Source organism: Phragmites australis, chromosome 3 (genome assembly GCF_958298935.1).
Source record: "Phragmites australis chromosome 3, lpPhrAust1.1, whole genome shotgun sequence".
Lineage (NCBI taxonomy): Eukaryota > Viridiplantae > Streptophyta > Magnoliopsida > Poales > Poaceae > Phragmites > Phragmites australis.
The window spans coordinates 1512140-1581051 of NC_084923.1; the positions used below are offsets into that span (position 1 = coordinate 1512140).

At 44.3% G+C, this 68912-nt stretch overlaps 6 protein-coding genes across 6 annotated transcripts; 5 read left to right on the top strand and 1 right to left on the bottom strand.

Annotated features, from left to right (window-relative positions):
• The first annotated feature begins 11881 nt into the window (after positions 1 to 11881).
• LOC133911452 (SUMO-conjugating enzyme SCE1) lies at positions 11882 to 14566 on the top strand. Its single transcript, XM_062353696.1, has 5 exons — positions 11882 to 12047; positions 12152 to 12235; positions 13753 to 13905; positions 13988 to 14101; positions 14246 to 14566. The coding sequence occupies exons 1-5, from the start codon at positions 11979 to 11981 to the stop codon at positions 14306 to 14308; spliced, it is 483 nt and encodes a 160-aa protein (XP_062209680.1). The 5' UTR covers positions 11882 to 11978; the 3' UTR covers positions 14309 to 14566.
• A 1044-nt stretch (positions 14567 to 15610) lies between these two features.
• Positions 15611 to 17388, top strand: LOC133911453 (phragmoplastin interacting protein 1-like). Its single transcript, XM_062353697.1, has 3 exons — positions 15611 to 16094; positions 16702 to 16748; positions 16842 to 17388. Exons 1-3 carry the CDS (start codon positions 15732 to 15734, stop codon positions 17185 to 17187), a joined length of 756 nt encoding a protein of 251 aa, XP_062209681.1. The 5' UTR covers positions 15611 to 15731; the 3' UTR covers positions 17188 to 17388.
• A 5262-nt stretch (positions 17389 to 22650) lies between these two features.
• On the top strand, positions 22651 to 26789 carry LOC133911454 (protein FIZZY-RELATED 2-like). Its single transcript, XM_062353698.1, has 10 exons — positions 22651 to 23440; positions 23697 to 23819; positions 23899 to 24003; positions 24502 to 24681; positions 24803 to 24865; positions 24970 to 25164; positions 25840 to 25941; positions 26029 to 26091; positions 26178 to 26246; positions 26340 to 26789. The coding sequence occupies exons 1-10, from the start codon at positions 22835 to 22837 to the stop codon at positions 26397 to 26399; spliced, it is 1566 nt and encodes a 521-aa protein (XP_062209682.1). The 5' UTR covers positions 22651 to 22834; the 3' UTR covers positions 26400 to 26789.
• A 15225-nt stretch (positions 26790 to 42014) lies between these two features.
• LOC133911456 (homeobox protein knotted-1-like 3) lies at positions 42015 to 47166 on the top strand. Its single transcript, XM_062353699.1, has 6 exons — positions 42015 to 42718; positions 42819 to 42939; positions 45924 to 46114; positions 46240 to 46371; positions 46591 to 46724; positions 46833 to 47166. Exons 1-6 carry the CDS (start codon positions 42374 to 42376, stop codon positions 46834 to 46836), a joined length of 927 nt encoding a protein of 308 aa, XP_062209683.1. The 5' UTR covers positions 42015 to 42373; the 3' UTR covers positions 46837 to 47166.
• A 671-nt stretch (positions 47167 to 47837) lies between these two features.
• Positions 47838 to 51453, bottom strand: LOC133911457 (uncharacterized). The gene is made up of 8 exons (XM_062353700.1): positions 51201 to 51453; positions 51064 to 51085; positions 49690 to 49746; positions 49507 to 49588; positions 48952 to 49047; positions 48716 to 48840; positions 48615 to 48633; positions 47838 to 48526 (listed from the first exon to the last, which is right to left on the bottom strand). The coding sequence occupies exons 1-8, from the start codon at positions 51301 to 51303 to the stop codon at positions 48215 to 48217; spliced, it is 816 nt and encodes a 271-aa protein (XP_062209684.1). The 5' UTR covers positions 51304 to 51453; the 3' UTR covers positions 47838 to 48214.
• Positions 51454 to 56051: 4598 nt separating this feature from the next.
• Positions 56052 to 58414, top strand: LOC133911458 (uncharacterized). Its single transcript, XM_062353701.1, has 2 exons — positions 56052 to 56896; positions 57945 to 58414. The coding sequence occupies exons 1-2, from the start codon at positions 56294 to 56296 to the stop codon at positions 57996 to 57998; spliced, it is 657 nt and encodes a 218-aa protein (XP_062209685.1). The 5' UTR covers positions 56052 to 56293; the 3' UTR covers positions 57999 to 58414.
• Positions 58415 to 68912: the final 10498 nt, after the last annotated feature.

Genomic DNA, 68912 nt, shown 5'->3' on the forward strand with positions numbered 1-68912 from the left:
GTGAAGGCAAGTCCAATCTTCTTGATCATATTGAACCTATGTTTTCATATAATCTACACGATCAACTACAACTTGATTTATTATCGCATGTGCTTTGTATTGTGTTTTTACAAACTACTTATGGTAGTTACTCCTATCAAACACTTGTCATGCCTTAATTATCATCATCCAGTATACATATCACCTTAGAATTTACCTGTCGTTATATATATTAACATTGGATGACACCTTGATATCTAGCATGCTTAGGATTAAATACGTCTCCTCGAAGACATTGCTTTTAAAATATATCTCTTATGAGACAACTATTTATTGTTATGAATGTCAACTCATATATCGTGAATCCTTGATGGTTGTGAATTCTGTGATTGTTGTGAAATCCTTGATGTCGTGAGATATGGAGGGTGATGTGAAATGAGTGAAAATTGTTTTGCCACAGGCGGGTAGAGTAGTCCTCCGGGGAGGATGCTCTTAGGGGCTTGAGTTACTGGTGATATTCATTGTCAATGAAGATGTCTGGCTCGACCGCTTAAGCACCAACTCTTGCACCGTCATGCTTAGCTACCCCGTGCAGCCATGCGTCATATATGGGTAGGACTTGACTTTTTCTTTCACTAGACTAGGTTGTGCATCATACTAGGAGGCTGGGGAGCAGTGAGGAGTGAAGTGACCATTTATCCCTCTGTTTGAATGTTTCAAGAACCGGCTAATGGCTTAAAAAGGAGGCTGGCATTCAGTACATGACCTCTAGTACTTAGGGTATCATGTAGAAAAGTCTGGCAAGAAAGGCGATTGAAGTTTCTTGTATGATTCACTCCTCCGTTCGTAATGGATGGAGACTGAGCATATTGCATGGGTATAGTATACAACCTCTGCAGAGTGTAAATCTATTCGAATAGTCATATCCACGGTCATGAACATATGAAAGCATGGTCACACTTGATTAGACTCTGAATGCGTGTATCTTGATAAGTGAGTGTGTGGACTAGATATCTGTGTAATGAGGTTACTAGCTCATTCCATCAGGAGTTGTGTGATACTAGAGGTATACTAGATGTGATGATAGGGACTGCGGAGTGTGATGTAGCCCCTTCTAGGACCGAAAAACTCCTAGATATACCTCATTACCTTGTTTTAAACTGTTAACAAACTTTGTTACCAGGATACATTGTTTAAAATTGTTTAAAAAGCTTTGTTACTAGGTTACCTTGTTTAAAACTATTTCAAAAACTTTGCTACCAAGTTACCTTGTTTTAAATTGTTTCCCAAAAGTTATCAATGGATAATACATACCGAATACCTGCATAAAACTGTTTTACGCTTAAAACTAAACCGTAAAGCCTTATCCTTACATTATCCTTTATGCATATATCAACCCTCTGAAGTAGTATAGGACTTGTTGAGTACCTTCTGTACTCAGTCTTGTTATTTTCAGATTGTTGAGATGGAGATCAACCACAACTTAGATAAAGTTAAAGAGAAGAAGTCTAAGATCGTGTCTGCACCCGAGTTGTCTATGGCATTGGGTTGTTACGCTTGTTTCGCTCCGCTCCGTTGTAGGCTCTTCTGCCTGGCTAGTCTGTCGTGGATCTTTGTCCACAAGACCATCTTTTTCCCCTTTTAGATAATTATTTTTATTCGAAGTATGTATTTGATATTATTCTAGAAAATTATGTGTGTATCAGCTACTTGATTCAAGACTGATATAGGAGGCACAGAGGAACCCGAGGTCAGAGTCTTAACAGCCTAACCGGGAGGATATTGATCTTTTTTTGCTATATCCTTTGGTACATTTGGAAAGCTAGGAATGATCATAGATTTAAAAACAATATCATCTCTACTCATCTAGTCATTTTACTGGCTAAAGCTGCTCAAAAAGCTCAATATGAAGCATTCTGTATTGAGCAGCTGAATGACAATGTTGATCCTAACCCCTCCATCTATTTGCGTCTTTATGAACAACAAGATTTCTATCCAAAAATTTACTGCAGGATAGATGCATCATTCATACAAAGACAGGAGGCTGGCCTTGGTTTTCTAATCACTAACCTGAATGAATCTATTCCACGGTCTTTACAATTTCAAGCAAGATGTAATGTAGATAGCCTTCTACAGGCGGAGTCCAAATGTCTTCTCATGGCAATACATGTTCTCAAAGCTTGCAAGTAGCTGATTGTAAAGTCTTCACAGATAGCCTTCCCATGGTGAATAATTGTAACACTCTGGTTTTTAATTTCTCAATCTCCTAAAAAAATTTAGAATTTAAATAAGGTTTAAACAAATATAATAGAGTGAAACATATTTTCTAAATTAAAATTCAATTCTGACATAGGTTATATTTTCTTGAAGTGCATCCATGCTGTTACTAGGCATGTAGGGTTTTATTGGCTTTTGTTTGAAGTGATTTTGCTTAGTTTAGAATAGAATAGAAATAGAAAAGGGAAACAAATAAATTAGAAAAGGAAAAGACCTAAAACCCTAGCCGGCCCAACCTTTTTCCCTTCCCCCAGCCCGCTCTCTCTGTCCGGCCTGCCATCCCCCTCTCCCTCTCGCTCACCCACTTGGGCTAGCACGCGCCAGCTGGCCCAGCCAGTGTAGGCACCTGAGCAAGCCAGCGCCGCCTTTCGCCTCTCGCCACTCAAAACACTTGCACCCAACCCGCATTCGTCTGAGCCGTTGACTAGTGGACCCCACCTGTTGGGTGCTTCTCTTACCTCAAGTCGGATTCCGACTTCACCTCGAGCCATGCTGGTCATCGAATCCCATCGAATCCCATGCCAAAATCGAGCCAAAGATCATATAGAAGCTTTCCCAATCAAATCCCTATGATCCCCTCTATCTCTTGCGCCTTATACCCAAGGGAATCATATTTAAATGAATAGTTCTACTCGAATTTGTGTACACCGCAGCCCAAAACCCTACTTGAGCTCGCCCCGGCCTTCCCGAGCCTCCCAGCCTATATATGTGCACCCTATGCCCTCCCTAAAACACCACACAACTTTTCCTAAAGTTTTTGACAAGTTTCCGATGCCGTAGTGCCCTCTCAGCGACACTTCACCATCCGAAGTTGCTGTCGTGCGACCCAGAGCCGCTCCAATGCTCCACCGCCCTTGCTAACACCCTAGGTGAGTTCCCCAAGCTCCCCTCACTATGATCTATCGCTCGCCAGAGTCCCTAGGTTGCCGGAGCACCGTTCCGATGAAATCCCACCCGTGCACTGCCACACCCAAAGCCCCTCCATCGTCTCTGCCTTGCCGCCAACCGCCAACCCCTCTGCCCTCTCTCTAATCCATCGGATTTAGATCCAATGGCCCAAATAGATTCATACCCCTTCGGGTTATGGGCGGTCCACCGTAGACCATGGACCAGGGTCAAAGGTCTGTTCCATAAGTCCATAGACCCAGTTCTCCAAATAGTAGATGTTCTAACATCATCAAATGCACAATAAATATGATTTCCAATATAAAAATAATTCTGATAATTTGGATAATTAATGTAGTTTTTGCAGAAAAACCCTCGTTTAGTAAAACTATCATAACTTTTTCGTCGTAGCTCCTTTTTCAACGATTCTTGCGCCGTTACATTCGTTTTTCTGAGCTCTATCTTTCTAGATAGGATTTGTATTGTTGTTATTTTGTTTTGTGATATATTATTAGTGTGTATTGTTTGTGTTCTTTATCGATTATCATGCGATTAGACAACAACGCTCTAAATTAGTTTGAGAAACATCAAGACCAAGAGCTAGAGTTCACTAAGCAACTGCAAGGAGAAAGAAAGTGTTCTTGATAATCTTGAACCAATGTTTTTAAATATTTTTGTTTTTACAAAACTGCATACAATGTTTGTCAACTTGATGGGTAGTCATTAATATTAGGGTTTACCTAGTTCTTCCTTCATATTCTTTGAAGCTTAAGTAGTAGTTAGTGTGAGTCTTTTGAGGTAGAAATGCTTAGCCATGCTGCGCTGTCAAAATATTAAGAAGTGTGTATACTTGATTAATGAACATATAACAATGATGGTTAATATGATGATGAATTTAGTATAGCAACATGAAACCTTAGGCCTTGGGAAAAAGAGTGTTGGTGATGATGATCATGGTTATGTTGTCTTTGCTCAAGTAACCTAAGTAAGGACCGATTCATGGAGCGATAACCCAAAAAGTAATATACCAACCATGAGTCTTATATGGGTAAAGCTTGTCATACTAGTTAGAGTACTATCCAATGTGTATTGTGCCATCACAAAAGGGGGCTTATTGGTAGATAGGGATGCGTTTGTTCTTGCAAACCCTTGCGATGAAACCTAGTGGGCAGATGCATGCTGGTGTAGGCTCTTATTAGTGGTAATGTCATATAGTGATCTCCAAGCGGTACACCATTAGCGTGTGTTAAGTGTTTGAGCGACACGGCAACAAGGAATCCACTGACTCATGAGGAAAGCTGGACAACCTCTGCAGAGTGTAAGAACTGTTATAACAGCCATGCCCACGATCATAGGAGACTTGGATCCTTACATGATTAGTATGGTTGTGGCTATGGTTGTGGTTATGGTTCAATGAGTACTAGATGGTTAAGGTTTACAAGATAGGTAGCCTTGGGTGTTGGTTTAAGGTTGGATCAATTGGGTTGCATTCACTTAACATTTGTTTAATTCTTTTCAATACTGTTTCTTTACTTGTATTTACTCAAAAATACCATGTGTCAGCCTATTCTTGCTATAAGATTTCATGTAATTATTTTTTCACACTTGTTGAGTGTCACGCCCGGTTTTAAGACCAAAACCAGATGTAAACTATATGTATGCCAGGATCAGTTTAATCAAACATATAGCGACTTCATTAGTGTAACAGACACAGTGCTTCTTATTACAACATTAAATTATTACAAAATGATGACACACGGGTCTAAAGAAAAGAACACCACAGCGGAAAAAGAAACGGCGTAGCTCCAAGCCAACAGGCAGCCGACCGAGAGTTCCACAAGCCTAGAACTCATCATCATCCTCGGGAAAGTCATCTTCAGGAAATTCTTCAAAAGTTTCGCCTTCTGAAACAGCAAGCGTGAGTATTTCTAATACTCAACAAGTGGGGGAAAACATTTAATTTGATATGGTGGCTTGAATCAAGGTTTCCTATTCTAGGGTTTCATTTGCATAAAAGCCGATTTTTAGCCCTGAACTATGGAAAACAAATTTTTATTTTAACTGGGAAAGATGTACCAAAGATTTTCTTTAACCTCCGGTAATTCAACCCAATTCTCAAACCAAGAAAAACAACCACCCGACTAATCATGTGAGGGTCCATGCTGCTCATAACCGTGAGCACGGCTGAATATTCAGTTTGACACTCTGCAGAGTTTCACACTTTACCCACGAGTCGTGATCTTCTCTGTTGCCGGCACCTGATGGTACCTTACACACTTCCGGGGTGTGTGCCAAGAGATCACTACGAGGCTTTTCCAAAGAGTCTCCCAGTATGCATTTGCCCACTGAGGTTTTACCGCCGTACATAAGTGGAGTAACCCTCCACCCCAGAAGCCCCCTCTTTTACCGGGTAGAATCGGAAGTAACCCTTCCTTATCTACACATCTGATTGGCTCATACAACACTGGAAAAACATCTAATTACTAGGCCAAGCTGTACCATTTGTGTCTCGTGGTTGCTCTGTTTGCCATGAATGTTCGCTCCACGAACCGGTCTTTAAAATGATCTCGGCAAGACCTCCTATAATCCCATAAGGGTATATTTTCAAACATTTCCAGACAACCAACCATGCTGGGAAAAGTAGCCATTTCTTGCCAAAACCTCAATTATCTTTGTTGTTAACTCCCTTAACAACATCAGTTTCCATGATATTATTCCTATATCAATTTTTAGTTCATAACTCAAGATTCATCACCTACACGCTACATGTTCATCTAAAGCATGGCTAAGCATAAACATGATGATCTTGTATGGATAAGACATCTATATCTAACACTAGTATTTGCTACCCATTTTTGTAAAACAGCATGCATATTTGACAAAGACTCGCTTTATGTAAAAAAAAAACTGGGTTTGCAACATGGTCAAGACACTTGCCTTCGTCGAAGTGTTGCACAGGTCCTTCAAAATCTTCCTCCTGAAAGTTGCCGAACTCTTGGACTGAATCGTCTACACGAGCACACAATCTAACATAAGAACAGTACACCAAACATTCCTAAAACTAGATAAAAACCCTATAAACAGATTCTACGCGACGCTACGATCGTTTGAGCGTAAAAATCGCCTAAATCGGATCTACGAACAAAAAGTTATGATTATTTGAAGTTCCAGGGGTGTTTCTGCAAAATTTCCTTATTATCAGAGAAAATCCGAATTGTTTTTATACTGGAAATTGGATTTATGACATCATAAACATTATTGGTTTGTTCTTCTATTAGAAAGGAAATGGAATAGGTTCATGAGCCCATGGACCAGGGCCGGTTGGCCGGTCCATGAGTCCACGGTGGACCGAAGTTCAAATAATGAAGAGGTTTTAATCCTGGCCGTAGAAAGGAGATCGGACGGCCGAGATTGATCTGGGCTCGGTCAGGCGGCGCGAACAGAGGTGGGAGAAGGGGAGCCGTCGGCTCGGCTCGGTGCAGCCGGCTCGGCTAAACGGGCCCACCTGGCGGTCAGACAAGGCGGGGGAGGGGGATCGGCTCGGCGGGGAGCCGGCTCGGGCTGAGTGGGGCCCATGGGGCGGTGAGAGAGAGAGGGAGGGCCGGCTTAGCTGGCTTGGGCCGCGTGGGAAGATGATAGCCGGCCCATACGGGTGGGGAAAGAAGGGAGGGGAGGAGGTGAGCTGGGCCGGGAAAAAGAATTCGGCGCAAAAGCATTTTCTTGATTTTCTAAGCCTTTTCCAATTGAATTTCAACACATTTTCAAAAGAGGTTTTAAAGCGGCGAATCCTTGCGAAATTTTGCAAACTTTTTCCACACAATAAAACCTTATTGCATCTACAACGGTATGAATGCATTCAAACAATTCTCTTAGGCCAGGTTAATTTTAGAAATTAATTTCCTATTGAACTAAGTTGCAATACTTGATTTAAATTTCTAGCAAAATTTTAAATTATTGCAAAAGTTGAAATTTTGGGTGTTACATTGAGTACTCTATGTACTCACATTTCCTATCTCCCACAACATATATGCTACTCAGTGAAGGACTTTGAAGATATTCAAGACGATGATATGATGTTCTAGGAGCGTGTCTTCTGGTCGGTGCCTGTGGAGTTGCTTGGTCACTGATGCTTTCATTCTGCTATCGTCATTTAGCAGCTATAGTTTAGCTAATAAAGTTATTTAGGTGAAATATTTAATGTAAGAGTTAAATGGTTGTAAGTTAAAGTATTATTTTTGTTACTTTACTTGTGATGTCCTTATGTGTGTTAAACATTCTGGTTACACATAAGCTGTACTTGATTTTATCTGTTAAAATTAGGTGTGATAGAGGTGGTATCAGAGCCATACTGACTATAGGATCGTAAGCCTAGTTAGAATGATCACCATTAAGTTTTCTCCTAGTTCGTTTCAACCCATAGAAGCCTTTATTGGTTCTTTTTCTTGTCTCATGCTATCTTTTAAGATCTCTTATATCCTATCTTCTCCTTTATAGATGATTTATCAACTGAAGGTCATTCGCTTGTTCTTCAGCGTGTTCCAACCAAAGAGGAGATTGATGATCATACTTTCCGCAACATTGATCCTGTTTCCGATGTCTACGAGAGTGATGGTCTTCATGCTAGACACATTCCCCGCCTACTGTGGGGAATACCTTCTGTACTTGACATACAAAAAGCTAATCTACAGGGGAATGAAGAAGCAGCAAACTAGATATGTGGAATGGAAGGTAGAAGTCACCATCTACGACTATGAGCGAAGCGAAGATGAAGGTATGGATGTTTGTCGAGTTGTTACTCTGCAATGTTCCCAAGAGCAACCTTCATCACCGATGTTTGAGATGTAGCACATCAAGCCATATCCCGCGTTTGTGATCAATATAACAACAAGATGATCGACTCTCCTTATGCATATTGTCCCCAGAGAATTCATGGAAGTGATGAACCATTCGTGAAGCACACCTTTAGAGAAATCCCCAAGCGACGTGAACAAGTGGCGCTCACTATAGCCTTAGAGGATGAGCTAGACAGTGCCCTGTGGGAGCTGATAGTTGTTCGTCGTCACCTTGCTTTTGTCACTTCACTTCTCAAGGATGAACAACGTGCCAACCAAGAACAACCTGTAGAAGATGAAGATAAAGCCTTGTCTATCCACTCACCTTCGTGCAAGAGGATCTGCCTCAACGCTCCATAGAAGAAAAAGATCAGCTGAGTCTTTCTCAGGGTCTCATACTAGAGAGGAGTCCTAGTAGTAGAGTCTTTTAGTAGAATCGTCTATGTCACTAGGTCGAACGTCAATATAATCATTAAGAATAATAATGATAGTGTGAGAATTGTTATGGTGCTAAGTGTGTGATTTGGATCTTTTGTTTGAGTGTAGGTGTGAGCTGTGGAATGCTTTGGCACCGTGTCCACAATCGCATCTTTAATATAATACAATATAGTTGGGTTAGTTAAATCTTTTCTAGTCTCATTTATCTTCTCTTATATTTCTTTCCAACCCCAATCAGATGGTCAACACAAGAAGGAGCCTCGATGGTAACAATGAGGATGACAATGACAACAACCAAAATCCACTCCCACCTCCTCTAATGATCTTGGAATAACATATGGCTATGCAGACTCAGATCTTACAAACTTTAGCTCAAACTATGGTGCAGATGCAGCAGCAACAATCAATTCATGTTTCTTAACCCTATCAACCATCAAGACTTGGAGAATTCAATATAACTCAGCCCCTAGTCTTCAGTCATGCAGTGGAGCATATGGATGCAGATGATTGGTTGAAGGACAGAAAGAAAGCTACAAGTTGCATAGTGCATTAACAGAGAGATGGTTCTTTATGCTTTGCACCAACTCGCTGGTCAAGCTTTGGACTGGTGGAAAGCATACTGTGCTGCATATGATAACCCGTCAGCTATCACCTGGATGGAATTCAAAGCTAGTTTCTACACTCACCATGTGTCATCAGGAGATGTTTGCTTGAAGAAGAAGGAATTCATGAGCTTGAGATAAGGACACATGACTGTAAGAGAGTATGTGACCAAGTTCACTCAGTTATCCATGTATGCACCTAGTGAAGTGCACACTGATGAGAAGAAGTAGGAACACATTTTGGAAGGACTGGATGATGCTATAGAGTATACCCTACTTCATCAAGAGTTTACCAATTTTCAAGCTATGGTGAATAAAGCTTTAGTAGTTGAACACAAACGCCGTTAGATGGATGAGAAGAAAAGAAAGATGTCATTCAAGGGCAAGGAAACAACTCATGCCCCCTGGCAACTCAAGCACCTCAGCAAGGACCGATGTTCCGCTCCAGCAATTAGTACATGCCTCAATCTCAAGCCCCGGCTCAACGTTCTAATTTCCAGACACCTCGTTCAACTCCATTAGCTACTCTCAAGTTAAGAACAACCCTGCCACACATGGCCCTAGCAAATGATGTTTCTACTATTGAGAGGAAGGAAATTATGCTTTAAGAAGATGCAAGCTCAGGCCAACCCCAACAACACTCCAAAGACAGATCAAGTTCAAGCTCAACCACGCAATGGAAATCAGACCCTCGTTTAGAACAACCGCGGGCAACATAACTTCGTCTGTGGGAAGGTCAACCATGTCACCACGGAGGAAGCTCAGGACGCGGTATACAGTATGTTCCTCGTCAACTCTCATCCCGCATCAGTTTTATTTGATTCTAGAGCTTTGCATTCCTTCATAACTACTCAATATATTGCAAAGCATGGTTTGTATATGGTTATGATTAAGAGTAATATGCTTGTTAGTTCTCCTAGAGGATATATGAAAGCACAATATATGTGTCCTAGGATGAAACTTAAAATAAGGGGTAGACTTTTCCGCGAATCTTATAGTTTTGGAATTCAAAGACATAGATGTTATCATTGCAATGGATTGGTTAACCAAGTTCAATGGAGTAATAGAGTGTGCCAGAAGGACAATTCACCTAACCAATGAAGATGGAACTAAAGTTGAGTTCGTAGCTACTATTCTAGCAGTAGAAGAATGTTCTCTCAATTTACTTAAGGTACACCCATTGATCACATTGATCACATTAGAGTGGTTCGTGAGTTTCCCGATGCCTTCTCTGAAGAATTGTCAGGTATGCCACTAGATCAAGATATTAAGTTTGTTATTGATTTGATACTCAGTACGGTCCTCATAGCTAAAAGACCACATAGAATGTCTGTAAATGACCTAACTGAGTTAAATAAGCAAATCCAAGAGCAGTTAGGTAAAAGTTTTATTAGACCAATTGCGTCACCTTGGAGAGCCTCGGTTCTTACGTGTGTTAAACTTTCTAGTACATAGAAGTTATACTTGGTTTTGTCTGTTGAAACCGGACATGACATCAACTTAACCAATTTGCAGGCTGATCCTCAAAAATGGCAAATCACACATATCATCAGGGAAATCAACATGCACTCTGAAACTATTGCGACTAATTTCGCCTACATTCCAAGAAACTTGAATAACATAGCAGATGCTTTATCTAAAGATGCCCTTAACTTTGACGTTACATCTATTATATTTGACTGTGCTAATCCTAGCCATGTGGATAATTGTCCTATGAAGAATATATAACATTCCCTCATGGGCTACTCTTTGTAAAATGCATTGTGTTTAATGAAATATAAGCCCGTCTGGGCAGTTTGACCCTAAAAAAAATCTTGGGCCTGTAGAGCACTTGCCCTGTGACTGTAAGAACTTTTTTAAAAACATATTCTGTTAATCAAAATTACAAAAATAGTCAACCGTTTATAATTAATCATAAACTAGGCGCTTGGAAAATATATACTTTTTAAAAAAATTTGTGACCATGAGTGGCCAGCTCTGCGCTCTATCTTCAGGCCATGTGTTTTGGCCCAAGTATCGCGCAACTTGGATAAACATTTGAGCTCCAACCCCAACTTTACCACTCGCCTAACTTGAGTAAGCACATTCTCTTTAGAGAATATAGATTACCTTCCTCTAGAAAACGAGGAATAGAACAACTGCACTTTCCTCGAAGAAAAAGGAATTGTGCTACCAAGCAGGTAGAACAATGAAAAGATTCGTGTGATGTGGAGCACTCAATCGATTATTCTCACGTGGCAGCAAAAGAAGTTCAAGTTTGCCTCCTCATTGTCACATCTAATCCATACAATCTTTTTTCTAGAAACTCAATATAACCGGTAGAATTATAGATACACATATACATATATCATCTAGCGGAGATTAGATGTATAAAACTTAGAAATTAACAAAGTGATGTAGACTTTTAGCTGGTATATTATCTACCAATAAAAAAATCTAGCTTAGTAAAACAGTAAAATATAAATATAATACACAGCACCACTGCCAACCACCCAACCCCACGAGAAGGGCGTGGAAATCAGGAAATGGGATATGAACAGGAGGAGCACAGTGAGCTCCGGCTCCACCGAATGTTGAAGGGCGAGAAAGCGACGACTCATCGGAATCCGATGCTGCACTGCACATAAAATAAAAAAGAAATGACCGAAAAGGGATAATCGCATTCCCGTAACTGCCTCTGCATGGTGGGGTCCAGACTTAGCCTCGAAACCAGTGGTCCCCGCCGCGCAGTGTCATTGCCGACCATGCCTCGTCGGCCCCCACCGCCGTCACCCAATTTCTGACACGCTGGCCCCGCAAAAGGGTTGCTCTCCTGGAGCCCACTTGACAGGGAAAGCCGAAAAACAGTAGAAAAAGAAAAGGGAAAGGGGAAAAGAGGGGGCGCAGCGCAGCACACCACTCGCGCAATCACAACAAGTCCGAGCCGGAGGCGAGGAAGGGAAGGGGAGAAGCCACCGCCGCCGTCATGTCGGGGGGAATCGCGCGCGGCCGCCTCGCCGAGGAGCGCAAGGCGTGGCGCAAGAACCACCCGCACGTCCGTGCCTCTCGATTCATCGCTCCCCCCCCCCCCTCCTCCCTCACCTGCCATATCGCGTCGCTGGTTCGAGTGCCTGATCCGTCTTTGCTGTTGTGGCGCAGGGGTTCGTCGCGAAGCCGGAGACGCTGCCCGACGGGACGGTGAACCTGATGGTCTGGCACTGCACTATCCCCGGCAAGCAAGCGGTAAGCCACCACAGACAAGTAGTATCCACTACTAGGCACCGAAACCCTAGTTCCGTCTGTTCATCGTGCATAACTCTAGATCGGGGCTTTTTGACGGCTCTCCCATTGGCTATCCACTGTTTGATAGGATTCAGATCGATTGATTTTCTATCTCAGTGTCCCTCTTGTGGGGAGCATGCTAGATTCGTACATTAGGTTTGGGTTGGGCTGCCCTGCTTACATACATACCGGTGGTATTAACAGTCTGGTTCAAAATTCAGGGCGCATTTGTTGATGTGATCATGTAGATCATTGTTCGGAATCGCCTGAGTTGAGTTGTGGTTTCCTCATGGCCTCACCATGAGAACGAAATATGGCTCCTTTTCTGTGAGTTAAATGGTTCGTGCCTAACCGCCACCACAAATAAAGTTGAACGCTGGTTCTGTATGGAGAAATTTCTAGACGATTCGCTTAGATGCTTTGAATGGAGTGCTCATATAATTAATTATTCCTTACAACGGTTTGACTTGGACATGCTTGAAATAATCAATGAGAAGAAAATGGGGAAAAAAATCATTGTACCAGGTAGTTCCATTGAATACAGGGAGACTTGTGAATTATATTCTGTAACCGGAATAAATTATGCACCTCACAGTGGGTTAATAATAAAGAACATAAGGAAATTGTAGTTTGATTTTAATATTTAGAATCGTATCTTTTTTTCTCCAAAACATGTGGAGAAAACCTTAGGCCGGAGCGTAGACCCTAAAACTCTAAAGGAAAGTATTCTATAGAGGTTTTAAGACCCCCGGGGGTACTGTAAACGGAACAGAAAATATCATTTTGGTTTGTTGGATGCATGGTACTTATCGGATGGCATGAAGCATTTTGGATGGCGGGGGCACTCTTTATCAAAGATCAGCCAAGCTCTACTAAGTACAAATCGATGGAATATTGAAGTTGGATCCTATCCTATTCGAGTTACTAGCATGCTGTCTAAGAACAAAGAAGTACCTTCTTTTAGTTAAGCAAACATCCTGAGTTTTCTTATGTGCGTACTGCGTCTCTAGGAACTCTATCCTATTCAGTGTTTTTCAAATTCTTGTAACCCGGTGAGTTCCTGCTAGACAGCTCGTTGTGAAACCTGAAAATCAGGTGGCAGCCATTCCGATGTAGGCTCATTTACCCTTTCTACTTTCAAGTGACAACAATGAAGATAAAGCTGTTAGAATCCCTGGAACATGTCCTTGAGTCGGCGTGGTGCAGTAAATTTCATCAAAATAGGTTTCTTTTCTGTTCATGAGCTCAATTGTTTGCTTTACTTGATATCTGTTTTGGATGCTTTTAATTCTATGGTTGTGGTTATTGAATTCTTGTTCAAGGTTAGTTGTTTGACCAACCTTAATTTTCTCTATCCCAAGCCCGCCATAGTCATAACCTTACATCTGTTTTCTTATTTTGTTGCTAATGCGTATATGCATACTTTCAAACAAGACAATGCAGTTTTAACTCAATTCTCATCTTAATTTCTTTGGCAGACTGATTGGGAAGGTGGATACTACCCTCTTACCCTTCATTTTAGTGAGGATTACCCTAGCAAACCTCCCAAGTGCAAGTTCCCACAGGGTTTCTTCCACCCAAATGTCTATCCTTCAGGAACAGTCTGCCTTTCGATTCTTAATGAGGACAGCGTAAGCTTGGCAACCATTTTGTAGGTTTGTACAAAGGCAGACTTGATGTCATGATCATACTGATCCAACTGTATCCTGTCAGGGTTGGAGACCAGCTATTACTGTCAAGCAAATTCTCGTTGGGATTCAGGATCTGCTTGATCAGCCAAATCCTGCTGACCCTGCTCAGACTGATGGCTATCATCTTTTTATCCAGGTTAGTCAAAAGCGATCTACCAGCACTAAGCTATAGTTAATGACTTAATGGCAACTATTTGTCCAAAACTCTATTTCACTATCTTGCTGTTCACTATTTCAGGTATTTAGTCTTGTGATTGTAATATTCATTTTGGATTTGCAGGATCCAACAGAGTATAAGAGGCGTGTTAGGCTGCAGGCTAAGCAGTATCCTGCGTTGGTCTGAAAATGTTGGCCGTTTAGGGATCCATGCTGCACATCCGCATAGTTGTTGCTAGTATCTTGAATGAAAAGACCAAATGTAACCTGGGGAAAGGATGCTTTGAGAAGTACCTATCGTCATTGTGGACCAGTTGTGTCTGTAAACGGGTTTCTTAACCGTTTGAGTGTGTGTTTTCTGGGAGAATGTCAAAAACTTTGCTTTGTTTGAGTGCGTGTAGTTTGACAAATTTGAATGTGGAGAAAACATATCAGTTTGCCCGAAGTCTTGCCTCCTATGTTGTTTCAACAGTTATTCGTTGGAGTTTTCCTTCTAATTATAGATTTGCAAGGATGGCAGTTTTTAGCCTTGTTGGCACAAGAGTCCAGCAAAATGAACTGCTGTACTTCTTAAGAGCAGGTAGCCATTGGAATGTACTGGTATGCTCCTTGTGTCAACGCGCGGTAGCATTTTCATGAAATCATGATGGGGCTTCATAAGAGCTACATAGTCATGCAATCTACAGTTTCTAGGGAGCAATGGAGCTGGAGCATCAATACTCTGGCAACTTTGATATGATCCGTGGACCGTGGTTGACACCGGTCCTGTGGGACAATTTCAGGATGATACTTTTAATATTTGTCCCCTCAGGCCTCTGCACTTCTCTATGGAGTTTAATGTACAACCTTTCCGTACCTGTAAAACAAGATTTATATGTGTTTGAAGTTCAGAGTGCAGCAGCACTTGCCTGAAGAATCAGTGCATGTTTCCAGTGAAACGAACAAACCTAAGACATGATGGGCTATAAGATGGATGGTTGAAATGGTAGATAATGTAGTAGACCAGTAGCAAACTATGTTTGGTACTTGGCGTCGATGCTGAAGTTGCAAAAGGGTTTTTTTTTCCCTGTGAAATTGCCGGCCCTAGGGTTTTTAGATGGAAAGTAATTCCATTAACATGAGACCGACGCAATGTTTGCGGGCATGAGAGAACTAACATCATTTGAACCATGTTGGAGGGGACCGGTTGGGGACTTGAGCTTCTAGTTTCGCACTCCGTCAAATAACTTTCGAGAAGGCTCCGGAAAAGAGCTCTATCGAAAAAAGGTTAGTACCTGAACCCTAGTTTTTTTTTTGCATTAATTAGAGTAACAAATAGAGAATAGGTTTGTAGCCTGATGGTGTATCTTCATGAGTGGAGGGGATCGGTCGGGGGCTCGAGCGCTCGGTCTCGTACCCGTCAAATAGCTTTCGAGAAAGTTTTGAAAAACTGGTCCTGTTCTTAAAAAAGATTAGTACCTAAACCCTAGTTTTTATTTTTGCTCTAATTAGAGTAACAGATAGGGAACGGGGGCCTCCAAAGTCCAAACCGACACGCAGGGCTTCGTCAGGTGTAAACCTTGTGTTCGGCTGCGGCGCGAGGCGAAGGCCGAACGGTTTAGGGTTTAGCCATGGCGGCCGAGGACCAGGCTCCTCGTACCAAGCCCCACCCCGACAAGTCTAAGAAGCGGAAGAAGCCCAAGAAGGACAAGTGGGGCCAGCCTTTCTCCGTCGCCGCCGCCGAAGAACCGCTGGTGGAGCCGGAGCAAGAGCCCCCGGCGGAGGACGTCGAGGCGGCTGCAGAGGCGGAGGAGACCGCCGCGGCGGCGGAGGGCTATGAGCCAGGCAAGGTGGTGGCGAGCGGATTGCCGTACACGATGACAGAGGTGGAGATCCGGAAGTTGTTCGAGTGGTACGGCCCCCTCCGGTCGGTGCAGCTCTCTCGCTTCCCCGACTCCGGCAACTTCCGCGGCCTCGCCTTCGTCTGCTTCGAGGTCCATACCTACCACAATTCATTCTGTAGGCATTACGTTACATTTCTTCTCGCAGTATTGCTTTTCTTCTTTGATTTGAGGTGGTAATTTCAGTGGCCATACAAGCGAGAAATGGTGGGGGGCTTGCTGGTTTGCAACTGAACCATCAACTGAAAAATGTACTGCAATTGTTATATGCTGCCATGATTAACTATGACGTTGCTCTTATTGGGATTAATTTCTAGATGGCATGCTTGATTGTTTCATTTACTTCAATGGATAATTACCTGGGCACTATAAATTGTAGTTGTGTAATGTTCGTTTTTATTGCGTTCCTGACCCAGGGATCCTGTATTATAGTCCTTGAGTATCTATGCAGCATAGATCACTGTATAACATGACTATTTTGATGACTGTTGTTCTAAAACTTTTAACTCGGAACCTCCTTCATCCTATTCCTCATCTGCACCAGTACTTGTTTCTCTATGTATGTTTACTGTCCAGGCGATACTTACCTAATAGTCTCGATTGAGAAAGCCAAATAAATTTTAAAGGTTAGTTTTTGCAATTAGATGCCATTTCTAGTTCAATTTGACAAGCCTGATTTTGTTCCATTCTGTAATTGCAGTCAGACGAAGTTGCGATAAAGTCACTTGAGCTTGATGGATTCAAAATGTAAGCTTGAGTACATCTATTCATTTGTCTTTGACTCATGACAACACGCTGCCCAACGTTCCTTTCTTACTAATATATGCATTACCTGTACAGTGGTAACAGATTTATGAGGGTCGAAAGATGCAGGGTGACCGCAAGCTCAAATAGGAAAAGGAAGGCAGAGTTTCAAGCTGACCCTGATAAGTCTGAAGGCTGCCTCTCGGCATATGTCGGCAATCTCTCATGGAATGTCACGGAAAAGGACTTACAGGATTTCTTCAAATCATCGAAGATTGCATCCATAAGATTTGCCATCGATAAAAGAACCGGGGGTTTTCGTGGCTTCTGTCATGTTGATTTTCAAGACGACGAATCGCTTGAGAAAGCTATAGGGATGAATCAGTCTGAACTGCAGGGCAGACCTGTCAAAATAGCTTATTCGGTCAGTAACAGAGGCTGAAGACTACCCACCGTCGATGCTTAATCCTAGTGAGCTTTTAGTGTTACAGTTTTGCTCCATCAGTTTTGGCTAAGGGGTTTTTTTTTTTCATTTGAATGAAGATTTCAGGGACGGCTCCCATGTTGCTATTTCTTGTGCCAGATATTTGCGAAATGTATTTCTTATGTAACGAAGTAAACAACTTATTGGCCTTCCATTCTACCCCTCTCTGTGTGCTCACTGGCTTTCCACTCTACCGACTACCGAATGCTGACTGCTGAGATGATACGCCGACGGACTGAGATGATACCCACTCTATCTCTTGTTTTTGTTTGGACTCTGATCCATGGCAAACCTCCCACGGCGGACAACCTTGCTAAACGAGTATGGCCACACTAATTAAGTTTGGGGCCTCATCCTTTCTTGGCACAACCTCGGTGGTACAGAACACCATCATGGCTTCCTATTAAAGCATATACGAATGGTGGTCCAATACGTCAAGCTTATTCCACAAAGAAGAAAAGAGAATGTTCAACGGAATTGACATATACACAATGTGGAGCATTTGGAAGGAGTGATACCGGATCTTCTAGGCAGTTTCAATGATAGCTGATGAGATGGCAATTCTAGCAAAACAAGAGATAGATTAGTGGAGTTAGTTTTGTTTTGGGTAATCTTTTTTGTTATGTGTTTCTTCCTGTTTGTAGTATGTGGGTTTGTTTTATGGTGTGGCTGAACAGCTTCATGCTCTATATATTTATCTTTTATCTAATTTAAATTGAGCGGCAGAGCTCTTGCCTTATTTTAAAAAATATATACATCGATGTGCATCTCATAGTTGTTTCCCTTAATATGAATGAATGCTTTCCACATGTACTGTACTTGTTTGCAGGAGATGTTAGTTTCAGTCCATTTATACAGCCTACCCCTGACCCTTGAGCTATTCACTTGCTTGATATTTTTTTTGTTAATTCCTTATTCCTGGACCCATGGCCATCTTACGCGTTGCTCTGAGAAAGAGACCAAACAACGCAGATCAAGAAGACAACACAACTATTAAGTGTTTGTGGGCAGAGTTCCGTCTCACGATTGGTGTTTGGCCCCAGGGTGATTCCTAGGCGGCTTAGAACCGGACCTTCTCGTCTTCTCCCTGGTCTTCACTACTCTCTTTGTTTCGTAATATTTGTCTATGGTCTCGAGAGTACCTATCTCAAATTATTTGTCTATTGTGGTAAACAAGGATACTTTATGGTTCATTTTTCTGTTATGCCCTTGAATACATACATGCATTTACTCTAACGCTAGTGAGTTAGTTGCTCTTATCCTTATATTGATTATAGGTAGCATAGTCATCTCACTGTATTTTTTACTCGATTTCAGTATTCATTGGATTATACGTAATGGTAGGTGTGAATAAACATTGTGAAACGGAGGGAGTACCTCTTTTGCTTCTTGCATACTGCGGCCCAACTAGCTCGCTGCTCCGCTCCCAATGAGCGTTGCTGGCTAGCGGCCACCCACGACCTTCCGCTGTCCACGTCGGCGCCCTCGCTTCTGCACCGACGGTAAAGGGGCCTCCTTCCAGCACCCCCCCCCCCCCCCAAAAAAAAGAGGAGGAAAAATTAAGTCAACTGATCAAGTTTTCCAAGGGATTAAAAACAACTTTTAAGCCTGGTTGACAATTTTCCTGTTGTTTCCAGATGGGAGAGAAATCAAGAAAGGATGGGATGGCAAGCTTCGGTGGTCTGTTGGGCAGCCTCTGTCTCTCGGAAGCAGAACATAAGGAGATTAGGGTGGGGAAGAAGCCAGAGGGGAGCAAGAAGGCACCGGCCTTTCGAGTGTTGGGAAAACTATATGCAAGCAAACCAGGATATGCAGACGGGATCGCTCAAGGGTTTGCTGTTGGGCATGATGAACAAGGCCACGGGCGAGAATATCGGAGATCATGTAGGGAAAACCTTGGAAGTGGAAGCGGATGGGGATGACATGGCGGTTGGGTGCTTCCTCAAAATCAAGGTACGGCTAGATGTCCGAGTTCCCCTGCTACGAGGAGTTACCATGGTTGTTTGAGGGAGAGGATGGGGAAGAGAGTAGGAGTATCTGATGCCCCCTCATGTACGAGTTCCTCCCAAACTTCTGTCATGGCATCGGAATTCTCAGACACATTGATTGTGAATGCGAACTGGAAGATTGGAAGGACAAAGAAAAACAACAACAATGAGCTGCGAGTTACTTCTTCTCGCCGGTGAGCTGATGGTGGTTTCAATAGGCGAAGTGTACCAAGATCGAGGAGCAGTGAAGGAAAGATAAGCTGGAGCGAAGGGCGGAGATCTTTGGTTATAAGGGATAATGTTGACAGGAGTAAGGCAGAGGGTGTTTAGGGATGGAACCAAGTTAATAAGAACACTGATGGGAGAGTGGGAATGAGTTCCTTGCAACTCAAGATGGGGAGCGAGCATACAAAAAATCTGCCATTTGAGAGAGATGATGAGGAGAGGAGAAATGACGATGGTGACTCAAAACGTGGGACAGAGCATAAATCATGGGCCGATATGTGAGAAGAGGAGAAAGAAGAGGAGCTAAATGTATAAATGAGGATCAACATGACCGGGAAAACAAAAAAAATATGTAGCAGAGCAAGAACAAAACAAGGCAAATCTCGATATAAAGAATTATAATGTGCAGGTGGAACCAATGGAAATAGAGAAATGCAACATGGGGGAGAACGTTGATAGTACCTTGCAACTGATGGAGCAAGGCAGTTACCCAAAAGAAAATAACCCCTTGAAATTTGAAAAGAAAAAACATTCGGTAAGAACATATAGAAAAATAAAGAGAGAAATCGGTACATGCAGTCCTCCTCTATAGATTGAGGTAGGGGGAAAGAGGAGAATGGAGGCTGAATGGGGAGTAGGTGATGGTAATCAAAAAAGAAGAGGATGTGGTGTAGGTGGAAACAAGTATGAACATTGAAGCAAAACAGGCGGGACTGCTCCAAATGAGGCTCATCGCATGGAACTACTAGGGTTTGGGGAATGGGCTGGTAGTTTGAGGTCTTCTGGATGTCCAGAAGAAGGAGGCCTCGGATGTGCTATTCTTGTCTGAGACGAAAATGGATGAGAAAAGCATCGCAAGGTTCAAGTGGCAAGTGTACAAATATGGTGAGATGGAATTGTAAAGGAAAGAGTAGCTGTTTGGCTCTATTATGGAGAAATGAGATTAATCTTAAATCGAAGTACCATAGATGATGGCTTCATATGGCGGTTTACTGGCATCTATGGAGAGCCAAAAAGTGATGAAAAGGACAAAATATGGAGACTTTTGCGCCTATTACATAATCATCATAAGCGCTCGTGGATATGTGTGGGAGATTTCAACAAAATCCTATTTGGGTTCGAGAAGGAAGGAGGACAGATGAGATCACAGGCATATATGAATAAATTCAAACTGGCCATAGAAGACTGTCAAATGGAGGATTTGGGTTTTGTTGGGGACCTGTTCACATGGAGAAACCATCAACATAATGCGGATGGTTACATCAGAGAAATGCTTGACCGGGTTGTGGCGAACAGCGTGTGGAGACTGCGCTTCCCACTGCAACGGGTGATTGATGGTGATATGAGGCACTCTGACCACCACCCTATTATTGTTGATTATGGTGAATGGGATGATCAGCCAAGTAGATCGAGATCAAACAATCAAGTGAAGTTTGAGGCGAGGTGGCTTGAGGAGGGACAATGTGTTGATAGCTTATGAAATGACACATTATATGGGAAATAAAAGAAGAGAGGCTCAAGGTGTTACTGCAATCAAATTGGATATGAGTAAAGCATATGATCACATCAAATGGGTTTTCCTAGAAGGCATGATGAGGTAGGTTTCACAACAAGATGGATACAACTAATTATGAAATGCGTCGCCACATATGCTCTTCGCCAGGCAAGTGAATGGGGCATGACAAGGATCATCATAGAATCTGACGCTTTAAATTTAGTTGCTGCCTTATCTGAAAAGGCTTTTGATCTCTCTCCTCTTGGAGTGTTAGCAATGGAAGCTCGTAATCTGCTGTAGATGCACTTCATTGAGGCCGGGATTGTCCACTGTTCCTGCGATTGCCATACGGCTGCGGATGCACTAGCAAAGTATGGCACTACACTTGTAGGGGAAGCTGCTTAGCTATGGCCTGAGAATTTCCCGGTATTTGTAACAACTTGCGTGACCAGCAATTTAGCTATGCCCTTGGTTTAAGGGAATTGTTTCCAATAAAAAAAGAGAGAAGAAGACAATACTGTACATCTCATGATAGAACACTCTGGTCTCTGAATTCATTATTGCACATGTACGTGATGTAAGAAAGCTGGAGCTCAGCTTGCTCAGGATTGTTCCAGGATCCAGTTTTTGCACTCACTCGCCCAATGCCTCCCTGACGAGCATGTGGGCAGTAAGCAAGATGCACGTGATGTTTATTCACGCCTCCCTCCCTCACGATGCTTTCTACAAGGACTACGAGATCCACATACCCCATTGCACATGTACATCCCATGTTGCGAGCCGGTTCTGGAACCATGTGAAATCCTTAAAAATTGCTAAAACCACGGTAATTTGTTGGCTCGGTACTTGTGAAAATCGGGAATGTTTCTGAAAGCACTGAGCAGCGAGCACGGCATTTCGCCGGTCGCCGGCCCGAGAAAACAGACGAGCGCTTGGAATCAATCGAAAGCCATGTGGTGCGTGCATCTCGCTACAGCAACCTGATCATTTTTCTCATTGATTGCCGGCCGGTTGCTGGTAGATCTATTCCTCAACCTGATGCATGATTGATGAGCTCGACAGGGGGAGGAGGCACGGCCCGGCTGCGTCGCTGTCCACTCGATCGATCTCTCGTTTTCAGCGATCGACGGGCTCGGGCATAGGAATTCGACCAGAAAATGGCCAATGAATTGGATAAGCGCTGCTGGCTTGCACCCGGTTGTTCCTCGGGTTCCCTTTCCGGGTCCCCGTCGCTGCTGCGCAACACGTCCACGTCTGGACACGCTAGTCCAGCTCGCCAGGTGGTGCGAAACCCATCTGCTCGACTTGGTTCTCCACGAGCTCCTGACGCTCCAATTGGCACCGGGCTAGGGGACTGACAAAACACACACTTGCGACGATCAAGATCTGGTATGGGAGTGTGCCAATGGAAGCGATCAAGATGGCTGGGCAGATGATACTATTTTTTGTGTTCATGCATCTGCAAAGATGCCACTAAGCGATTTGATCTCTTTGTTTTTTGGAAGGAATTTCTCTGTTTCTTGATATGTGTGGAAAATGCAACAGCCAACAATGCTAGTACGAAGAGTTCGATAGTACCACCTGGTGCAGAGACCAGAAGATCTGAGACACGTCTAGGGCTGCCGATGCAAGGCAGCAGTTTATCATTGTGATCAGATTAAAATTAGTAAAAAATTTCCCAGCGACAACAGAACAAAAACGGAAGCGATGCTCGTCGCAAAAGCATGGTGGAGTAAATAAAGCAAGTAAAAGCTAACTCCCCGAGCGAGAGGCGAGAGGAGGAGAGAGAAAAAGCGCGGGGGCGCGAATCGCAACAGCAAGAGCAAGCGCCGCACCCGTCAGGCCGTCACCCTCCCATCCCGTCGCCTCCTCCCGATCCCCAAATCCCTCTTCGCCCATGGATCACCACCACCACCACCTGACCCCGCCGCCGTCGCCGATGGAGAACTCCTCGGCGGCGGGGGCGTCCTCCAAGCCACCCACCCCAGCATCCACGCTCAACTCGCGCCTCGCCTCCGCGCCCTCATCCCGCCCATCCGCCACGCAGTCGCACCCTTCCACGCCCGCATCTGCGCCCTCGCCGGCCTCCCGCACCGTCTACAGCGACAGATTCATCCCCAGCCGCACCGGATCCAACCTCGCGCTCTTCGACCTCGCGCCCTCGCCCTCCTCCCTCGACGCCGCCGCCAGCGGCCCGGTCACGTCCTCCGGATCTGCGCCAGCCATTTCGCCGTACTGCGCGCTCCTCCGCGCCGCGCTCTTCGGGCCCGACACGCCGGACCGGGTGGCGTCCTCGGCCACCGCGTGCTCATCCTCCTCGTCGGCGGGGGCGTCGTCGGTGGGGACCCCCGCGACCGGGAACATATTCAGATTTAAGGCGGAGGTACCCCGGAAAGCGAAGAGGGCGCTCTTCTCCGGCGGGGACGAGGAGGATGCGCTGTTCCCCGGGGTGTTCACGACGAGGGGCGCCGGGCCAAGGAAGATCCCAAGGTCGCCTTACAAGGTGAAAGGGGAATTGGATTTAGTGCTTTCTTGATTGGCTCTTCTCTGTTTCTTGATTTGGTTTCTTGGATGCCTTCTGTTTCTTGATCAAGCATCTGGTGCTTCTTGGGTGTGAAAGATTTTATCTTTCTTCGATTACTTTGCTCCAAGATTCTGTAATGTATAAATAATTGGATTTCAAGGGTGCCATGCGATTTTGAAGGCTTTGTACTTGAAATGTTTGACCTTCACTGTAATTTTATTGCTGTTGCTTGTAGGTGCTGGATGCGCCAGCGTTGCAGGACGACTTCTACTTGAACCTTGTGGATTGGTCGTCACATAATGTCCTTGCCGTTGGATTGGGCAATTGCGTCTATTTGTGGAATGCATGCAGCAGCAAGGTGAGCAACCGTGGTCATCTTTCCAAGATTTCTTTTCTAGACTTGAACACGGATTCTTAACAAGTTTATCACTGTGTAGGTCACCAAGCTATGCGACTTGGGGGTGGACGACAATGTTTGTTCTGTTGGGTGGGCTCAGCGTGGCACTCACCTAGCTGTAGGGACAAATCAAGGCAAAGTTCAGGTTACATTGCTTTCCTTCCTCAAATTATTAGATAACATGTTCATGATCTGTCAACATTTTCTCTCAGAAGAACAAAAATATACCCGTGAATTACACGATTAAAACTTGAACCTTTTAGTACAATGCAAACGAAGCATCAAGAAATACAATTTTTTTGCTATAGCAGCCAGAAGAAATTTGAAGATTTTGCACCAGCTCATCAGTAGGCAATGTATTTTTGGTGCCTCTATAGATTACTACATGGTCGTCTTTTCTTTTGACTGTTCACATGACTGTATTATGATTGACACAAACTTCTGTGGAAGACCTTGATTACTTCAAGTATCATCTTCCTTTATGTGTTCGAACTTCAAAGAACGAATTTTGTCTCTTTGAATCTAGAAGTTTGAAGAAGTGGTAAAAAATCTATCCTGCCAACCTTTCGTATTGGCATGTGCAGTCGTCACTCCCAGAGATTCTGGAAATCTGATTGTCATATTACATTTTTATCTTATGTAGATATGGGATGCAGCTCGCTGTAAAAGAATAAGAACGATGGAAAGCCATCGCATGCGTGTAGGTGCTCTTGCATGGAATTCTTCATTGCTTTCTTCTGGCAGTCGTGACAAGAGCATTCTTCACCATGATATCCGCGCTCAAGAAGATTATGTTAGCAAACTTACTGGGCATAAATCTGAGGTAATCTATTCTTGTCAGCATATAGTATTTGTTCAATATGTCAATAGTCATAGTGGTGCTTCATGTTACTATTTTGATATTTTTTAAAATGCACGTCTTCCTATTTCCATACATTTTCCAGGTATGTGGGCTCAAGTGGTCTTACGATAACCATCAACTCGCATCTGGTGGAAATGATAACAGAGTAAGATGCCTGTCCATATGTTTCTGTCATGTTGGAGTGCATTGTTATAAGGAGTTCGCAGTGTTATTTGTTCTGCTCGTACTAATGTTTTTTCCCTTGTCCAGCTTTTTGTTTGGAATTCGCATTCAGTACAACCAGTATTAAAGTATACTGAGCACACAGCAGCTGTCAAAGCTATTGCTTGGTCACCTCATCTGCATGGGCTTCTTGCATCTGGTGGAGGAACTGCAGATAGATGCATACGATTTTGGAATACGACCACAAATACACACTTGAGCTGCATGGACACAGGAAGTCAGGTAGTTTATAACTTGTCTTATTTTTCAACAGTTACCTGCAATCCTGGTTTAACTTTCTGCTCATCATTAAAAAATTGCAGTCATTGCTTAAAGAGTTTAGTCATGGCAACACATTAGTATTCCTGAAAACAAAAATTGGAAAAGATCTAGACTCCAGACTGTAGAGGTTTAACCTACCTACAGAAACTAAAGGCCCACATCTACAAGAAGCCACACTTTCATTCTCCGAAAAATCCGCACATAGAGGAAAAGAATGAAAAAAGAAGCCCTCCAAGACCCTGGACTTGGTCAGGAGATTTTTTTTTCGAAGAACCTTCGAAAAGGGCAGGGAATTCCTGCAATTCACTAAAGAAGAATGGAGTTGACCTAGTTTATAAGGGAAACTGGACCTGAAAACCTTACAATTGCACGGTTTATTAGAAGGAAAAACGACAAAAACCATGACAATGACAGAAAAAGGCCGGGACGACCACCTATGGTCAGGAGATTTGAGCAAAGTTTTCTGGGTATCTTAGTTGAACTGTTCATCTGCCTTCACTTTTGATTGTCTGTTTGAGATGTTCATAGACATCTCACTGTGAAAGCTGGGAATTTTTTTTGTACAAAACTGGGGATAGGATAGGGTTGTACATTTTGTTTGCTGACAAATACTGAGGATGTTAAATGACTTCACAGGTCTGCAATCTTGTGTGGTCAAAGAATGTAAATGAGCTTGTAAGCACCCACGGATACTCCCAGAACCAAATAATTGTTTGGAGATATCCAACAATGTCGAAGGTACAGTGCAAGCCTATTCTGAAGTTAAGTTATAACTTATACCATACCTGTCCTTGTATTAATTGCAATCCTTGTTGCTATTGGCAGCTTGTCACTTTGACAGGACATGCATACAGAGTATTGTATTTAGCTATTTCCCCTGATGGACAGGTGAGTCTTTGTGACTTGTTTCTGAGTTCTGTTTGAGGTACCTAGCATAATTTATCTCACTGTCTTTCCACCATTGATATCAACAGACTATAGTTACGGGCGCTGGTGACGAAACACTCCGGTTTTGGAACGTGTTCCCATCTCCGAAGTCCCAGGTACTTAAACCTCAAAATATGATTTCATTGTGTAATATAATCCAATTTCACACATGATTTCCAAACTTAGCTTGGTTCATGCTTGTCTTGCAGAGTTCTGACAGTTTAAGTTGCGTCGGAGGAACATCATTTGTTAGGAGCTACATCCGGTGACACTGAAATGCAGTTCCACCAAGCTCGTAAGATTATTGAAGCACAATGTTGATGATCATCGACATCATCCACTTGTAACACTCATGCCACCAGGTCGTCAATCATCAAAGCTAGCCAATTTTAGAGATAGCACGATGCAATGTGATGAACTGGCTTGCGAATCTGGGCATGGCTATTTTGCTCAAGAGTGTACATATTTATTTGATGGCGTTGTAGGAGTGGACACTGTGGATTTGCGGAAGCTGAGTACTAGCGTTGTTGCATTGATAAAAAACGCGCCCTCTTGTTTTGTTCCTTTTTCGAGTCAACCTCGACCTGGAACTTTTTTCTGTAATGTGTTAGCAGTTAACCTATTCAAAACATTTACTAACTAATGACACCCGTTTCATCCATGTTCGTGTGGTGGAATGTGAGAATATTCCTGGTTCAAATTCATTCCTTGTGCCTCGAAATGAAGGGCTGATTCGTCCTGACATCGAGTGTTCACTACCAACTGAACATGAAAATCGATCAAGTTAGTGACCTGAATATCAAGACGATGCTGAAATTTTTGCCTGTAACTTTTTATTGTAACTCATACTAAGCTTACTGTCTTGCACTTCACGAGCTCCCAGCATGCCAGCATTGGTAACACTTACGTCATGCTATTGTGGCATTGTCGTTGCATTGCCATCAATGACTGAAGACGATGAAGAGCTCAAATCATATAAAACTGACTTCGCTCCTGCACGAACAAGATAAAGCCTAGGCCATCCAGGTTGAAGTGTACCTGCTGAAAGTAAAAGTTTTCACACTAATCAACCGATCCTGAAAGTACCACCTGCTGAACGCAATCATCACTCTCTATGCTGTGATTTATTCAACTCTGCCTGGTTCTGGTCCAACGTCGTAATCGGGTAGCACGGCCTCCTCTTGAAAAGGCAACAAGGCAACACGGCGATGGAGTTAAGTAGTTAACTGGGTTAGTTGCTAGATTTCTTAGGTACACTGATGTCTGCGGCAAGCGCTGTACTTGCGTGGTGGAGCACAGTACGCAATTAACAATATTCCATCGCCCCCTTCCTTCAGAGATGGCGTCGGAATGGCTGGGCCATCAGGAAAACTACTCGAGCAAGCTTTGATCACCAACCAACTAATCTCAGGAGGAGAATCGATCGACCTGGCGTTAACAATCAATCATGTTCGAATCAATGATTGAATGATTTCTCAGAAACTCAGAACTGTAACTGCCTGGCGAGAAGCGCTGTCGTTTTCACTTTCTTTTAACTCTGCTGGCAAAGTGGTTCTTCAGATCCAGTATGTGACTGACCTCCTAGAGAGATAAGAAGTCAACTTTGGTTCTGTTGTTATGAAACATGCTTATCAGCGAACAGTACCGATCGGTCGGTGATCACACCAGCGAGCAGTCTATGTCCCATTGATCTCTTAACGATTCGTCTTGTCACCAAGCTGACAAACGAAGCAAGTTGCAGCAACGCATGCAGCCGTTGCAGGTGAACAGGCGAATCCTTGGAGAAAAGAGGAGGAATGCAGGAGAGTTTCTTCTGGGCCGACGGGACAAGGTGTTGAGGTTGAGGAGGCCCAGAGAAGTAGAAAGAGTAGCGTCGAAGCCCGGCAAGAAAGGGAGAAAGAAAAGGAATGGTTGGAGCATGGCAGGATGGATGGATAATGGCTGTAGGTGGACCAACCAACCGGTTGGGACCCTTGTACTCCCCAACAGACGCCTCTCACCAACCGAATTATTTCTCCACAATTTTTGGTGCTCCTGCTATCCCAAATACTTTCAGCAATCAGCACGCAGATAAGTCCACTCAGAAGACGCTAAATTTCTTATAAAGCGCTTGCAAAATGCAGTACACATTGAATTTTTCTATAGCAAGTGTGTTTCTTTACATGAAGTCTTCTCTACAAGATGTTGTGATTGTCAAAGCAAGCAAAGACATCGCTGGATGCTGTGTGCCTTTGTTTTCCATATTGAATGAACTATGACCCGATGAAGGAACTTGGAAGTAACCTACCAAAGGGAGGTGCAACACATGAAGCTACCAAGAAAACTCCTCGTGTCACGTCCATCTCTCTTGCTCTTCCTTTTCCCCTTGGCCGTTCACCTTTGAAAAACTTTGCTTTTCATAAAGTTTTTAGGTCCTACAGACCAATTCCGGAATATGTATTAGAAAAGAAGGCTGTAATGCTGCTTTTGCCTTCCACATACTGCCATGCAATCCAAAGTCCAGTGCTTTACTCTAAATTTCCCATTGCCTCGCTTTGTCTGCTTTGTATTTCGTTGCCTTTGTGACTCTTTTTGACATCGTGTGTGTGTACAGTGTAGAGATGTACACCCTAACTACTCCTTTGATGGGTTGCCCGATTGTGTCATTTACCTACCTGCAAAATGCATGCAGTAGTAGCACCGGTAGTTATCTCGGTTCAGAGAGGAAGTGTGGGTGGAAGCGCTGTAGTTTCTAAGATTGTTAATTTTAGATCGAACTTTACAGTTCTTGATTTGTTTTACTCAAATATCATGTAGTACAATTTCTTCAGTAGTCATGTTTAAATTCTAAAAATTATAATATAAAATTATATCAACACTCTACAACCTATTTCTCCTATTTAAAAAAAAGTAAGGCATGTTCCGTCCGCCTGAAATATTCCTTAGCCGATTCCTCTTCCCAACGCACCACTCATCTTCTCCATTTGCTCCCTCACTAGTGTGCGGGCTTGCTCCCTCCGGAACGCCTCTACCCTTCCGCTCCTCTATGGCTCCATCCGCATCACTCGATCCCCTCCCCACAGCTTCTCCGCCGCCTCTAGATCCCTCCTCGTAGCTCCACACACCGCTCCGTGCTCGCCTCTCACCCCACATCTCCTCCCTTCGCTCCACGCTCGCCTCCACCACCAAGGCCTCCGCACTCATCACCGTCGGCGAGGGCCACTTCTTCTCCAATGACCTCGACATCGGGTGGGGTGGGGATCTCCCGCACGCGCCTCTGGGAGCTCATCAACGTGCTCTGCCCACTCGTTGCCGACCTCCTCGCACTCCAGGTGAGGGGCTCCACGGTGGGCTCGATCTAGGCATAGGTGAGGGGATAACCGACGCAATAAAGAAGAGCACCAACGCAATAACCGCCGCCCCACATCTCCCCCCATCTTCTCCCTCCTGATCCACGTCGCCTCCTCTCTGCTCGCTGCACGACCACCGCTCTGCCCAACGACACCGAGCGCCTTGGCGGCTTGCTCAACAGGAGTTGACCTAGATTATACGAGGACAGAACCACATGCCCAACAATAACACGCAAACATAACCACAGTCCCATTCCAGCACTACCGCCACCACCACCTCCTTCGTCTCCTTCGAAATCGAGGCAAGGCATGGATTCTCTCGAGCCTAGATCGACTGCGGCGGCGGCGGTGATGATGGGGTCGGTGGCACAGAAGGAGGACTTGTGGGTGCTGGTGGTGCGGGCGGTGACAGACTCATTTTGGGTGGCTGTGTCGCAGTCCATAGCGCAGCCTAGAGGGTGGCCCGATTCGAGGAGTGCGTGAGGAGTCTTGAGGGCGAGAATGCCAAGATGGAGGTCTTCCACCGGGAGTGTGTGAGGAGCCTTGAGGGCGAGAAGGCAAAGATGGAGGTCTTCCACCAGGAGCTCCCTATCAGCGTCCACCTCATCGCCAGTGGTTCGTGCGCTCGCGAGCCGGCTCTCTTCATCCCTCCTGGTCTCCCACGGATAGAAAAAATCGGGCCTTTTAGCTTCGGCTTATTTTTGGTTGGTTCATTACATGTAGTGATCGAGTGGCTCAAGGACGAGCTGGGGCAGCACCAGCACCTGGTGCCAGAGCTGTTCGCGTTGGCGCCAGTGGTGAGGACGAAGGCAGCGCTAGCGGAGGGAGTCAAGGTGGACGTCGACGCAAACGACAAGTGGAGCTAGATGAGCTCAGCATAGCTCTGGAGCTGTGGGAGCCACGACGATAGCAAAGGCGGTAGCGCCAAGAAGCCGGTGCACAAGGTAGGAGAATGGAATAGAGGAGAATTAAGATGGCACTTTTTTGTGAAACGAGATTTTGCTGAACAAATCATTTGTTATTATAGTTTCTACTTATGTTCGTTTTAATTTGCGAGTAAAGATTTGAGAGAAATTATTTTAGAAAGCACGAGAATTTTAGTGACACTAGAGCGGAGTTGTTCCAAGGAATATTGCAAGTTTATTTGTGAGAGAGGTGACACTGAAAGAATAAGGAAAAAAATAGAAACCCTTACAGATTGTCTGTTCAACAAAAAGTGACCAATTTTATGGTATATATCTAGCAAAAAAGGAAATATTTTGTTTTTTAAACTCGTCTGTAAAAGAGAAATGGAAGTTTACAGCAGAAATTCCAAAAATGGTGTTGTCCTGACTCCTGAGGTCTTTTCAGCTCCTTTGTTTCACAAGATGTAAAAAAAAAATGCTCATGTTTATAAATCTTAGAGGTGCTCACATCCAGAAAAGGCCTGATCTAATAAGATTATCTGCCTAATACACACAATATATGTCTCCCTATGTTTCTTACCTTGTCTTTTTGACAATTCCAACCCAGCAGGTGTCCAATGCGTTCATGCCACCGACCGGCCTGCCAACCTTGGCAAGATCATCCGAGCACGCGGAGAAGTCCGCTCGCTCCACGGCCACCACTCTCCCTGACGGTACCGAGCGCCTCGGCAGCTTACCCGACCGGAGTTGATCTAGATTATACGAGTGCCTCGACGGCTTTCTCTATCTTAATTTTGCACACAATTGTTTTATTATCTGATGATCGTTTGTTTATTTTAGTTGAGACCGTAACCTGGATAGTTAGGTCTTGGAACCTCTGAAGACTCGGTGCTCCATAAAAGATTCAAGCTTTCGAGGTACAAGAATATTATTACTCTTTCCTAAGAAAAAGTCGATTCAACAATTTTTTCATATGATATAGAGTGGATCTAGACTATACGAGGAAGATTTTTGGGCCGCCTTACTGTTCTTCGATATTGATTCATGATTACTTTTTAAGCCAATTTGTTATGTGTAGGAACAGTTGTATGTAAAATCACAAATATGATTTGAAGCATTGGATGCCATAACTCAGTGCATATGTTTTGATTGAGACCCCAATACCAGCTGAATTGCTATTGTCATGAGATGTATCATAGATGTGATGTCACTATTTCCCATGTAACGGTGATGCAAACATCGGGCTTCACCTATTATTGTTGCTTCTGGGGGAGAACTGTCACCATTTGTCAATATCATGTGAAAATGATTGCTGCTGGTGCCGAACATACTGCTGCAGTAACTAAAGATTGTGACCTTTATGGATGATTCATGCCATTTTATTGTAAGGTGATGTTGAGCTTGGAGCTTGGAGGTGTATAGGCTCAAGTTTGGGCTTGACTAGGTTGCCTATGAACAAACTTGTATTATTTCACAAGATAACATGATGTCAATTTAAATCATCTATCATATTGTTTTATAAAAATATGCAAGGATCAGTTATAAGGATATGTCATGTTATTTTGCATTGACTTTACCTTTATTATCTTGTGAAAATTTGTGTCCCGTGTTAAATCTGGGCGGTAACTATTTTTTTTGACAAATGTTTGGTCCGGGTACATAGTTTGGCATTAGACCACATATTTCTTAGCATTTATCGGTTCGGTGTTTTGCATGTATTTCATCTAATAAATAATATTATCTTGTGTAAATTTTTAGAGCCTATTGCAACGTACATAAATTAAGCTAGTAATAGTTTAAATCGAGAAACCATGTGAAAAAGTGGTCTATCTGTCACCACTTCATACCTATAAGCATAGGTGTAAATAAAATAAATGATCATAAAGTAAGCGCTAAGCAGAGACAAATCGTAAAAGCCAACTCCACCGTATGGCACGTGATGAATTTTCCTAATCAAGAGATGTTTACTTGACGAACCAGTCCATCCCGGAACGAGCCAATATCAAAGGCAACCTGCCAACTGTGTTGCTTGAGTCCATTGTCTGTTTATCTGAACAATATACTGAACTGGAATCACAAATTCGGAGCAACATTCCACAGACAGACAACATACAAGGCTCTTTCTTGCCAACATACAAGGCTCTTACTTAGCATCCAAATATGGCTTGGGTGTGGAAATAGATACAGGGAAAAGTTACTCATAAGGGTGCCTGTCAACTGATCATTGGAGCGTTTATTAGCCGCAGCGTCCTCTTGTTGTTTGTTCTACGCTATTGGTCTCTCTCCGAAGTCCAAACAGCAGGATGCTTAAACATCACAGAAGCGATTTTTCAATCATTTTCTACAATTTGCGAATTGAGAGAAATGCTATTCTAATTGCGAAGCAAGTGTGTTCTTATTCTAACTTATGACACTGAGTTGGCCACGTACGTTCACATCGATGCATGGTTTGTAACGGCCAAAGACCCTCGGGCACCGGTAGGAGTCAAGCATCTGTTGCACGTACGGCTTTAATGTGTAGTGCGATTTGCCGAGAACCGTAGCACAGATCGATGCACCACGATTGCTTTTTGCTTCTTGCTATAAGACTATCTTTAAAGGATTTTTTTCGCGGATACAAATCCTTTTGTAAAAGGATTCTCGTTGATTTCTCTTTACGTTTTTCATAATGAAAGTATTTCCAAAGTTATTCTTTAAGATAAGATTTTCTTCTTTTTCTTTACGAATCTTTTTAATTTTTTTAATAAAGATAAAAGAAAATAAAAAAACGAAATAAAAAGAATATGATTGAAATAGTCTAAGTCTGCCGAACCCACGGAACGGGAGCGAGCGGCGGGCCGCGATGAGGTGGAGGCTGCTATGGGGACGTCCCCGCGCGTGCGGCGGCACCGACAGGGCGCGGGCGCGGGCGCGACAGGTGTGCGCGCGGGGCCGGAGCCGGGGCCGTGGCTGGCGCGCACCTGTCGCGGAACTCCATCCAACTCCCCAGCTCGCTCCGCGGCACCCTCCGCACTCCGTCTCGATTTACTCGGACGCGGCGCGGCCAAACCCAACCACCCGGCTGGGGTCGCGCTGCCCCTCCAGCCTGTGGCCGGTGGGTGCAAGAGTCTTGCCACTTTGCCAGCCCCACCCGGCACAGGGATTCAGGGAATATATAGCCTTGTACTTGTGGATTCGGTGGTTCGGTTGCGGTCATCGGATCGTATTGGCATTTGGACGAGCAGAGCAGCCTTGGTGACTCGCTTTAGATGAGCATTAACCTTAACCGGGAGCACCATTAATTCCAAACAGAAAGGAAGAACATGCCTGTGTTCTCGTACCTTGCAGGAGCTCTGTTTCTGCAACAAACAAATGCGGCAGTCTCTTGTTCTCATGTACTACCTTTTTATCAGTTCCTTTTTTATAATAACCTTTTTATAACAAATCTTCGAGCTGCAATCAGAGAGTGCACTAATATGAGAGCTTTACGTGGAACCTCCTCCGTGCCCAACCACACGCGCGGTTCTGCTCAACGCGCCCGTGATAACAGTTAAGGCCTACCTCTCCCCATTCTGCTGCTCAGTCACCATTCTACTGTTTGCCTGAGAAAACTCGATTCGCGTTGCACTATTATTCCCACCATATATCGAAGCTCTTTTTCAGGTTGCTCATACAATGTCTACACTATGGATGACATAAAAACAGAAAAAAGAAACGATATATATCAATTATTCTGAGCAGACATGGGTTGGCTAGACTGATCCAGGCCACCAAAAAGAAGCCTGGTTTGGTTGCATCAGGGTCTTGTTCAGCTGTCATTTTTTTCTCCACAAAAAAATGAGGAGGGGGAGGAGAGGAGACCTTTCTCGCCAAGTAAAATCGAGGGCCATCACCAGCTCGAGCTTAGTATGAGTGCAGGCGCTGAGAGGCCATCCATCAGAGGTTTGGCCTACCCATTAGCGAACACACGCGCGCCCAACAACCATCGGAATAATCCCGTGCGAAACGTGTGGGGCTTTTCAGTTCGCAGCAATCCATCCATCCACCCGGTGAGCGGCAGAGCAGAGCAGAGCCGAGGCGAGGCGAGCGATTCCCTGTGGTCCGTGCCGTGCGTGCTCTCGCGGCTCTGTTGGCCCGTCCTCTCGGCCGACGGGACCGCGTTCATGCGCGACGTCGAGGTGACCGCAAGTACACGTACAATCCGATCCGACATGACTGGCCACTGACTCGACCCGTCGGCCGGCCGGGCGCCCTAGCCGCCGGGCCAGCTGCCGTCGCCGTAGAATCTCTAGTAACTGATGATTGGATCGCGGATGCACCAATGCCCCTTGTATTGCGTCGCATGCAATGGTCGAGTACAGACGATCATCAGCTTCAGTTCAGCAGGGCACGTATAGCATTATTCGTCCATGTAGACGTCACTCTGACATGAAGGTTATGCTACTCCTAGTTCATGTTATGAAGGTGAATATTACAGCTAGAAGAGATTGAAGAAGTAGAAGGAAACCACTACGATTGGGTGGAGAACAGGCACCGGCAGAAGTTCAGACGCTGCGGTGGTGAGCTGGTATGGGCAGTAGGTGGTGGCCTCATTCTCATAGCCCTGCGGGTGACAATTAACAAAGCCATGGCTAGCTAGGGCATTGCTGCTTGTACGATTTTTCAGCTGTACATGGGTTCAGGGCCTTCTTTCCCGGTGCTTCTGTTTGTGGTGTTTTATGAGTAAAATATAAAATTAGATAATATATATGATCGTATTTACTAAAATAGATAACATATCGTCATATTTATAATTTTAACATCCATATTTAATACCTTATTTACCAAAAATTAATTTTTGGTACACCGTACGTTGAAAAAATACGGGTCCGACCATATTCGGCACATGAGGTGTCGAATATGACATATTCGGTACCTCATATACTAAAAATCAAGTGTATTCAACACATGAGGTGCCGAATATAGGCTACAGCGTCATATTCGGCACCTCATGTGCCAAATATGACCTATACCGGGTGTATGAATTTTGATGCTACCATTTTATACTGAAAACCTCATGTGCTTGTACAGGCCATATCCGGCACATGATGATCTAATTTTTGATATATGAGGTGTCAAATATAGGCTACAATACCATATTCAGACCTCATGTACCGAATATACTTGATTTTCGGTATATGATGTGTCGAATATATGCTACTGTGTCGAATATGGCCGAGCTCACGTTTTTTCGATGTACGGTATATCGAAAGTCAGTTTTCAGTAAATAAGGTGCCGAATACGAATGCTAAAATTGTAAATACGATGATATATTGCCTATTTCGATAAATATGGTCGTGTATATTGTTTAATTTTGAATTTTAGCCCTGCATGAAAGCAAATTAGAAATGTGTATCAGATAAATTTTAGCTATATATAATTCTCTACCCTGCCTGTCCCCTGCTTTGTGTACATATAAAAATTAATGTCTCTGGTTGCCATTGTCAAATATGACCTAGCTATCACACACAAATTAATCTCGTGACAAAGAGCATATTTTTTTAACAAAGATGATCAGAAGCTGTGCACTAACATATATACATGATTGACCAATAATAAGAAATGCATGCTAGATGCGTTCCAAAACAAATGAGCTAGTAAGAGCGCATGCAAATATATTGAAGTTACGAACCATAAACAGCAGGCGGCGTGTACGTCATTATCCGTCTGTTACGATATGATCAGACCTCCAGCAGCCAGGCCTACCATGGACGATTATACCTACGTACAGCTGTCAAACGCACGGCGCAACTAATACCAATATTATACCGTTCAATCCGATACGATTAACGCCGTTGATCCGTCTACTAATGCGTGCTTAAGTATAGCTAGATAGGTAGCCAGTACCAGCATTCAGCTGCAAGCAGTCTAAAGCCAATAATGGAGACGACGACCGATGCAACAGCAGACGCCCATTCCCGGCGCCAACCGCAAGGTTGGTAGAGGCAACCGAAGCTCCCAGACACCACCAAAAGTATTTCTTGAAACCAACTCCTGCTAATTACGAGTATTCAATTACCAAATAAGAAGAAAGGATTGGATTGTTTATTTTAGATGGATGAATCCTATATATGCGTGATTGGAACTATATTTGTATTTTAGAAAGGCGCCGTACATACCATGACTAAAAAAGTGTCTCGATTTCATGTCAACTTCGAAACACTAAAACAAAGCGTCTATATACCACTATGCATTTTCTATAAAAAAACATTTTGCATCCGAGAAAGAAAAGTTTAGCCGCCTTAGTGTACTACATGAACAAACATGAAAGGGTGATAAACAGTTATTGAGATATTTCGTGCGTGCACCTACCTAAATTTCCTGCTTAACTTACAGAGGGTAGCACACGTACTGATCGTGGTCAGGCGTGTTTCGTACACTTATTGATTGTGGTTAGGCGCACGTGTGATCCTGAGGCAAAAGCCAATATCTGGTATCAGAGCTTGAAAACAAATTCGGCACTAACTCATGAAGATGTCGATCATTACTCAGGGTGAGGCGATGCGGGAGAGTAGCGGTGTGTCGTTCTTGTACCCGTAGCTGACGGCAACGAATTGCACGAGCTGGGTAATTCGGGTGCAGGCGATGATGGAAGATCAAGGTGTCTGGGATGCAGTCGAGTTGGCGGCCAGAGCGGCTATCGACGAGAAGAAGGATAAGAAGGCAAGATCGCATCTTTTCCAAGCGCTCCCGTAGGATCTCTTGATGCATGTGGCAAGGAAGAAAACTGTAAAGGAGGTCTGTGACTGTCTCAAGACAAGGTTCGTTGGCTCAGATCACATTAAGAACGCGCGACTACAGACGTTGAAGGGTGACTTCAATGCCATGTGCATACAGGACGGACCAGTACACCGAAAAGCTCAACGCCATGTCCGTGAGGTACGCCAATCTGGAGGAGATGCTAGATGATGTTGTGTTGGTCAAGAAGTTGTTTGACACCGTGCCGGATCGATTCTTGAGTGTGATCGTTGGGATCGAGTAGTTTTATGACCTCGACAAGATGCCACTCGAGGAAGTCGTGGGTGGGTAAAGGCTTTTGAAGAACGTGCTCGCCCGCATGCATATGGTAGTAACATCACTAGTAACGGCCAACTTCTGCTCACTCAGACCGAGTGGCAGGCATGACAGAAGAAGGACGGCAACAACTCCTCATCAAGCAACAAGGGAAAATACCACCCTCTTGCATATAGCAACCACGGTCGGGGTGTTCGTGGACACGACAGAGGCCGTGGCAGAGGTGGTCGTGGCCGTACATCGCGTAATGATGAGGAGAGTGGCTCAAGAGGCAGTTGCCACAACAAGAGTCACATCAAATTCTATAATTGCTATAAGATGGGGTACTACGCGAATGAATGCAAGGCACCAAAGAAGAAGAAGGAAGAGAAAGGTGAGACACATCTCACACGTACCGATAACACCGAGCTAGCCTTACTGCTCGCAGTATTAGATGAGACGGTATCAGGACTGTGGTAGAGGCGGGATGCCATGTTGCTAAATGAGGAGAAGTTGAAGCCGGAGCTATGCGACACCACAGAGGTTGGTTCCAGCTCTGAGGTTTGGTACCTTGACAATAGAGCTAGTAATCACATGATCGGTGACAAAGAGAAGTTCAAAGTACTTGATGAAAGTGTCACTGGCAGGATGAAGTTCGATGATGGCTCTATGATGCAGATCATGGGCTTAGGATATGTCCTACTCAGTTGCAGGAATGACAACTAGTGGCTGTTGTAGGATGTCTACTACATTCCAAGACTGTGCAGCAACATCATCAGCCTAAGACAACTTACTGAGGACACAAGGTGATCATGAAGGTTGAACATCAACACATATATGGTATCAGTCCTACGTGATTGTTGATGAAAGTGAGGCAAACTCCAAATGACCTCTACAAGATCGAGCTGCATCAAGCGACATCGGTGTGTCTCTTAGCCAACCTTGAAGACCTAGTATGGCTATGTCATGTGAGGCTCGGTGACATCAACTTCACTATTATGAAGTTGCTCGTTGACAAGGAAATAGGGGTAGGAGGGTCGTCGATCACGCACCCAAACTAGCTATGTCAAAGATGTTTGGTGGTGAAGCAGGCGAGGTAGTTTTTCCCAACAACGGCAAATTTTAGGGCGTAGAAGCCACTCGAGCTACTACATGCTGATCTCTGCAGGTCGATCACACCTTCGACTCTCGCTGATAATATTTACTTTATGTTAATTGTTGATGATTACTCACGGTGGATGTGGGTGTACGTGATCAAGTTGAAGGACCAAGCCTGCTCCGTATTCAGAAGGTTCAAGCTGCAGGCCGAGAACATGAGTGGTAGAATGTTAAGACGTTAATGACTGATCCGATGGGGAGTTTCTCTCTGTCGAGTTAACCCGGCTATGCTAGGAGGCCGAGATCGAGTGGCACCTCACCACGCCATACACACCACAGCAAAATGGCATGGTGGAGCGGAGGAACAGGACCGTGATGGAGATGGCGAGGTCCCTTCTCAAGAGCATGAACGTGCTTGGAAGATTTTAGAGGAGCCAGTGTGACACGCGGTGTACCTGCTGAACCGCTTGCCGACGAAGGCGCTGGACGATACCACTCTGTTCAAGGTCTAGAGTGGAAGGAAGTCGCATCTAGCACACCTTCGTGTGTTCGGCTGCACGGCGCACGCAAAAGTGACGACACCACACTTGAAGAAACTCGATAACTGAAGCTAGCCGATGGTGTATCTTGGAGTCGAGGATGGCTGCAAGGCACACCGTCTCTTTGATCCATGGCGCAGGAAAATTCATGTAAGTCGTGATGTCAAATTTAAAGAAAATGTGGAGTGGAGTTGGAGTACAGGTGCAGGCGGCGGGGATCCATCAAATTTCACTATCGAGGTGGAGTTCAGCACCGAACCGGCAGTGGGCAGCTCTGCACCTCACGGGTGTGGCCCGACAGGCTTGCCAGCGCCCGCAGCACAAGTCGATGCTGCTAGTCGGCGAGGTGACACCGCGAGGACCAGTTACCAGGGTGTGCGCTGCAACACGCACGGCACTAACTGCTCTAATATATCCTTCCACATAGACGGTGACACCGACTCCTGAATCACCAACGGATGATCAGGCTACACCATTGCCGAGTGGCAACAGCTGCACATACAAAGGGTCTATTCGTTACAGGCACATCGATGACATCATGAGAGATTCTCAAAGAGTGGACCTTGATGAGGAGGGCATGGAAGAAGAGGCCATGCTTGTATAGACGGAGGAGCTGTCTTGCTACTGCGAGGCTGCTGGGCAGCAGGTCTGAGAGGACACCATGGCTAAGGAGATCGAGTCCATAGAGAAGAACGACACATGGACTCTCTCGGTGCTACCAGCTGGTCATAAGCCGATTGGACTCAAATGAGTTTACAAACTAAAGAAGAACACTAAAGGAGGCATGATCAAGCACAAGGCGAGGCTGGTCGTGAAAGGATATGTGCAGCGGCAAGGAATTGATTTTGAAGAAGTGTTTGCTCCGGTGACTAGGCTAGACACTGTGCGCATCATCCTTGTTGTTGCAGCCAATCGAGGTTGGTAGGTTCATCACCTGGATGCCAAGTTAGCATTCTTAAATGGTCAGCTCGAAGAGGAAGTATACGTGACCTAGACAAAGGGATTTGTAGTTAAGAACAAAGAGCACCTCATGCTCAAACTCAGCAAGGAGCTGTATGGACTCCGACAGGCGCCATGAGCATGGAATATTTAGCTTGATAGGAGCTTGAAACAAATTGGTTTTAGCAGATGTTCACAAGAGCAGGCCGTATACACAAGAGGATTAGGTCTTGCATGTATGATAGTCAGAGTATATGTTGATCTCATTGTGATAGGAGAAAGTCCAGAGCAGATTATGGGATTCAAGTAGCAGATGATGAGTGAGTTCAAGATGATCTATCTCGGATTACTCAATTACTATCTCGGGATTGAAGTAGCACAAGAAGATAGGAGAAATACAATCAAGCAAACAGCATATGCGAAGAAGGTCCTTGGTTAATTCGGTATGCTGGATTGCAATCCCATAAAATTTCCCATGGAACAGAGGACTCAATTGTATAAGGATCCAGATGGGCAGCTGGTGGATGCAATTGAATATCGTCGCATCATTGGTTGTCTAAGGTATTTACTCCATACAAGACATGACCTTTCATTTACTGTCGGGGTGGCAAGCAGATTCATGGAGAAGCCCACGGTGATGCATCGTAAGACATTGAAGCAGATTCTTCGGTATTTGAAGGGCACCGTCCATTATGGGCTTGTGTATTCGAGAGGAGGAAGAGAAGAAGTAATCACTGGGTACACTGATAGTGATCTGGCCAGTGACATGGATGACAGGAAGAGTATTGGAGGTATGGCTTTCTGTATCAATGATAGTTTGGTGTCATAGAATTCACAGAAGTAGAAAACGGTGGCTCTGTCTTCGTGCGATGTTGAATTCATGGCAGCAACAACGGCAACATGCCAAGCTTTGTGGCTTAGAAATCTTTTGGAAGAGCTAACAGGAGAAGAGTCCAAAGCAATGAAATTGTTAGTTGACAACAAATCTACAATTGCTTTGATGAAGAATTCAATGTTTCATGACCGCAACAAACACATTGATACTAAGTTTCATTTTATTCGTGAGTGTGTTGAAGGAGGCCAGATTGAAGTGGAGTTCAACTGCATAGAGGAGCAGCTAGCCGATGCTCTGACGAAGGCATTGCCAGCGGTGAAGCTGACGGTCACGCGACATCTACTGGGAATTCGTGATCTCAGCCCACGTCAAGATTAGGGGGGAGTATGTTAGACTAATCCCAACGTGGGTCTCAGGGACTCGTTTCATGCGGAGCGGAAGCAAGGAGCTGTGTTCAAGTCAGAAACTTTAGTTCATATATAGTTCGTATACGGGTCGGATGTCGTATGTGTGCAGGAGTACGTATAATTAGAGTTTGAGTTAGAATTAATTTAATTTAGAGTTCGGTTAGCAGTCACTTTAAATATTGAGTTATAACCCCTGGATTGTAGCGAGTTAAAAAATCTAAATTTTCCTCTAGAGAAGTTTCAATCTGCTCCCGAGTCTTGCTTGTTCTCGACAAGATTGTAGAAATACGTTCCCATCAAATTTGAGTTACGCGTGTTCGATCTGTATTTGCATTAGACCAAGTAGGTCACGACTCGTGTGTATCTACATGAGCATATACTCGATGGTCGTGTGCTTGAGCGCCTGCGTGGTCGAACGCCTGTATGGTCGAGAGATTACGTGGACGAGCACGCATTGCTGGTCGCTCACATTGTTGAGTAGTCGGGCGTAAGCTGATCGTAGTCGGGCACGAACTGATCTCACACGTACTGATCGTGATTAGACGTGTTCATGATCAGATACCAACTGGTTGCATACGTATTGATCGTGGTCAAACGTGTGTGTGATGGTGAGCTAGAAGCCAACATTCTATACCCCCTTGAAACGCATTGGTGCTTTCCACTCGATCGGTAGCTAGCTAGCTCGGCACCTTTCTGCTTTAGTTTCTCTTTGGGCATGCTTAGATTCCAAAGCTTCACCCTTCCCCACCTCACCATCTCTCTTACCGGCCTTGCAATTCAACCTCCGTTGTATTCCTCTGCGGCTATGCGTCAGACCTGATCTCAGCTAGCTATACACAGACACAGTTGGGTAGTTGCTCATCAGCAGCTCCCGGTCGTCCGCCTTTCTTTCCCCTCCCCGTTGCCCCCCGGCTTAGGAACCCTCGAATAGACGCCTCACCATCTCCTTTGTGTCCTTGCTAACTAACTCCTCATTAAAACCTTCTTCTTCCCCTCTCCTCTTCCGCCTCGTTGCTTAATTAGCTAGCTGGCTGGCTGGTTAGCCTCGCCATATATACATACCCAACGCCGCACACGCGCACGCAAACGAGAGCACCAACCGGGCCAAGAAAGCTAGCGAACTCCGGCTATTAGGTGCGTCGAATTGAAGAAGAAAGGCCGGGCATATATCGGCCGATATATGCAGGGTTGTGATCACGGAGGAGGGAGCCTGGGCATGGACATGGGCGTGGGGTTCGCTGGCGGCGCCCAGTGCTCGTCGTCTTCGGCGACGGCTGCCGCCGCCGCCGCTGCAGCGGCGGAGGCAGAGGAGCGGCAGCTGCTCAAGGGGGAGATCGCGGTGCACCCGCTGTGCGAGCAGCTGGTGGCGGCGCACGTGGGTTGCCTGCGCGTGGCGACGCCCATCGACCACCTCCCCCTCATCGACGCGCAGCTGGCGCAGTCGAGCGGCCTAATCCACTCCTACGCCGTACACCACCGCCCCTTCCTCTCCCCGCACGAGAAGCCCGACCTCGACTCCTTCCTCGTACGTCCTTTAATTTCCATGGCCGCGCATTTATCTCCATCTAGCCATCTAGGTTTCAAGCTAATTCTTGAGAACCCTGGATGCATGCATGATGATGCAGGCGCAATACCTGATGCTGCTGTGCTCGTTCCGCGAGCAGCTACAGCAGCACGTCCGGGTGCACGCCGTGGAGGCCGTCATGGCCTGCCGCGAGATCGAGCAGTCCCTGCAGGACCTAACCGGTAAGACGTACGTAGTATATTGTTTGCGTATCTCAATTCCCTCTTTTTCTTTCCCTTCTTTTTGGTTGCATTTGCATGAAGTGAAGGTGCAATTTTGATATTTTTTTCTTCTTCTCATGATTCGGTGCACCTTTCTTGTTCCTGGTAGTTAGTTTCAATGGTACACACGCATTGTTTCTTTAGTTTGTTGACGTCTGTAAACAGTGACGGATCTAAAACCGAGAAGTATAGGACTCTTCCTCTTCATCTCTCTCCTTCCTCTATTTTTTTTCTTTTCCTCTCTCCTTCTTCTTCTCCTCTTCTTCTCTTCGCTCCCCTCTTACAAGTGTACAAAGGTAAAATTAGTTGTAGCGTCGTCTTCTCTCAAGGTGTATGTGCCTTGCCTTTTAAGGCTTCCTCATTCCTCCACAGGTGCACGCATCTGTTGAGATTCAAAGTTGTAATACTAACAGGCAGCAAATCTAGCATACGAAAAGCAGGAACAAGAATGCAAAACCAAGCGTGTTCTAGAAAAAAAAAATGCAAAATCAAGGAGTATATATATACGTACATGGGCTGTTAAAGATTGGATTGCTCCAAGTTCCTACTCAATCTGATGGTGAGGTCAAGGCCCACGTAGCAAAGCCCAACAGCCCAACCGTACATGGCAAGCGCAGAAGAAGCCATGCAAGCCCTACTATCTCTGTTAGAAGAAAAAAAACTGAAGCCACACCAAATTCTTATTATTTTTTAGCATAATTTTCGTGCTAGTAAAAGAAGAACGTATTGGGGAAGGGTGTCAGTGGTTATCATAGTCATCCTCCTTAAGGCTTAAGAACACGGGCCAAAATCCAATTTCGTCGTCAATGCACTCACCAAGTGTAATTGGCAAGCTCGAGAGCATGGCTGTTAGCCACAAAAGATGAGTGCCACACGGTTGGACTAGCTAGCTACTAGTTGGTAGAAACAAATACTCAACAATTGCAACCGTTCTTAGGTTGTATATATAAGGTGGTGTTTTTATGATTTTAATTAAGATATGGTCTTGCACATAGTGCTTTACAACTAAGTTTTTAAAGGCGTTCACTAAAGGAGGTGACTCTAGCTGGTTCAAAGACTAGATCTATTACACGCAATTTCAGAAGTTTCCAATCATAGAAATGAAATTTCCTACCCTCCAAATATCTAGGAAAAGCAAAATCATCTCCAGGATTAGTTATCACCTAATTACTACCCCATGACCCTAGAGGAGAAAGGAGGTTTCGTATGACATGACCACACACTCTTCGCGTGCGGTCGTCCTCTTATAATGAAAAGTGAAACATAGGAGTATAAGCTTAGGAAAACAGAAGGCCGATTCGATACAACTTAGGAAAAGCTTGTGTGCGAGAGAGAGATACAGCTGTGCATATCTTAGCATCACTACTACGGAACAGTCCATCGATAGTTATAGTGCTAATTTTCCAGCCGGCAGTACGTAACGGACACAGTGAAACCTAGGATGTCATCACTGCCAGTGTTTTTGGACCATCAGTAAAGCCTTTTCTAGCAAAAAAAAAGAAAAGGAAAAAGAAAATAAATCCATCCGTCGTGCTATCACTGGACCTCGATGTGCTCGTTGACATGCTCGCCGCCATCGTCACCGGACCTCGCCGTACTCGCCGCCACCGGACCTCGCCGTATTACTCACAAACAATCACAGAATATTCACAAATTCACAAAACATTCACAAAATCACTGAAAATCACAAATTCACATAACAATCACAATCACAAACATTCTCACCCACACACATTTGGTAATCATAAACATTCAAAAAATCAAGAAAAACAATCACAGATGCTCGACTGCCCACTGTCGTCTGCCGCAGCTACTTGTTGTGCAGTCGCCGGAATTGGCCGGCAACGAACTTAAGCTCCTCGGCGCGCAGCGCGAAGGCCTCTACCTCGGAGATGGCTCTGATGGTGCGCGTGGAGAGCGGGAAGTTGGCGCCGGCCTTGGGGTCGAGCGCCCACGTGAGCAGCTCCTCGCCGCAGAAGTCCTCTTCCTTGAGCAAGCCCTGTTGTAGAACCCCATGCGGCCGCCGTCAGTGGCGGAGCTCTCGAGGCGGCCCCAGATGATGAGGAGCATCTCGTCAACGGGGCCCCCTCGTAGACGATGGTCTTGAGGCGCTCGCAAATGGCGTCGAGGCCGGTGGACTCCTTGGATTGGATTGCGAGGCCGGTGGGGAGGAGGCTGGTGGGAGAGGATAAGGGAGAGAGAGAGAGAGAGAGCCGGATGTGGCCGGTGGGGAGGATAAGGCAGTCGGACGAGAGAGATGAGAGAGAGGGGGGGGGGGCAAACGTGAGCTTTTGCGAGCAAAAGTTTATTGGAACAGAAATTCGGATCCGGCCACCTCTTCACTGCCGATTGATACTATAAATCGGCAGTGAAGGGCATCACTGCCGGCTCAATTTATCAGCCAGCAGTAATTCCCCTTATTTGATTGCTAGTTTAATTTTTTTGAAAGGTTTTATTTGATTGCGAGATTTACGTCGAAACCGGCAAGGGGGAGTGTTTTATTATTAGAGATCGAACACTCAAAATTTTCAGAGATAGTAGTATCAAAAAATGATGGTTTTGATGAGCTATGTTATCTTATCTACCTATGCAGTTAAAGCCCCTGCAGGCCCCCGAGCTACTAGCCAGTTTCGTATAGCTATAGCGCTGCTGAACACTGTTACATATAGAGTCTAGCTGCAAAATTCCAATGCGTCTGGATCTAGCACACGTGCTTTAATTGGGTACTTTTCAAGTTGCCATGAGCATGGCTGGTACAATTGTCTAGCTAGGCAGCTAACTCTCACGTTTCAATTCGTGCATGTCTGCATGCCTCCGTACTTGTTTGTGTGGTGTCTGACTGGTGATTCTGTTATCTGAATTGATGAAAACGGTCGAGCATTTTTCTTGTTTACAAATCATGAATGGTGTTGGCTAATACTCCTAATTTACTGGTGTGCATGCAGGCGCGACGCTGGAGGAAGGCACGGGGGCGACCATGTCGGAGGACGAGGATGAGCCGCCGATAATGGAGGTGGCGATGGATATAGGCTCGGACGGGCACGACATGATGGGCTTCGGCCCGCTCCTCCCCACCGACTCCGAGCGCTCACTCATGGAGAGGGTCAGGCAGGAGCTCAAGATCGAGCTCAAGCAGGTAAAATCAAAACAAAATACCACATGCATGTAGTTCTTCATTCATATATAAACATCAAGTTTCTATTTCTATGCCACCTACTCTGCTTTGATTAAGCTGATCATGCCATTTCAAATTCGTTGCAGGGTTTCAAGTCAAGAATTGAGGACGTGAGGGAAGAAATTATGAGGAAAAGGCGGGCCGGGAAGCTGCCTGGCGACACCACCAGCATCCTCAAGCAATGGTGGCAGCAACACTCCAAGTGGCCATACCCCACGGTGTGTACATGGTACCTATCATGCATGCATGCAAGAATCCAACCAGCCACCATACCTGTTGCCCTTCTTGGCTGTTCTCCGTACAGCTTGCTGAAAACTTATTCACAACATATTCCTAGTGTCATTTAATTATGTGGTTTTTAATGATTTCTCGGCAATTATGTGGTTTTAAATTCCATACATATCCTAAAGATGATATCATTTGAGTGTCTGCTACAGGAAGATGATAAGGCAAAGCTTGTCGAAGAGACTGGCCTGCAGCTGAAACAAATCAACAACTGGTTCATCAATCAGAGGAAGAGAAATTGGCACAACAACTCTCAGACGTCAACCCTGAAATCAAAGCGTAAAAGGTGACCAAAAACTCTCTAATGTGCAGATCTCTCCTGTAGTTTGCTCCATCATCTCTACGTCGGTTTCTGATGCAATTTTTCTCTCTTCATTTGACATAATATATGCAGGTGAGAGCTAGATGCAAAATGTATATCTGACCAAATATACCAACTAGCTAATCAAACGAAGCTCGATAATGGTGACCCAAAAAATAAGAGGATCGGTCGATTCAACTGTATATCTAGTCATTAGTCAGAGGTGACAAATTGATGGCATATATACATACTAGTCTGACCACTGGCGTATTTGTTTGTTGTGATTTTTGAGCTGATATGCTCAAAGCATACTATTCTTGTTATTGGTAGTCTTAGTTTGTCCCGAGTGTACGTACATAATCCGTGGATTAATTCATTTCATGTCCACATATATAGTGACCATCAACTGGCAGAAAATTTGAATTCATGTTCGTACATTGTAGAAGCTACTGTTATTACTTGTCAACAATCTGTTACATTCAGAAATATGTAGCCGTCAATCATATACAGTTACCCGCAAAAAAAAAAATCATATACAGTTGTTTTGAAAGTATTCAACGACTGCTTGGAACGAAATCTCCATCGCTGTGGGCCTTGCATCAATTAGGTATACCAAGTTGAAATTGAAAATGGACTAGCGGTGGAGATTAATTTGGACAATTAGGCCTAACCAACACCACAAGACAAATTAAGGCTGGAGCAAGCCTCTCATGATAATCTCAAAGTTTTCCAGAGCATAATGAATAAGAAGCCTTTTTGCAAGGGCAACCGCGATTCTGATTAGCGTCTAGAATTACATGATCATACATCTATGATTATTGTCTCAAGAGATAATTGTCATGCAACTTGTCATATATTCCAATCGATTAATGCTGGAGCTAGCTACGTCTCAACCAAGGACAACTCCGTTGAGACCTCACTATCATGGAATCAACCTCACTGCTGTTCCCTGATAATTGGTTTAGCACAAAAAAGGAGAGAACTCCGATAAGATCAGCTTGAGGGTTGCTGCCTGTCTATTCATCTCGTCCTATGATGATACATATGAAGGCACTGGTTGTGCTCATTAGCGTTTCATTCCTTCACTCCATTATCAACTGTCATAAAGTTGTGATTCTAATATAAAGTGAAGTAAATTCAGAACCACAATATTCAGGTTTTTACATGACTCGGACACGCTCCAGTTGTCAATCATTTGTCAAAAACAGACAACCAACAATCTCCATGAACAACGGTATCGTCAAATTCAAATACAGCTTTCCGACTCACGATTCACAGTCGTTCCTTATTTGAAGAATATACTCAACACAAGCCACTGATGGTTTCATCCTAGGAAATTCAAATCTCGTTCACCGTTTACCACAGAGCAGCCAGTGTCCCAACATCAACTATAACACTACAAGAGTCCTACTGTTTACATGTTCACAATATTTTGGTTACCTATCGAAGGCACATCTCCAATTGTTGCGTGTTCTTCACTTGCCATAGTAACCCTGAGGGGCGTAGGAACCTTGTGGGGGGTAAGAACCAGGTGGAGGGTATGCACCAGGTGGAGGATATGCACCACCCTGGGGGTAACCTGCCGCGGGGTAACCAGCTGGAGGATAACCTTGAGCAGGAGGTGGTGGATAGCCACCATAAGGTTGCCCGTATGCTGGTTGTGGTGCATATCCAGCAGGAGGCGGGATAGGTTGATCGATGCGTGACATTTGTTGCACCGGAGGCACTGCCATAGGCTGTGGGCCGAACTTCCCATCCCTCTTGTCCATTTCAATTTTGTGCTGTGTCTGCAGATGCATTTCAGTCCCATAAGATAATGTACGGGTTAAGAGTAATGATTAGTAAGGTTACAAGCAGAAATGGATGTGTACATACCTGCATACAGGCACAAACCCTGAAAACAAGGCAGCATAGGATTATCAGAACTGGGAACTTGACTATGGAGATGAGAAAGAAAAGAATTAGGGGAGCCTTACGTCCAGTAGACCATATTAGACAAGCAGGAAAGGATCTGGGAAGCCTCGGAAAGTTCCTGACTACCAACAATGGCTGCAACTATAGAGAATATGCAAGCAAGTTGTTGAAGGCAGAACATGAAGCCCTGCAGTTAAAAGTGATATTCAGTCCAACCGACACATTGAAGAAGCCCTGCACAGGAGCTTGAACGTGGGCTCAGGTCAGACAAAGCAAAGATAGGAGGGAAGTGAGTTACAATGATGCAGTTATCGCACTGAGTTGTCTGTATGTTGAATTCGTCTTGCAGCAAGAAGCGGGTTGACGCAACTGAATTGCCAAAGCAAAGAAACACCTGAAAAGAAAGCATACTTTCAAGTTGAAATCAGGTCTTACCTAGGTTGAAGGTACAGAGACAAAAGCATCAGGCGTTTGACTGTGAGAAATGGAGCTTTACATCAGCATTGCCCCAATTGTACAATGATATAATCTATTAATCAAGTAGCATAAAACACAAAGCTAGCCAAATAAATCTATCTTAAGTATAAATCATCTGCAGTGATCATTTAAGCTTAATACACGGCGTTTCCAGGCATACCATGAAATAATAAAGTACAATGAGATTAGCAAATATGAAATTTAATAAATTCGGCACAAAATACTGGCATAAAATCCATCAGTTCCATATCTGCATTAGAACTAGTAGATAGAACTAGTAGATATGTCACAATGGAATTCGAGCGCTTCCAAGTCATAACTAAGAAGTACAATGAGAGGAAACTGCAGAGTAAAAGCAAACAGATGGGCCTTGTACCTCAGTTGCAAGACAGAACTCTGGGCATCGGCTTTCACCACACCTTCCGCTGCATGGCATATAGCCAGCACAACAGACATATCTACACAACACAGAAGCACAATGGGAGTAAGTGATGAGGGGTTTAAACAAAAAGTTCCAGTGATAATCATGACACGTAGAACAAAATTGAATGCACGCTACCTTGACATGTCATTATAGAGAGACCTTTTGCGAAGCATGTACGAGACGCATGGTCCACTGAATAGAAAAGGCAAATGTAGCAGATTAAAAAATGGGTAAAAATATTCACATTTCTAGATGATAACCTTGCCAACCCATGCCAACACATTATAGCCTTGTTTCACACACTAGAAGAGTACCACATGCTGTAACAGCACTGCAGAAAATGATGAAACACACTAGAGCCCTTCGTTTTGGATTACAATGCTTTGGAAATGTGAGTGCCAGACAAAATCAAGTCCTTTATATGATTGGTTATGAATGAACGTGCAGTCTGGAATGACCTTGAAGGCAAGGAACGAACACTGTTGGTCAAGACTCAACAGAAACAAAAGATGATACACTTTTTCAGTGCTCTTTGGCCCAATTTATCTTGTGTGCAGCTAACGACGGAATGTAGTGGGATAGTTTCTATGTCCATGTTGATGATTTCTACAACAACCGGCTTCAGAGGGGGAGATGAAGCTGTCATCTTTCCTCTTTTGGGTTTGCGGCAGCTGCTACATGGGCTGTGTGCACTTGTTGCAATGATCGGGTCTTGTACAGAGACGCTGGCAGGCCCAGTGGATTTGGCATTATCATTCAATTTTTTTTCAAAAGATTTCTTGCAGCCGTTGACTGAACTTGAGTTAATTTAGGAGGCAAAATGGCAAATTGGGTGAAATGAGGTATCTCCGTCAACTCTGCAAATATGCTCAATATTGACTACACGCTGGTACTGCTTATGGATACAACTAATGGAGGAACTCTAATCGTTGCTTTCCATGCTTCGGTTAAGTTTGTATCCTGGAATTGTTGTACGCTTGTATGCCATTTAGGATCCTCAGGTATCAATAAGGTGTTTAGAAAACCGGTATGTCCCAAGAAATGGCTAAAATGCAACAGTCTAGGTCTTAGCCCAATCTGAACCGTGTACGTGCTGGTTTAATTTCTTTAGAATAGGATTCAAATAGAACAGGGAGCTTGCTGCTCTGCGGACTAGGATGCTAAAACATCACCAATTGCCACATGTATACTCTATTCCGAACACCCGAATATAGCCTGATTCTAGCGATATGCAAACATGATAAGAGCACAAGAACCCCACCTGCCTAATTTTTAGAGTATTCAGTTGTTGCCTCTAATAAATCGTTACGAATTTAGGCATTTTTACGGTCGCTGGTAACTAAACAGCACAAATGCAGAATCCACACAGAACTCTCCTGATTAAATCCCCTTAAACCCTAACTATATTGAAAAATAGAACAGGCAACTTTTCCCAGATCTATCAAAAAAGCAGGGAAGTCGAAACTCAAAAATCGCAGATATGGAGATCGGCGAGGATCGATCACTCACCACCACAGTGCGAGGCAGCAGTCTGCAACAACGGCCACAAAACCGAAAATCCATCAAAACCAAATCCCCCTCCGGAGATCACAGGAAGAGGGGAAAAAAGAGAGAAGGAAATGAACAGAGCGAGCAAGGGTGGTTACAGGGGAAGTCGGCCTGGATGGTGCTCATGAGATCGGTGTGCCAGAGGTTGCGGTAGCTCTGGCGGAGCTGCATCTTGTCGAGGTTGGCCTGCGACGACGCCATCGCCGCCCGTCCGACTCCTGCGGATAGATCGCCGATCTAGCGAGGCGGACGGGGTGGGAGTCCGATCCGGCGCTGCTTGCTTGCTTCAACTGGGAGAGGCCTGGTGGGGAGCGCACTACGGAGAGAAGAAATGCGACGCTTGGGTGCGGCCGTGGACCCTTTGAGCTCGGGTCAACGGTCCTTTTTCCTTTTTTTCTTTTTATTTTATGACAAGGCTCTTTTCTTTTGTTTAGAGACATCAATACAACGTGTAGACAACAAGCACACAATTATATCACCATATAATCACATAACATCTACCAAAAAAGAAGATACAGAACTTAAAGATCGATAAAATCATTATAAATATCTAACTGTTGATGAAATTATTATTTACAACTAAAAGAAAATTTTATCTCAATGAGAAAAAAAATCAAACATGTGATTTATTCTAATATGTAAAGGTACGATTCTGAGGTCTCCTTTTTCTTGTCAAGGCTCCTTTTCTCGTATTAACCTACGAAACGGAATTGACCTCGGGGTCGTTGCAATGGCCTGTTCCGACGATTTGCTCGAGAAATATGGGCCTCAGATTCTCGGATGGTAAGGCTGGGCTTAACGGGCCTTCAAGGTTTCGGGTGGGCTTGACGAGACGCTTTCCGCCTTGCTTGCTTGATCCAGCAGCAACCAGGAAGGAAGAAAGGGAGGAAGTCAGACAGAGCATGGGAGCTAGTGGCGCCTCGCCGTGCCGTGCAGGAAACAATGCGGGACCAGTACCATGCGAACACGGGACGTGCGAGAAGAAGAGAAGGAGAAGGAGAGACGCATGCTTAGTCCACAAGGCAACAGGTGTCTTACTTGGTAAGTCGTCAATGTTTTTCTCCCCTTTCCGCGGTCAGAACTCGGGTGAAGAAGATCTGATCGGATCGGATCCGATGCATGCAACTTCAATTCCCCAAGAGTTGAGGTCGTCATCACGCATGAGCTCATGGTGTGGGCGCCCATGGCGGCATGTGACCTAACCTGAAGCGGCTGGCCCGCCTCTTGCTTACCCGCGAGGGGAAATAGCGATGTTGCTTACACCACTCGTGTCATCTTGGCTACACAGGAGCATATGCTGGTTGGATTGAACGCTGGTGAACAGATCCAGGCCGTTAATTCGGTTGGCGCACGCGGGAGGTGGTTGGACCGTTGCAGCAAGTAGAAAAAGGATCTTCTCCTTTTACTACCCGCCAAAAGAGAACGAAAGTGGGATAAGAACCAGATTCGGATTAGTCCCGATAATCGCAATCTAGAATGGCTGCTTTACATCTCGAAGAAGAAGCTTCTTTTAACTCTTGCTTGATGGTGTGGTCGTAGAAGAAAAAGGTAACTGGACCCAATGCAGTCCAAGTAGGAGCAGCCCGTGAGGCGAAGACTGAGATGTCAAAAAGGATGCAGATAAATATATGACACAAGGCGCACTTGGGTTTAGAAATTAAGGTGGGGGTGACGTGTCCCTGTCTTATCCTCTTATCACTCTCCATTTGGATTTGGCCTGTCAAAAAAATGAAATGTCTAGCCCGTAAAACTCTTTCCTTTTATTTTACAATATCTAGCTGCGTCCAGTTTAAGTGCATCGTCGGCGCACGCAACGTCCAGTTTGTCTGTCGCGGCACCAGGCATGAGCTAGCTCTTCCATGTCTGCAACATCAGCAGCTCTCACGCTGGGTCCTCGGATTTGGTGTACAGCATGGCGATCCATCTCGTCGGCGTTTATTCGCGACTGTGCAGCAGCGGCAGCGAAGGAAAATTTCAGATTTGATCTGGGGTTCACGGCCTGTTCGGAGTTAGGAGGCAAAAATCAGCAAAAAGTTATGCGTTTCAAGCCAGACAAGACCTCGGTGCAAAAGCGTTTTGCAATCACAATACAGTTTCGGTCTGCAAGCATCAGTTACCTGAAGAAGCACCTCCGATCCAATGTGAATTAGTTCGGCCCAATACTCTGACCGAATAAAATAGTAACGCGTGAGGAAAAACACCAGCAGTGAACTGAGAACCAATATTAGACTCACGAGTCGGAACACCAATCAAGGACTGAACGAAAATTCTAATGCTCTCGCTGGTCATCGGCAGAAACTTCTTTCGTAATTGTCAAACAAGAAACGGGTCACTGATGCCGTCATTAGGATTCCCTTAAATATTCAGCTGTCGACTCAACGTAATATTATGATTCTGACGTCGTGTCATGTGTCTATGGCGGCTGATGGAGTTTGTATGTCAATGGTTACAGCCTGTCTTGGCGGCAGAATCAATTATGTTCTACGGAGATAGTTTGGATCTTCGACGGTGTATGGCATGAGATTCAACTAGGATGAGTCAGATTTTCAAGGCGTCTATATGTATTGGCTATATCTATCTTTGTGATGCAGAGGCTGAAACTTTATTCAATCTTGAAGTAAAGCTTTCTTCATCTTTAAAAAAAACATGCAAAAGAAAGAAATAAATATATATATAATATTTTACTATTTAAATTTGAGTTACTATTCATTATTAACAGAATGGCTAGTAACGGTGTAATGATATAATATTATAATATACGTGTAATTTGTCCATTTCTTACCTGTAATTTTATATTCGAAAATTACTATTTAGATTCTATTTAGTACTTGTTTGCAGGTTGTGTAAACAGTAATAATTTAATTTAATATTGTTAAAAATACTGTTTTAAACAGTAATAATAATACTAAAATATTTAATATTGAAAGCAACATTTCTTGATTCCGTAGTATTCAATGATGTTATTCAGGATCTTTGCAGATTAGCGAAACCAACAATTCAATTATTTGCATAATAGTTGTAAATATACTATTCGGTACTCACCATTCTTATCGCTGTCTTATTTCAGAAGTAACAAAGTTTTCCCTAGATATCTCTAATCATGAACATATATGATAAATTTTTTATCATCATCCTAAACAGTTTTAATAAATACTTATCTACGGATATAGAGTTCTTTTACCCTATTATGGCTATATCAGATGCAGTGAGTACCTGAGAACTGTCTGAGATAATGATAAAAAAATTTATCACATATATTTATGACTAAAGATATCTCGAAAAAGCTTTGCTACTTTAAAATAGGTAGTGATAAAAATAACGAGTACTGAGTAGGATTTGTAGGAATATATGTATATTAAAAGTCTAGCAGATGACAGTTACGCAATCAAGTTTATATATGCCGCGTGGTGTAAACTGCTAGACAAGCATCGTGCACATGAATATCCGTGATGTTTCCAAGCCTTTACAGGTGTGGTCCGACGTCTGCCCAACTAATCTGGGTCAACTCATCACCCGGGAAGCCGTCCAGATCGTCAGGTCCTAGGGCTCAAAACCTTTGGAAAAACCGTTTTGTCAGAGATCAAAACCAACCAACTAACCAACCAAAGGCCGGTCGCTTCGCATAACATTCCACGATCCGAGAAATCGTTAGGCGTGATCACTAACGGTTGCCGCGGGCGGCGGCTCCACATGCCGGCCCGGCGGGCGACCGCAGATCGCGGCATGTGAGCACAGGTGGCGCCCGCCGGCCATGTGTGATTTCAATCCAGGCGGATGGTGGGAGTTCGGCCGGGAGGATGGACGTCGTACTACCACATGGCTTCCATGTGTTCTTGTTCTGACCTCCAAAAGCACGGGTTCTTTTCATGGTTCGAAAAACACACACACACGGGTTCTTTTCTCCTGCACCAGCCCTGATCTGTATCTGAGAGTAGAACATTCGGAAGCGACAGATAGGCTGGACGACTGCGTGGACAAATGAGCTTCTAGAATCGTTCTGTTTTTGCTGCGTTTCTTACCGATAGTCGGACATCAAACATGACTCGTACACCATTCGAAGTTTCTTCTAGCTCTGTTGCAGCTTCGTCTCTAACCCGGTCTGAAACACGGGAATTAAACCGGTCACCGCAGAGCTTCGGTACGAATTGACCTGCAAAACGTTTACGACTCGTGCAAATATTCCCTCCATCGTACAAAATCCATTAGCTTGCTCGCACAACACGGTAAAATTTGGCAAAGCAGTCGCACGCAAACGTAACGAGTACCATCAATTTGCACCAAAACCGTGACAAATGAACCGCAAGCCGTCCGTCCGTTTCCCCTCCCAGTCCACGTCCGAAAAATACAATTCCACATGCTTTGACTAGTCTCAATTTGCATTTTTCTCATCTAATGCTCATCTATTAGTCACTTCTCTTATTTGCTCTATATTTTTTTTAAAATACATCTTCAACACAAATGTCAATGTAAATGAACAGTTTAGATAATTTCATATCTGCCCCACGATCACCCATAACCCGGCTCAGGATCTGTTTGGATATGCTTTCTTCTAGCTTTCTTTAAAAAGTCAGAAATTATCTAATAAGATTAGATTTTGACTCCGATTTCTAACTGGCTGAGAAAACAAAGTGATTGAAATGAACTAAAAATTAAGAAATAATTTAAAAATAACTTTTCTATGTTCGATGTGCTAAAAAGGTAAAATTTTACTTATAAATTAACTATTAAAATTTAATAGTTGATTTTTATAGTGAACCTAACCTACAAAAGGCCGATATATCGAAACGCGGACTCAGCCGCCAACGGGCGGAAGCTTCTCAACTCCTTTCCACGCAGCCGCTGACGCAGCGGCATCGTGGCGACCCACGGCACGCTTCCCCTCCTCTCCCACCCTCTGAGGGGGAGGCCCGTTGCGCTGTGGGACCACCCGTGCCGGTCAAATCAAATCACCATCTCTGATCCCCGCAGCCGCAGCGCAGCGCACAAAAGCTCCTTCGCCTCCGCTCCGCCTCGCTGCCGTCCCAACCCAACTCCTCCTCCACCTCCGCTTAAAAGCTCTGCTCCGGCCTAATGTCCCCCAACCCGCAGCCGCCACCAAACCACTCTGCTGTCTCTGCAGCTCTGCACAACATAACCAGCCGGATTCATTCGACCACTGCTCACTCGGCGACGCACTGACGCGATTGAGTGAATGATGGAGAAGAAGCTGCCGCTGCCTCTGGTGCACAACGAGCTGCTGTGGGCTCGGCCGTGGCGGTGGGCAAAGACGGCCTTCTTCATCGTCGCTATGATCGCCTCGCTGCTCCTCGTCTGCGCGCCGCCGCTCCTCGTCGTGCTCCTCGACCTCCTCCTCCCGCCTGCGCTCCTCTCCAACTTCCTCCGCACGCAGGCGCACTCCACCGCCTCCGTCTCCTTCGTCGCCTCCCTCGTCGACCAGGCTAGGGCCTTCCGCTTCGGCTCCTCGCTCGTCGACCTCCCCGCCGTCTCCGCCGCGCGATCCATCCTCATCCTCTGCGCGTACACGGCGTGCGGGGGCGGCGCGGCCTACATGTGGGTGGCCGTGGCCTGCAGCGTCGGCTCCCTCTGCTACGTCCTCGCCAAGGCCGTCGCAGTGTTCGGCGTTGCCGCGGCCGACGGCGCCGGCCTCGAGATGCAGGGGAAGGGCCAGCTCGTGGCCGTCGAGGCCATGTTCCTCATGTCGCTCGCGCTCGCCGCCGCGCACCTCGCCATGGCGTACCGCGCCAGCTGCCGCGAGCGCCGTCGCCTGCTCGTCTACAGAATCGATGTCGAAGCTGTGAGTCCTCCTTCCCATGCTAATAATACTGGCAATTCTTCTCGCCTTAAACTCAACAGAAATGTTTACGCCAAATTGGAGCAAAAAAATAAAAAATTGACCTTTGCAATTCGTGCTTGTGGGAGTGGCAAGAAGGCAAGATTCATGGAATAATACAGGCACTTGCTCGGGTATGGCCGCCAGCTTTCGGCCAAAGAGAGGGGGGGGGGGGACAAAAATCTATCTAGCTAGCGCGTAGGATAATCCGAGTTCCACCATGGAATCTGCTTTTGCCGGCCCGCCGTCCCAACTGTCAATATAGTTTGTGCAATTTCTAAGACGACATGAACTGAATCCATCTATACCGGTGTTCATATTGTTCACATAGCTTACAGAACACTGTTGCATTTGCGTTGCATTGCTTCTGTCGCTACCAGTAGTCCTCCAAGAACAGGCACAGTCAAATCTCAGCAACTCTCTTAGAATTTTCAGGCGAACTGCGAGAAAAAAATAGTCCACCAGCCTGACCTGAACGTACTTTCCACACGCTGAACGTCACAGTACCATCATGTCGATCAGGACATGACAGGTTTAGTTGAATCCATCTATATATGATTTCATTTTATTTTATTTTTGAGTTGTTTAGGTGGAGAGTAGTAAGAAATAATAATTTGGAATTAGAAAATATTATTTAAAGATTTAGAATTTAAAAAAATGGTGGAAAACAATTGTCTCTCTTTAAACATGATACTGATGATGATGAAACCAAATACTAGAATAGAGTCGTTCACCACAAGATTCCCGCCCCCTTCTAGAAATATCTCGAAAATAGCAGCCATCCGTGAACAAGGAGCACAATTGACATCACAACTGAAATTTTCACCCTATCACTATCGAGGTAGCGATCGTCCAAGCTAGAGAATCTCCGAGACTTCGTCAAATTTCGTGAAAGTGGACCCGAAGGTCGGCCGTTTTGACACGTGATTGTGGAAAACTCACTTTGCGCGATTGTCAGAGATAAAAGTCAATAGTTTTACCAAACCCTGATTCAATATTTCAATTCATGCAGGTAAGACTAAAGGGAGGCCAAACGCCCAAGGCACTGAAGCAATGCATCGTCTGACACTCATCTGACCCACACAGTTGGGTGCAGACAGGCTGCTGCAGCTTCAGGGCTCGTCCGTCCGGTCCCAAATTTTGGTTCGAGAAGTTGTGTACACCCCCGATCGACACGTCCATGTACTCTCACACTGTGCCAAGTGAACACAGTATACAATTATACATCTGTAAATATGAAACATTTGTGCTTCGGCCTCCTGCTCCTGCTCCTGCAGCCAATGCAAAAAAGGATGAGCCGTGTGGCAGATGCTTATTGGCCTCTTGGGTTCCCGGGGTTTTACGACAGAGTAGTGTCCTTGTAAACACCGGCCTGGAATTGTGAATATCTGTCACGTGCGGGCACAGGTTGCAATGGACATGGTTATATTTGATTACATGATTCGATCAGACTGTCATATCTGATCTTCTTTTTTTCGATAAGAGGGGTGTGGCCCTCGGACTTACAGAGCGACTGTCATGTCATATCTGATTGAAAAAGGATGAATAGTGATGTTGCAGTATAGCCAGCTTCAGAAAATAGAGTACAATTGTGCGCAGATCCACTGTTCTATCATCACGCATCTTGATCAAATCCAGATTCATGTTACATATGCCATAGACTCCGAGAATTCAAAATCAAACATTTCACCAATTTTGAAGAGAAGGATGTTCGTCGCTAGTTGATCAGTGGAATGGATGTGCAAGGAACAACTTGCTTCGACCATCAAAAAGTACGTGGCATGGTGGTAGCGCATAAGATTTGTGGTGGTTGAACCTACACGCAAGTCTTCAAAATCTTTATTAGAATAAACAAAATTTGAAGAACCTCCCATGTATTCGTTTTTGAAAAAATCGAAACAAAAGTTACCGCCTTTTGCATCGTGTGACACATATAGTTATAATACATTATTATATCATTATAAATACTATATGAATATAAATTATCAATAACATAGTATAGTATTGAACGTCACCCATTTTTGATAAAGAATTTTATGCACATCCAATGCTTAGCATATCATGTTTATGTTTTCTCTTAGCTTTCTGACTGCACCAATCTCCAAAATCTCAGCTAGTAAATATCGTTAAAAAATATCTGTATAAAAGAAGTTATGATTTCCTTTTAAAAAATAATATCATTGCAGCATAGCTAAAATGCTTTAAAAAGAGCAACTACCCCAACAAAGATTCTTTTCTTTTTTCAGGCTCCTAAGTCATCCAACGAACCACCTGTAATATGATGTATATCTCTATGTTTGTTAATACTTAAAGCTATTCTGACTATTCACCATAATGAATTAGCAAAATAACACTAAAAAAAGATATTAAATATTTTAATTGTGGTTGCAAAAACTGCATTCTTAATCATCAATGGGTTTGCCCTTAGTGAAACCAAACATGGAACTTGAAACAATGGGTTACCCTCCATTAGAGGAGTTACATGTGTTTTACCTAACTCCTGAACACTTTTTTCCTCCACGGAAATTTCAGATCAGGGGGTCAATGACGCACCTGATGATTAGGGGGGGGGGGGGGGGAGCTACCTTTCCGATGGGTCAACGGAAGGGAGAACAAGTTTCCCAGTTACCCAATAATCTTGATGATCTAGAGTCTTGACCAAAGAGAAAGGAAGACTTTGATTTGTTGCTTGTAACTGGGATTCTGGGTTCCTCCATGTAGACAGAAACTTGGATTTCCGAGAGGCGCATGCTACTGACGAATCTTTTTTGAAATAATATTATTTTATTGAAAATTTGTAAAACTATTATTTAAAATGGAAAAATTACATAAATAAGTGCCAGTGTACACTCCAATTGCCGATTAGCCACTTATTGATAATAAAAGTGCCGATTAATCCTTTATCGGTAACCGGATAGCCGACGTGTAATTCCTCAGGGACCTATCGGTATACCAACTACCGACATGTGTGGTGTCCTACAGACAATTGTTATAGAAAATCATAACTTTTTATATGATCTCAGATATAGATGATCTTTATATGAAAATTATATCTATCGACGATATCTACAACTTTATAGTTCAACACCTTTTCATTTGAATTTGTTTAAATATATAAAAAGTGCCTAAAAATTTTAGATCTAGTTTTTCATTTATGATATTCTAGCCACTTCTGGGGCCTTTAAATTGATTCAAATAAAAAAGTGTTCCACTAGTTATAAATATCGTTGATAGGTACAATTATATACAGATAATTTTCATCCAAAATCATATAAAAAATAAGTTTGTTTATTTGAATATCATATATGGGACACAAGATTTATCGGCAGTTGGTGTGCAAACAGTTGGGTATGTCAGCAGTTCGTATGCCGATATACCTTCACGTGTGTGTCAAAAAGGATGTTGGTACGCCGATGCGATAGGTGACTAGTGGGCAACACCTTTTTCTAGAATTTTTCTATTTTGAATAATATTTTTATGATTTTTCAATAAAATAATGTTATTTTTAAAAAATTCATCAGTAAAATGAGCCTCACGGAGTTCCAAGTTTCTGACTATACGAAGGGCCATAATCCCAGTCTTCTACAAGCAACGAATCAAAGTCTTCCTTTCTCTTTGGTCCAAGATTCTAGATCATCAAGATTATTGGGTAACTGGGAAACTTGCTCTCCCTTCTGTTGACCCATCGTAAAGGCAGCTTTTTTCCTCTTAATATTTTGCAATTTCCTAATAAAATAATATTATTTCAAAAAAATCTGCTACTGACGCCATTTTACGTCAACGCTTCAGGAGGAGAGGTAATAGTATGACCCATGCAAACAGAACCAGAAGCTCAGAAATTCCGGCCCAAGCTTAGTTGGCCTACTTAGCCCAACATGATCAGTGCGGTACATGTCAATCTTTTGTAACATTGGTTAAGCAGAATAATAGCTACCAAGAGAGTCAGGAACAAGGATTAAATTTCACCAAAAATTTGATGAAATTTCATGAATTTCGGAGGATAACGAAATATCTAATTTTAAAATTTTCTTTTAGTGATATGTAGAAACCACAGAGCAGATGACTAAAAATAACTAAAATTTTGATATTTTCTCCGGCGAATAAAAAAATGTAAAACGAATTTGATATCCCTGGTCAGGAATAATTTCATATAGAACACACGAGTGTCGATAAACTGAACCTTTGTTTTATTGAAGGAGATTGATAAACTGAACTTGAATAGTAGTACCAGCCTTGGAGAATGGATCATCAACGTTATGTCAATACATCAACGTTCCGTCCTGAAACATGAACACAGTTGGAGGATACTGATAAATACACATGATCTTCCTCGGTGACACGACATACCATGTCCTCTCCACGTGAAGGAGCCGGCCGTATGCACTTGTGTAACAAGAGTTAGCTCTGATATTATCTATAACACACATCTTTAAATTTCGTTTACAACCTAGCCTACCTATAGGGCGGGCCCGCGAACGCATAACACTACACTTTCATTCTTGTTTCGTGTAAAAAGGTTAACTTGGAGGTGCTATATTTTGGAGCGCAAAGACTTATAAGCTGATCCTAACTTATATAAACTATCGATGTGGAATTGGGCGACAGCAGAGCGGCGTAGCAAGGTGAAGCACGGCAGGGCGACACAATAGGGCAAGGGGGCGGTTGGGCAGGGCCTTGCCTAGCCATGGCCTTGCTGGCATGGCTTAGTCAGGCCAAGCCATGACATGCCATGTCGAGGCGTTGCCGCGTTGGCCCAGGCACGATCCGATTTTTCATGTCGTGTCGGTCCGGTCCGATGGATCTTGTGCCGTGCCCGCTCATTTGGCCTGGACTAGTTGGCCAATATTAAAACAGACACTTGGGTCACTCGTGGTAAAACTAAAAATACTAATGGATCTAAGAATTATAACAGTCAGATGGCAGGTATGGAGGGCCATCCTAGCCGAGCAATAACCTGATGACAACCGAACTCATTAGTCATTACGAGCCAAGCCAGTTGACTTTATAACTAAGCTGTTCAAGTAGTATGCCTAACTGTCAAATTGAAGTGCATGGCTTCAATCGCAATCGTGGTTCGAATGGACGGACTTGGGCAAGAGATGCTACTCCTAGTCCTAGATAATGTATGCGTCCGGTCCCGCATCCGTCGGCAGCCCTATGGCGAGCGGCGGCGAGAAGCGTGACCAAATGCAGCGCGCGCGGCGAGAAGCGTGACTTCTCCTTGATCTACTTATTGCTCCGTCTCAAAAGCTCATCAAGGCCAACTTGCACCTTCAGAATAACAAGAAGAATTTTAGGTAAGTATAGATTACAACATATAGTTTGGAACTTGCAAATTTGAAAAGGAGAGAAGACATGTATATTTACTAGTTGCTTGCGACCACACATGTTGGAAACTACACGGACTCAACGTCATCATCGTCATCTTGGTCCTGGAAAGATAATGCAAAATTAGCTGCTAATAGATAGTATATACTGATACCCTAACTACATGCTATAGAAACTTAGTTGTATGCTTAAAACTCCGTGTATATACTGATAAAGTCTTCTATTTGCTCTACTAGGGTATTAACTGAAAAGCCATTCAAGTGATTATGCACTTCATATTTAAAACAAACAACATGACTATTGACTAATAAACACCAGTCATGAATACCTACCCCAGACAACCTTGGTCGGCGCCGAGGTAGATGGCACCATGGCCCGACTCTTCCTCTCACTCTTGATCCTCGATTCAGCATTCTGTTGCCGATCCATGACGGATTGACAGGGAAGGGTGGGCCTGCGTGAACCCTAGCCGTCGCTGCGTAGCTTGCGGTTGGGGACGAATATGAGAGAGGTGAGTTGGGAGATGATAGAGGATTAGCCTATTAGGGGGCTTCTGCACTTGGGGTTTCTCTTTCTGAAGTCTTGGGCCATTGGGTCGGATTGGTTGTGGGCTTATGGCTATGCAGTTGGGCCTGAGCCAACATGCTGGCTCGTGAGCTGGCTCAAGCCAGCTCGTTAATTTAAACGAGGAAAATTTAGGCTCGGTTTGTTAGATTTTGGAACGAGCCGAGCTAGACATGAGCTGAGCTAGCTCGTGAGCTTCGAGCTTTTCGTCCAACCCTAGCAACAGGAGAGCGGTGCGACAAGGTAGGGCACGGCAGGGCGACACAACAGGGCGAGGCGGCGGTCGGGCAGGGCCTGCCCAGCCATGGCCTTGCTGGCATGGCTTAGTTGGGCCAGGCCACGACACGTCGTGCCGAGGCGTTGGCCTAGGCACGACCCGATTTTTCGTGCATCTGGCCCGTTAGATCTCATGTCGTGCCCACTCATTTGGCCTGCCCTAATTGGTCAGCTTTAAAACCAATCACACCAGAATATTTGGATCAAACGAGGTAAAACTAGAAATAATAATGGGTCGAAGTATTATAACAGTCAGATGCTATAGTAAAACGGCAGGTAGGGAGGGCCATCCTAGCCGAGCAATAACCTGATGACAACCGAACTCATTAGTCATTACGAGCCAAGCCAGTTGACTTTATAACTAAGCTGTTCAAGTAGTATGCCAAACTGTCAAATTGAAGTGCTTGGCTTCAATCGCAATCGTGGTTCGAATGGACGGACTTGGGCAAGAGATGCTACTCCTAGTCCTAGATAATGTATGCGTCCGGTCCCGCATCCGTCGGCAGCCCTATGGCGAGCGGCGGCGAGAAGCGTGACCAAATGCAGCGCTTGCGGCGCACCAACCCCCACTAGCTAGCAGCCACAGGGCCTGTGGTCGTTGAAGCAGATGATTCATGGCGAGAGGCGCGCGGCAAATGCCATGCCTCCAACTCCAGGAAAGCTAGCAGCTAAGCCAGATTGCGGTGTAGCGCGAAAGGCGCGGTGCCGGCGAGTGTCCCCCGGGGATCGCACATGCATCGTGGCGCCATGAATCGGGGCATGTGATGCCGCTTTCTTGCTCGCTAGCTCCCACGGGCGCGGCGCGCTAATAATGGGGTGGCGTCGCTGCCGCGCCACTGTGCGCGCGTCGTCTCGGCCCCTGTCCGATGGCGACACCTTATCGTCTCTCAGCTCTGACAGGCAAAATCAGGTATGCACTGGTGGTACTAGTGCACGCCTAGCTACAGGAGTATATATATATACTGCTGTAGAGTATGCTTTGCTCTTGCATGCACGAACAGTACGACCGTTTCATCGTACGTAGTGTGCGTGATTTCTGAGTTCACCGGTACGTCGAGACAAAACACACTACCCACAGCCACAGTGTGTGCACGCCTGGAACCATAACAAGCAGCGCGCAGGCATTGGAATCGATCCCTGCTGCCGTCGGTGCCGACGTGATGCACAGTCGCCTTGAACTTTATAAAAGGGGATCGGGTGGATAGTCGTTCTTCACATGAGGTTGACCTCGGATAATGGCAGAAGACAGAAGAAACTCATGATCCGAAGGACAAGGATCTGCTGCTGGCCCGTTGCGACCTGCGGTACGTACATTCTAGTAGCATGCATGTAACAAAAACGTCACAACACGTGCAAACGATCGATCGTGCATGGTGGGAACATACGGGCCAGGTATATATAGTTTTCCTGGAGACCATATGATCTGAACAGCTAATCGATTGGTCGGATATATACGACTCAAGACGAGTGCGCCCGATTGACAATATGGCCTCGGAACAGCTATCGCCACCGGTTGATGGCGTACGTGTTTGACGGAATGAGCGGTGGAGCTGATCGAGGCCGCGGCTACCCAAGCAGCGGTCTGCGCACTCCGACGACGCGCACGGCGTTTCGTTGTACGTTCGAACAGGATTCGCGCATACATTTCAGCCGAAACTGCCGCCTCCGCGCGAGCTAGCGAGAGGAAACCATCGGATCGCCGGCACGTACGGTTCCAAGGGCGCAACGATGGGGGCGGCCCGGCCGGCAGGTCAACAGGTCTGTGCGTAGCGTAGCGGACGTGAATAAGTCGCGGATTCCATTCCTCACCGGTTGGCGTGAGTGAAAAGACGTTGAAACGCGGGTCGCCGGCTCCCGTATAGACTTAGCGCTGTTTGTTATAGCTCCGGCTTTAAATTTTTAGAATTAAGTATTTTTAATTTTAGAAATTAGTAAAGTTAGTGTTATGGGTAGGGACGGAGCTAAGGAGGGGTTAGTGAGAGCTTGGCATCTCCTATGTTTGATGATTTCTTTTATATGTTACTAGATCTTTTTATATAAAATAGAAAATATTTTGTATTTGGTATCTCTAATATTCAGCTATTTCTATTTGATCTCCTAGGGAATTTTTTTGGCTTCTTTCCTATCTATGGGTACACCAAAGATGATTGTGTGAGCCATTTTATTTCTACTCTAATTTAAAAATAGAGATTTAAATCATTTTATCTTAAAATATAAATATAAGATCTCTGACATGAAGCTAGAAATTAAAGCTCCGATCAGGAGGATCTTATGGCACGGCCCGGGATGGTCGTCGATCGTTACCTGCCTCGGTCGATATCTCGCTGGAAATAATGTCTTCGCTCCTCCCATCTTGTTGGGGGCGCAGTGCGCTGCTACGTACGTAGTCGTGCAAAAAATTCAACGGTTTGAGTAATTTTGGGACGAAAAAAGGATCCTCTTCTACCTAGCTTCCCGTACCACCTACAATGATTAAGGGGACTAAACTTTCATACTTACTGTGGAACGCATTTAGAAGTCGTCGTACTGAATACCGTATAATAACACGACATGTTGTAATAATGCATGTTGAACTTTTAAGTACGACAAGCAGCTACTCACTACTGTCATACTTTGTGCCTGTCATCAGAGCTTGCACTGCACAAAACCTACTCCATCTCGTGTTCCGGAGACAAAAGTCAGTCGTGTGCGAGGTAACGTGCCCGTGCTCGAGCACATCTCGATGAGTTCGGTACCTTCTTGCTTCTAGTGGTACTATTCATCGTACATAAAACGACTTAATTGAGATGGTTATTGGAGGCCTTCTACTTGCATAATTGTCGTACATACAGTTCCCGAGGGCCCACAAGGCAATGGGGGCACGTGATGCATATAGATGCCCATACGACATGCGACTGCAGAACCGGCTGCATCTGTTCATGCAAGACTACGAGCACAACAGTACGTGCGATTCCTCTAAGCAAACAACGCTGGGAAATTTGATTATATATCCAAAGTTGAGCGACCTTTGGGATATATAATCAAATATCCCAACACTCCCGTTAAAGCCAAGATTACATATTATCAAAGATTTATTAATTTTGAGATATATAATCAAATTTTCCAACACCGTCCGTTAAAGCCGAGATTCCCTAACAGCATCTCATTGCCTTGGCCTATTTGGCAAATTAATATTATTCCTCGCCATAAAAAAAATCCATCGGGTTACTGTTTTTTTTTTCTTCTCTTGCGTTGTGTGTGTTATATAGTTAAAATATGTCACGGGCGACGCAACCGTGACGTGCATCAGATGGAGGAACTAGGGAGCCAAGCTACTCACATGAGTGCTAGCTAGCTAGCTGAGTCTTTTGTTGTGAAGTGCGGAGTCTTTTGTATTATGCGAGCGGGTAATGATAGGATTTGGTGACACAAAAAAGGTGAAAAGTTTTGGAGAAAACGATGGGGGAGATTAATCTAAAGATTGAGGAGACTAGATACGAATGTACATTATTAATCAAATAATTTACTTGCAAGATGGAATTAACAAAGGCCCAATGGCTGGAACTTTGTCATTTTCTTACTAATGAATTCTGCGCGACATTATCCATTTGATGATAATATATGTTAATATATGGTACAAGCTTATTTCAATTCTCAAGTACAGAAAAATTGAGAAATTAAGTTGAAATATGTCTTATTTATATGTGATGAGTTATTGATAATATTATTATTTTAATTTTTTATGAATTGTATGATCAAGGTTATGTAATGTAATTATGATCGTGACTAATTAAAATTATAGAGAAAATGGAGTTAGTATTTTTATCTCTGAGTCCAGAAAAATTGCATACACCGAACTATTTTTGCAGAGAGATTGCAAAATGAGTTCTGGCAAAAATGTACACGCCGAATGGTTCGGCGAATGGCAAATATACACGCCAAAGTATTTCAACCCAGATGCAAAGATTGAAGTATACACCGAATGGTCCGGTGATGGAGTAAAGTGAAAGCCAGAGCTTTTCTTGTAGAGAGGTTGCAAACTGGCTCTGATGGACTTATACTCACCGGATGGTACATCGTTCAAAGGGATCAACGCCGGATGCTTCGTCGGAGCTTTTCTTTCAGAGAGGTTATGAGATGGCTGGTCCGGAGAAGAAGTACACGCTGGATGGTTTGACACTCAGAAGCTGTGAACACTGAATCATTCGGCGTTCATGATTTTTTTGAGATTTGCTTTAACTGAGGATTTTGATAATGTATTAATCTGTAATGGAGTTAGAGATATGCGTGTGTTTGTCTCATATTGTGTAGGTGATGGATATATCGGGGCTAAGTGGAGTGTTTAGTGTCGGACGATCGAGAGGTCAGACAGAGCCAAAGGTGATCCTAGCTGTGCATATAGAGGTCAAGCAAAACATGAAAGTAATGATGAAGATAACGTGTTGACAAAGTCAAACGAAGAGGATGCCGGTGCAAGTGACAAGATGACTTAAGGGATCGGGAGTGGGAGAGACTTGTCGGCGGTCAAGATTGCAAGACGGAGTTCACGCATCGACATCGGGATGCTTGCTTGAGGTGAAAGTAAGTGACAGTGAGTCACGCTTTGAGAAGCGTGGGAGATGGTTTCGCGGTATGGCCCCAAAACCGTGGAAGGATGGAGTCAACATGGCATCATCGCGAAGCTAGCGTCGAGGCGAAGTTTAATCGTGAAGGCGCCACGACCGTTCAATGGATGGAGTGAGAAATACACCAAGATATCTCGGTGGTAGATAAGAGCTCATTGAAAGAGATGTATATTTTAGGAATAAGGAAGCTTAAGGGATAAGCAACCTCCCTAAATCTATAAATAGAGGGGTATGACTGTGTGAGAGGCTTAAACCAACCATTTAAACCTTGAGTGTTAAGTTTTAAAAGAGAGCTTAGCCTTTGTAATATGTGAGAATTTTTGTGAGAAAAACATTTTGTAATCTGGCGAAAAGAGGGTTGTCCTTCATAAGAAATGAGGAGATTGTTATCTCCGTTGCTTGTGTTTATCTCTTTATAGTATTCTTTTATTAGCTCTCTTGTTTTGTTATGTTGTCAATTGTGTTTTCGTTTCAGTGGTTATGCTAAAAATTTTTCATCTTAGGAAGATGTTCTTCTTATTGCTAGAGATATAAAATTCATATACAAATATATATAAGTGGATCTTGAATTATCTTGCCTCTAGATCACCAACTCGGATAAACTTCTTCTTCTGTTAATCTTTTATTTGGAGCAAAGGTTTTTTTTTTCAAGTTATTATCTTTCTGTAACGATGATTTATGCGATATGTGACAATGAAACTTAGAATTTATTTACACTTATGAGAGCCATGCTTGGAGGAGTTTTTTGTGGCAATTAGTGTATGTCTAGTTTGTGCTTCCACTTTGTTTTAAAGTGTGTTGGATGAGCAGAATAGCATAAGATCATAAAAAATTTATAAGACGTCTATTCACTCTCTTTAGTCGTTATTTTTTATCTTTAAAAAATAATATTTTTACCTTTGGTTATCCTTGTCAGATGCATTGAAGTATTAGTATATTGACTGAATTTCCTCACTAGCTTAGCCTTCTTTTTAATTTGTCGGCGAATGCACTCCAGGTCTTATTAGCCCCGCGGGAGCCTACATGTAAGAGGGTATATTGAAATTAAATAGATCACCCGGAACTTATTGGTCCGACGTGCAACTTAATAAGGTGCCTGTTCCTACTACGTTTTGCGTTATTGCTTGCAACTTATTAAGGTGCTTGCTCATATTACAATTTGCGTGCTTCGTAGAGATGAACTACAGAGAAAATAATTTCATTGTACT

Coding starts and splice junctions, on each gene's coding strand:
- LOC133911452 (XM_062353696.1), top strand. CDS start 11,979: ATGTCGGGGGGAATCGCGCGCGGCCGCCTCGCCGAGGAGCGCAAGGCG. Junction 12,236..13,752: donor CTATCCCCGGCAAGCAAGCG/GTAAGCCACCAC, acceptor TTTCTTTGGCAG/ACTGATTGGGAAGGTGGATA. Junction 14,102..14,245: donor GCTATCATCTTTTTATCCAG/GTTAGTCAAAAG, acceptor TTGGATTTGCAG/GATCCAACAGAGTATAAGAG.
- LOC133911453 (XM_062353697.1), top strand. CDS start 15,732: ATGGCGGCCGAGGACCAGGCTCCTCGTACCAAGCCCCACCCCGACAAG. Junction 16,095..16,701: donor TCGCCTTCGTCTGCTTCGAG/GTCCATACCTAC, acceptor CTGTAATTGCAG/TCAGACGAAGTTGCGATAAA. Junction 16,749..16,841: donor GAGCTTGATGGATTCAAAAT/GTAAGCTTGAGT, acceptor TTACCTGTACAG/TGGTAACAGATTTATGAGGG.
- LOC133911454 (XM_062353698.1), top strand. CDS start 22,835: ATGGATCACCACCACCACCACCTGACCCCGCCGCCGTCGCCGATGGAG. Junction 24,866..24,969: donor CTGGTGGAAATGATAACAGA/GTAAGATGCCTG, acceptor TCCCTTGTCCAG/CTTTTTGTTTGGAATTCGCA. Junction 26,247..26,339: donor TCCCATCTCCGAAGTCCCAG/GTACTTAAACCT, acceptor CTTGTCTTGCAG/AGTTCTGACAGTTTAAGTTG.
- LOC133911456 (XM_062353699.1), top strand. CDS start 42,374: ATGCAGGGTTGTGATCACGGAGGAGGGAGCCTGGGCATGGACATGGGC. Junction 42,719..42,818: donor CCGACCTCGACTCCTTCCTC/GTACGTCCTTTA, acceptor ATGATGATGCAG/GCGCAATACCTGATGCTGCT. Junction 46,115..46,239: donor TCAAGATCGAGCTCAAGCAG/GTAAAATCAAAA, acceptor AATTCGTTGCAG/GGTTTCAAGTCAAGAATTGA.
- LOC133911457 (XM_062353700.1), bottom strand. CDS start 51,303: ATGGCGTCGTCGCAGGCCAACCTCGACAAGATGCAGCTCCGCCAGAGC. Junction 51,086..51,200: donor CATCCAGGCCGACTTCCCCT/GTAACCACCCTT, acceptor CCGTTGTTGCAG/ACTGCTGCCTCGCACTGTGG. Junction 49,747..51,063: donor TGCTGCCTCGCACTGTGGTG/GTGAGTGATCGA, acceptor TTTTCTATTCAG/TGGACCATGCGTCTCGTACA.
- LOC133911458 (XM_062353701.1), top strand. CDS start 56,294: ATGATGGAGAAGAAGCTGCCGCTGCCTCTGGTGCACAACGAGCTGCTG. Junction 56,897..57,944: donor ACAGAATCGATGTCGAAGCT/GTGAGTCCTCCT, acceptor CAATTCATGCAG/GTAAGACTAAAGGGAGGCCA.